A 72,089-nucleotide genomic window follows, 5' to 3' on the forward strand; every position below is an offset into this window, starting at 1 on the left:
TTTAAATCTGTTTTAAAATGTATTATCAATTAACTTAATCAATCAATACATTTGACAAAAAACATTTCTAAATTTCTATGTTCCTCGTGTATTAGACAAAGACAGAAACAGTCGGTATCGATAATCATTCGAATCCCCGTAATTAATTTATTCTGCGCTATTAATCGACCAGTGTGTACTGTGTACGACAGGCGATAGTTGTGTAAGTCACTTAGGAGAATAGGACTTGACTATTAGCGATCACAACGTTAGCTTGCGCACAATTAACCAAACGCCCACAGCGCTGCGTAACGACACTGTTCAAATCGCTCGCTACTGAAAACACTAACAGTGATCTATAGTATTTATAATCAATGATAACATTAATACGTAATAAATTATAAGAATAAAATACAAATACTTCAATACTTAACAGTTCTCATAATATCATAGATTCATAGGGAATCTTGATTTTAAAATACGTAAGCAGCTATGAAATAAAGATAATGGCTCATAATTTTAGATTATTCTATAGACTATAGCAGTGGTTTTCAACCTTTTTGGGTCCACGGCTCCTTTTGATTTTGCAATCAAATATACGGCTCCCATACGAATAATGATAATAATAAAAACATATTGTTTACAATTTTATTATTAGTTTATACTACGGACGCGGCTCCTTTAATAATAACCAACGTCGCCCCTGGGAGCCGTGACGCACAGGTTGAAAACTACGGGAAACTGGACTATAGTATGGAATAATAATCGAATAAATCAAATTGTAATGCCAAACACAACTGCTAAATTGGTAGGCATGAGATAATAAATTTATATTATAATGCTGTAGGCATCTGCTGAAAAGTAAAAAATTAAGAAATAAACCACTTGTTAGTTATTATAATTTATCGTAGATTAGTCATAAAAATTACGGATAAATTTATGAGTGGTTGTTTTGCTTATAGAATTTGTGCAGTTGATTTAAGTTGATACATCAATAATAATATTTTATTGTATTTATTTTACGGACGAGACCCATTTTTAACCTAGACCTGTACAGTTAGAAGTTAGTTATTAACAAAAAATAGCTTAAAATATAGTACAAGGTAACCTTAACATTACATTAACAAAAACAAAATTTAAATAACTTAAGGTACGGCGTACAAAATTAAATTAAAAACTAATAATTTAACTAATATTGTATATACTAGCACTAGAATAAAAAAAATTTAGGAATACAATTCTACAAGATTGTACATTTATACATGTATTTTCTTTATTAGATATTTAATTCTCAGTTAATAAATCACGTGTCTTGGAATGTTTTCATAGTAAGAATAGTATAATTCTGAAAAAATAAAAATTGCATTGAGTTGATAAATAAAATGGTAACTGCATATAATATTTGATTATTTATATCAGTAAAATTAATTACAAAAAAGTAATAATAAAGATACTTAAGCTAAATTAAGGCAGTTTATATTCACAGGCACTTTGTATAATGAACCTCAATAGTGTTATTTACATGGAAAATTTAAATAGGTAGTAGAAAGTAAGATAAAATAAAAGTCATTGAAATAGAAGAATATGTAATGCTAAATCCAGTACCAGATCTACAAATTATGCAACCCGGGGCACAACATAATATTAGCGCCCCTAAAAGTCACCAATAAAAAATGCATGAGTCCTGAAGTGTGTCAAAATACGGATTATTATTATAGGCAATTTATATTTTAAATATTCATACAATTAATCAAGATATTATACATATATTTAATATTTATACATTATGGAAATGTTTATTTTTAATAAAAAACAAATAATTTAGAACTTAAACCTATATTTAATAAATACCTATTTAATAATTATTTTTCTTGATTTTTTTGACGTGAATTCGTTAATGATATCTTCATAATCTATGGATTTATCAACTTGGTGCTCAATGGACATAATTGACAGGTCATTTAATCTTGTTTGCTTTGTAGTTGATCTTAGATATGATTTAATTAGTTTCAGTTTACTAAAACTACGTTCACAAGATGCCGATGTTACGGGTAATTTCAAAAATATTTGATAAGCTGTGAATATGTTAGGATAAGCTTCTTGAAGACCATTTTTAAGAATAAAATTTAAAATTTCATGTGAACGAGCATCTATTAATTTATTATCCAATTTAATTGCATGTTGAGTAAAACTATCCAATTCTAAAATTAATTCATTTTTGTCAATATCTTTTTCGTATTTTATACAAAAGTCCATAGCATGTTTTTTTAATTGAATTGTTGGCATACTAAATAAAAACTTTCCATCTAAAAAAGAAAAATCTTTTGCAGCTTCATCTTTCTTTTAAACCATTCAAGATTCTATCACACTATCACAGACGTTTTTTATTAAAATTTTAAATTTATTTTCTTCGGATAATGTTGATGATTCGTCCTCCGCTAATTCACCAGGCATTTTTTTCTTTTTTCTAACTCGAATCGATGGAAATACCGGTTCTATTGATAGCTCAGTTGATTTTTGTTTTGATTCATCAAGTGCTTCTTCAATACCTTCTTCCCTAAATTTCTCAATAAAATGTATCAGACCTTTTAAGTGTTCAGAATTAATTTCCTCGACAATTACCCCAAAACTACATTTCTCAGTATTCTCATCCTTTTCTACATCTGTCCCATTTTCTTCATTTTCTATAAAATATTAGATATTTATTGTACTGTATTATTTCAATATAAATATAATATAGTAATATATTATACAAATTAATTCACAATGTTTTCCGAAAACTATTATTTTAGATATTATACCTGTTTCAAATTCCCGGTTAGGTATTAAATTCTAAAATAGTACGTATTATAATATCGATAGTAATAAATAATAATAATACTAAATTACGTCATTAATTATTGTAATACAATACAGATCTAATATTAATTATAATATAGAATAATAATTATAAATAATTTCTAACCTGTGCTACATTGTGTGTTAGTACTCGTAATACCTAGCCAATTATGAAAATACGCCGAAGTTCGCTCATTTTCTTTTTTTTTTTCGAGAGCTTTTTTCCGAAACTCACAACCAGATAATTTTTTTTTTTTAGACTGTTCCATCACAAAAAATATACTATAACACTTATACTTAAACTATAACATTCATTAGATACCGTCCAGTGAACAGTGAAGTGAACGCTAAACACTGTTATAATAAATAAATACATCTGTTAAATAGCAAAAAATACGCACACATGAATACGCAATGCTTGGTTATCGGCTTATCGCTGTGCAATTAGTTCGTCTACGACTGACCGATACAAGTATACAACATTAGTTTATCTTAATTGCAGATTGCCCCGATTGTGTTTTTGGCTATTTTCAGCAAAATCATAAAATCGAAAGTATAATATGTCGAATGTCTTTTCTTAATCAGTACCAGTGTGACTATATTGAATTGAAACTATTTAATTTGAAATATTTGTGTAATTAAAAAAAAAAGATTCAATTTCAAAAAAAAATTAAAATGTAATAAAAATGATGAGTTTAAAATTTGAAATTTGCGCCCCTCTATGATAAGCGCCCGGGGCATGGGCCCCGTATCGCCCCCCCTAGATCCGGTGCTGGCTAAATCCAATATTTTCAATCACTTATTTTAATAGGATGTTTCTAAAGATGAAAACTATTAATCTCTATTACTCTATACATTTTTAATATGTATCATTTTACTGCCAATTTATTCCCATCTTGCCGCCGTCTCATTTCGTCGACTAGTGTTTACTTTCCATATCTTGATTGTATTATTTCATGTAATTACATTTTTCTTATTCAATTATCGATTATTGACTTGTATAAGTTGTATATAGAACGTATATTTAATATAATTTTGTGGTGTACCGTGTACCTACTTAAGACCTAACTATATTCATGCACGGATCCAAGGGAAGGCGCGTTAAGATGCTTTATAGCCACCCACCTTTGGAAGTGTAATATTTAATTCATCTTAATATCTAGACATTTAAAATGTAAAAATAATAATTATTGCTCATATTGATAATAATTTTTTATATTTATCATTTGAGAATACAATGTATCATAACTAAAAAAAAAAAAATTAAAAAAAAATTAACTCCCCGTATTTCTAGTTTCTATAGATCCACTATATTACCTATACATCTTACATTAAAATATTTAATTCAATTGTTCATAATAATAATTATTATTGTTATTAATTACATAATTTAAAATTTAAAATTAATCTGAAATACATTTATCATGATACAAAGTCAAAGAAAAAAATTTCAAAAATGTTTTTTATGATTATCAATTCCTATAGGTATATCTTAGAAATTATATTTGATTGTATAAATGTTCATTTTTAAAGGCTGATTAAAATCCTGCTGGTTAAGATAGTATACCAATACAGCAACATATATTGGCAAGACCACGACGTGATATATTTTTGTATAACGAAAAATCTATACTATATGTCTATATGGCCTATAGCTAAGTACTCGCGCGTATTATATTATATATATTTTATAAATATTGATACTACAATAATTTATAATACAATACGTGCAATCAGGGCCTGATTTAATAAAATTAGGGCCAAGTGCCCATTTTGTTTTGGGACCCTCAAGTCAAAAAACTGGCCTAGAAAAATTCTACATAGAGAGGGGAGGAAATAGTAATAATAATAAAAAAAATATTTATATGTTAAAAGTGTTAAATACCAAAATACCTATCTCAAAACTCATAAAATATTTGTACATTATTTAATGTACTATAAATACAATTTAGTTACTTGGTCTAGTAAAGTAGTAAATTAAGGACAACGAAAAGACAATACTAATTAAATAACATAACAAAATTATACTATACTAAAATATTAAAAATACTTAAGATTTTATTATATAAATTTAAATAAAAATAATTAATTTTCAGTCTTCCATAAAATTATAAAAATGGAAAATAACTGTTTAATAATTTAACAATTTATTTTATATAATTAAAATTAAATAAAAAATGACCAATTTCTATAATTTATATTTTTATAACATTTTATCATAAAAGAGTTTAAATTAGTTATTAGGTATCAAATATTTCTGATGTTCAAACAATTTTCTATTATTATTATTTTAATATTTTGTGGTGGTAACTTATTAGCACTGGGGTATGGAATGACAAAAATAACCAAAATTCAACTGACAAATTAATGATAAGAATATACTTAAGTCTGAACATTGACAGTTGGTATTACATTTTAGAAAATACATTTTTGTGGAATTAATTTAAAAATAATAATTTTCTACAACTTATAGAGCCCGAGGGCCCCCAGAAATTGGGGAACCAGTGCAAGTGCTCCATCTGCACTTGCATAAATCAGGGCCTGCGTGCAATACGTGTCAATGCACATAAAATTATCCGTATAATATAATACAAATAATATATGTAATGTGGAATAGTGGAGTCATTAGATTCCTATTATTCTTTAAAATGTGGCCGTGGGCGACACACCGTCATGCAGTTTACCTACCTGAGTAGTGAGTATCTACATGAGTAGGTAAAGCAGTATATTAGCGTACGGGCTTCATCGGTATGTCGTCTCTAATAGCACGTTTAACAATTATTATTGCACAAATGTAAAATGTACCTATATGTATAATAATTCTTATTAACTGTGAAGTTTGCAGCTCTTAAAAAAAAAATACAAGTCATGTTATTTATTTTTCTGATCTTAATCAAGTATTAGATAAATTCACAAAAAAAATTCCAAACTTATGGCTTGCATTAAACAATTTTATAAATTTGCTTATTACCCAATATTATTTTAATTTGCAAATTGACAACAGTTGTAGATTTATATAGTAATATCCAGGGCACGTAAGTTCATGCATCAAAAATTGCATAGATTAGCATTCATTCATGCTCAAAATATGCACTAAAAAGTTTGGAAATATGCATTTATATTTGCTAATATTTTTAAAATATGCAAAATGTGAAATAATATGTACGGCGCGTACATATTGGTGCATTCGCTTACAATCGCTACGGTAAAAAAATATTCGTATACCGTCGGGTTTTCTATACTCATACGTTCATCGTTCACAGACGTTTTCAGGAAATCAAAAATGTTATATACCGTGTAAATATACTGTAGGTACGTATTGGCGACAGTCGTGTATTTAACCTTTAACCCTTTTTCTGCACTTCAGAATAAATTGTCTGTAGATTGTAAAATTAATAAAATTGTGTGTAGATTATTAGGGAATTTTGTTTTATTCTATACTAGTGACAAATGACAATACACCTAACCGTTGGATATATTATACTTATTATTTTTATACGTTAAAAATAGAAACTGTTAATATTAATGCTGCATTAATTTTTTTTAAAGTTAAACCAATATATAATGTTCGTTTTTACGTTTTATCGTAATCTAACGTTTAATGTACCCACATGTACATTGAGAAATTTTTAATAATTTGTAGTAACTTCTATTTTCTTTTGATATAATTATAATGGTTAATTTTTGTATTGCTTTCAATTGTTCCAGTACAAGTTACTAGTACTATCCTCTATAGATATTAATTATTATAATAAAATTTCTAATATTTAAATATCCATAAAATTTTAAATTATAATATTACCAATGACATCTGTTTCCTTATAATTCATTAAATCTGGTGTATATTTTGGTGTAGAAACTAGAAACAAATGAACATGTGAAGGATCTATACCTTTATAGTTTTCAAAATGTTCGTAAATCGTAAACACTTGAAATTGACTGAAACTAATTGTTATACATTATAATATAAGCAAATATATAAATATTAATTACAGTTAACAAAAAAATGTCTTACCTGTCTAAGAGGAGAAGTATACGTGTGATTTTGTTGCCAATAGGCTTTAACATTTATAACACAATTTACTCGAGCTATGGCATCTTGGTATAAATCTTTTTCAATCTGTCTCTGTTCAAGATATACGAGTAATATGATTATCATTTACCGCGATATTTCGAGACCAAGTTCGACGACCTTTGTACGGAATAAGCTCGGTAAGTTCAACAGTCGTCCCCTCCTCTCTTGCCTGTAGCCTGTACGACAACCGTGGACATCCACTTACGCACTGTACTGTTCTTCCGCGACCGTCGTACGAGACGTCGCCTTTGTCGCGTGTGCGTCTTTTTCATTGTGGCCCATTCTGTGTCATTCGGCATTGTTGACGTATGTTTTATTAAAAACATTTGCGGACCTGTTCTTTAATTATTATTTTATATCCTGTCGCGCGGGATATCGCCGCTGTTGTGCGTGGTGCGTGGGCGCATTTATCCGTTTTTTTGGCCGTTGATGCTTGATACCGCGTATTAATGCTTATTCATTAATTGCAAGGTCGTTGCGTCGTCTACGCTATTATTATTGTGTCGTTGTGCGGGACGTCATTATTACTTTTCGTTTCGTCCCTTGTTGCATTACGAGTACGTGAAAACCACGTTGAGCATTGGAATGGCAAGAACTACTTGGTAGTTGGTAATAAACTTTCAGTAGTATTAACATCTGAACTATAAAAAAATAATAAATATTATTTTATTTGTAATATAAAATTTTTAAATTATATATTTTATAAGCATTTATCATTATTTAATTATTTAGCTAATTGTGTAAACTGTATAATTTTTTTTAAAAAAAGTATGAGACTTGGTTGGTCCATTATGCTTTCTACGCTTTAAATTATTAAAATGATCTTGTGTGAGGTCAACAATATAAAATACAATATTTAACATTAAATTATACTTACATAATAGTACTATAGATGACTGACATTTATTCATTATTTGCAGGGGCCCTATTTATATTATATTATGCATTCTTATAAAACATATACCAAATTTAAAAAAAAATCGATTGAATCTATAATTGTACATAATACATATTTAACAAATACAATATCTTCTATTTTATACTATTGTATCAAAAAAAACATGAAATAAAATGCCTATGTAATTTTGAAATGACTATACCTTTAATACCTTTAGTGATCTAACCGTACAAAGTGTCCGCGTTATGCAGTTTAAACAATTGACCATAGGTACAAAGTGACCGGTTACCCGTTAAAGTCCATTAAAACCACACCGCATCACCGCTTGTGTAGGACGCACATGAAATGTGTACCCAAGTCAGATAAACGTGTTACTTTGTAGTTTGTACTCATAGGCCAATGTTTGACACAGCTATTCACTCCTTCATACACACCTATTCTTACCTGTGAGTTTGATAGTTCAATTCGTTAATTTACTGTAATATTTAACCTACAAACAAAAGTATACGTTTTGGTAAGATATGCATTAATTAAATTAAGACAACACACGCAGATACAAGCTGTCCCTCTAGATAACAAAATAAATAATATTATACATATTATTTATTAAAATATAACCATTTAAATTATCATTCATAACTAGTATACGTATTAGTTATCACAAACAGTTATCAAAAAATAAGAGCTACAAAACAAGCTATATAAAACGCGTATGATTTACTATGTTAAAATATTAAAAATAAACAAATGAAAAGTTAGAATATTGTAAGAATTTGGGGTTTTTACCGCCCAAAAACTACCCACAATTGTACTTTTATAATTTGTATAACATAGAACGTTAATTTTCAACATATAAGGCTATTTTTGTCGATAATAGGAGAGCTTTCCAGTTTGAAAATGTTCGAAAGCATTTAATAATTCAATGCAATTACAAAGGTTAACATTTTATTAACAACAACAAATTTTTTATAAATATTTACCTATTTTAAACAAATCTATGATACCATCTCATGACAATATAGAAAAATTTGTTAAAAACAAAAAAGCTGCAAGCAAAATATTGAGATAAGAAAATAGAGCAGCGAAAAAAGTACTTATTTAAAAAATAAAAGAGCATAGGCTTAACCATGGCTGTTCCTAAAAAAATGCAAATCAATAAAGATAGGTTTTAAAGCTCAAACACGTAATAGTTTTTTCAATTAAATTGAAAGTGTGACCTACCATACGGTACAACAGTGTTTCCCAACTGGTGTTCCGTCAGCCGGTGCCAAGGGTTCTGTGAGAAATTTGGGAGAATATAAATAAATTAACAATATTTTTGATTTGAATTATGATTCTAACATAGAATAATTCCAACAATTATATGGATTATGGGGAATCCACAAAAGGTTCAAGCTTCTGCAAATGTTCCACGAGTAGGGAAAGAAAGTTGGGAAACTCTGCGGTACAGCCTAACCACGAAGATGTAGAGGATATAATTGCGACTTTGAAAAACAACAAAGCTTCCGGTGAAGATAATATCAATTCTGAGCTATTAAACATTGGTACTCAACAACCTGAGACCAAAATTCACGGACTACTAAAAGAAATATGGAATACCAACCCAATTTATTTTATTATATAGGTAATAAAGAATAAGAATATATTTTTATTATATACATTTTTAATTATTTACATTTACATTTATTTACAATTATTTACAGAAAACAGAATCCAGCGTTTGGCAAAATAATACATGATGCTTATAGTAATATGATTATATGTGCTAAGTATAATATTGTATATAATACATAACAAAATGTTTATAATATAAATAATATATATGCCGAAGAAGTATATCTATTTATAGATGCGAATATTTTTCTAATTTTAAATTGAATATGTTTAAGTTGGAAAATACACAAAAAAACATTTACTTTGATATGGATATGATTGTGTAAATTTAAATTACAAATAGTTTTTCCTACATTTACAGAAAAGATATACCTCAAATAAAATCGTTTTATACAGATTTAGGCATTTATTTCAAAAAATGTAAGAGAGAAGAATCAAAAAACTTTTGCAATATTGAAATATTATTATTTACAATATTTCAATGGCTCGATAAAAACAAATGAGACGATGATTTAACGGTAAATTATTTACATCTATTATATTATATATTTATAAAATTTCTTTAATTATGTAATTATTTAATTATTTAAAACATTGCAGATGAAATTTCTGATTAAAAATGTCATAATATTTTCAAAAATCATTAATTTAAATTTTCATGTAGCTTCTTATTTTCATTTATCAAAAAATCTAGTTTCTCTAAACATAAAAATTCTTCTTTGCTTCCGGTCCACTCTTCGAGCCCCTTATCAATATTATTTAAATCCACAATTGTTTTCTTCTTTTCATCTTTATAAAAAATCTAAACTATCCTGTACTGTCTATACCTCGTTCTTTCTTTCAATTATATTCTAAATGCTATGGTATTCACACCTATAAAATTTGACATTTCTATAAAAAAAATCTGCTTTAAAGATACCTCTGGGTATAGCTTTTGTAACTATGACAACAATTCATACAGCTAGAGTTATTCACCAAGATCATGTTTACAAATTATCTAAATGTGGTCGTCATAATCCACCTACCAGTTCTGTGGCTGGTCTACTTCAACCATATCGTTGGAGAATGGAGAGTAACTTTTGCTCCTCCTCCTGATGATATATTTTGGTAAATATTTCATACCATTTATGAACTGTTTCTTTTTACATTGTGCAGATTTTAGAAATTAAAATTATTGGTATTATTAATATGCACATATTATATAGTTAAGATATCCAGCAACAAATCCATTAACACTACAATTTTAAACAAACAAAATTATTTTTATTAACTAATAGTTTTATTTTCAATTTTTTAAAGATAAATTATAAATAAAAAGTACCCATTACATTAATTTAACAATTTTGTGTTTAAAGTATCACCTAAGTATACTGGAATGAACAGCATCTAAATTAAATTAAAATAAATATTCAATCAATCATTATGTTTGATTATACATATTATTATTACATACGTAAGATTCTACACAGAAATAAAATTAATGCATTAAGTATATATTTTATACTGTATAATATAATTTTAAGTATGCATTATTTGGGCTTATCTTTATTACTTATAATATTCAATAGCAGGTATATGGTTTGTAAATCTACTTTGTTGAATTTAGTACTCATTGATTGTTAAAAATTGAATGTCATAAATTGTGGCAATTTGTATAATCTATTATTATGACTCATAAACAGTGGCAGTGTCATATGAGATAATGAGACAACTTCTATCCACTTAGAATATAGGAAATTAAATCAAATATTATTCATTTTACAAACTTGAAAGTCATAATTAGGGCTCGGAAATTGATGCATTTTGCATTTTTTTTTTTGGAACTTTTTAGACGTTGCTCTTCTGGTCACAAATGTGTTTCATTAGCATGTGAATCTGAACAACTAATTTTTATTTTGCATTTTTTGGTGTTTATTACTTTTAAAGTCATTTTTCCACATTTTTACTGATTCCACATTTGTTTTTTTTAGAACTTTGAAATTACCACGGACTAATATTAGTACCTATCCAATTTTATCTCACCGATTACAGTTGTCGTTGTAGTGAATATTATTATACCTAAATTGTATTATTTTTTTTTGTAATATTTTATTTAAAGGACACTTTTTGTTATTTTTGTGTCATATTTTGAGTAATTTGTAAGCTTTGATAAATGTATAAAGAATTGTATAGTAAAATAGAGTACAATTTAAAAAAATATATATATTTATTAATTTCAAACAAATATTTGTAATTTTTTAATGTTCTTAGGTCATCTACTTCCGAGCCCTAGTCATAATTATATTGTGTATAATATAATATATTATTTATCAATATATATATTTTTATTTTGTTATTCTATTATGGTATTCTTAGAATAGATGAGCACAAGCTCAGCTTTTGAAAAGAGAACCAATGTGGCAATGTATTTTAATATAATTTTTTGTTTTGTTACTCATAAATTGTTTGTAATTGTAAAATTTGGTGACAATAAATATTATTATTATTATTATTATTATTATATAGTTGCGGGTAGTGTGAACTGTTGGTGACAGACGTGGTGGGCCATTCCAGTAAACATTAAACAGTAAACAGCTCTACTAAATTGGCTGGTAAAAATCCTAAAGCAAACAAATTTTTTTAGCCAAACACCCAATTCCGAATTTGATTTATATTCATTTAGTAGCTGACTATCTTTTTGAATATGTCTAAACCAAGCTTGATTTAAATGAAACCTACATGCCAGAATTCTGCAGTTCGGGAAAATTTCTTTAACAGCGTTATGTATACTTTTTTCAAAATCGAAATGAAAAGTTGATTGAGCTAATGATAGCTTTAAATTTATACCAGTCAATTTCAAACACAATTCTACAATTGTAAGCCACATATCTATATATGTTTGAGTTGATTTTGAAGTCAAAAAACAATACACTATTGGTATATAAAAAGCATTTTGCAATGTATGAATAATATAAAGTTGTTCATAATGTTTGGGGGAATGTGAAAACGTCCCATCAGCGAATATATGAGAACTTCGACTTAATATTTCAAGATTAGTAGCACAAGTAAACATTATCGGACTTGAAATTGTTTCCATATGACAAAACAACTCACCAGTATTACTTATTATAGTTTCGCGTCTATCAAATATTTGAACTTTTGATTCTTCAACAGTTTTTGGAATTTTAGGCATACTCTTACGACGGAAATCGTACATACTTTTTCTCCATAACCTCACATCAGAATGCACAAGTTCAATATCATTTTCTGCGTTTTGAAGTTCAGCTAGAATCATTTTATTCGGCCTTGTTAATAAATCATCCTCGCATTTCCTTTTAATACGGGAATTGATAATTTGTCTACCAACGATATTTTCAGCAATTACATTGTGGTTATGATCGTTAAGCATACTAATAACCAGTGATGTTCCCATCATTTTGTATGAGAGTATACTACGCTGAAGAACGCCAAAATATAGGTATTTCATTATTTTTACGATAAAAGTGGTGGAGAGGTTTAATTAATAACTAAAAAAATTACTATTACATTTTTATTATATCAAAACAAAATTATAAAAATGAATTATTTAAATAAATTGATAAAAAATTGTTTTCTTAACTCATCTTCTTCGTCGACGGTTTTTTTTTTGTTCTTTACCACGTGGAGCTGAATCTGCTGATCTGTGGTTTCGCAGCCAAATTTTTACGTATGGTCGTGGATTGAAGTCTTCAACTGGGGGGCCATTGATGGAGATAAACATTAAATCTGACACATTTTCAATTGTTAAACGAGTTCTAAGATCAGTTATGGTGAGATTCATATCAGAAAATCCTCGTTCACATTCGGAAGTTGTTGTTGGAAGTATGTTTAGTGTTTTTATAAGATCAGAAGACGCATTTCGTGAACGAAAGTTTACTAAACTTTCAAATTCAGATAGACCAAATCTGCGTGACACTCTTTTAACTTCTTCTTCTCCTCTATCATCATCGGTTTCTATTTTAAAGACTTCTCCAATAACCTACAGAATGAAAAAAAAAAAAAATTTAAATGTTTGGGTACAGTAATAATTATTAATTAGATTATATTTTTCAATATTTCTTACCTTTAGATCTTGTAATATTGTTGTATTTTTATAGTCATTGAATAAGCGCTGACGCATTCTATCGACTATATTTTGCAAGAATTGCAATCTGTTGATTCCTCCAGACTTTGTGATTGTAATATTTATGCCTTTATGAATTCGTTTTTGTATAGCTTCTATGATTTCTTTTTCTTTTTCACCAGGTTCTGTCTTCAGGCTTTCTAGAATTCTAATTGTTCTACACATTTCTGATTGAGCGCGCATTAATGTTGTTTTCCTTGATTGAAGTATACAAGACAGCATTCCGAGTTCAAAAAGGACATCATAAAAGAGTCCAAGCTCCTCTAGGAAAGAAGAAGATTCTAATTTTTTTTTTAATCCAGTTTCAAGAGTTTGACTCACGTGCTTATGTATCCCTGGATAATTTTCCCACACGGCTTTAATCGTACGAAAACTACTGGCAGACCAACGCACGTTTAAAATACGACCAATTTTTTTCATTTCAATTCCAACCTCCAAACAAGCTTCGTCTAAGGCCCTAGAATTTTTAGGACTTTGGTGATAATAAGAGTAAAGTTTATCCATTAAACTTTGAAAACGAGAAGCACCTTGCACATCTTTTATGACATCATGCACTGAAAGTTCAAGGCGATGACATAAACAATGCCACGTAAATAGTTGCGGTATCTTCTCACAAAGTTTAGCAGCTACTCCAGATTTCGTGCCTGTCATTACACTAGCTCCATCACTTGCAAATGCAATCCAATTCTACAATGCAAAAGACTTAGAAATTCCAATTTTTTCTAAGCTCAACCACAAGGCTTTCTCAATATTTACAGCGTCTTGCCCATCCAGCTCTATTAAGTCCAAAAATACTACAATAGGAATCTCTGAATCGAAGTTTGATAAAATATATAAAATAAGTGTACACTTTGTGCTCAGTGTAGTCGATTCGTCAATCATTATAGTGAATTTTGAGTTTGACTCTATAAGACGTGTGATTAGCCGTTGGCGCATTTCTTTTGCGATAACGTTAATTATTCGAGTGGCAGTTATTCGACTGTGCAAGGAAGATCCCATGTTTAATCCATAGAATGATCCAACGTAATGATAATACGTGATGGTTGAATCATTCAGATGGTTCCAGTAGTTACTTTATCTATTTTATTTCAATTAAAACGTCAAGTGTTTTTAATTAATAATTACCTACCTTTCTCATCACCAACTCAAGTTCAACCAACGAACGTGCTGCGTCGTTTAAATAATAATTGGTACGTGATCACAGTGTCCTGCACAGCGATCACTACAATAATTTAAAAAAATAATTTTACTTTTGATCAGATCATAATCAGTCATTATTCTTTATATATTTATTTAATATAAATTTATCTTATTTCCCTTTTTTTAATTATCATAAAACAGTTTACAATGAAAGTACAATTTTTCAATTAAATATGTGTAGTACATAAATACTTTGCGTATAACACAATAGGTACATCACAAGATAATAATTTAAATGTCTATCTAAATATGTCGACGTATACTATTAAATAATTCACTTAATAAAGCATACTATTTTTTTGCATGAATACAAAAATCATATAATATTTTCTTATTTCTCTAACATAAGTAAATTTTAAAAACTACTAATTTGAAATATATTTTAAAATGAAAATAAATATTCTTTATTATAATATTATTGATCTACGAGTTATGTGATGAATTTATACTTAACGCATTGATAAATCAACCAAAAACAAATTCCTATTTTTATAAATCGTTTATTGTAATCAATTTTAAACGATGTGCTAAAATCTGGCATAATGGCAACTAAAAAATAGCAATGATAAATAATGTGCAATAAAATTATACTTATTTTATGTGGTTTACTATTTTATTCAAACCACATTAATAAATAATTGTACAATAAACTGATCTTTGTGAAAGCTTTTAAATTATTCTTGTCCTTAATGTGTTGATATATACTTAATATGAGAATTTTATTTAGTTTCCATTGTCCATGTTAGTTTTAAATATGTTATCAAAAAGAAAAACAAGAAGTTTAACAAATAATTGATAGTTATTTCTTTTATGTATTGACGAATTAATTTGTGTTCATTGAACTTACCTTTTATTATTGTTTTGCAACCAATACTTATTCAAACTTATACTGGCTCATAACTGTAAGCAATATTGTTTTTAAATTTGTAAAAAAATTATTATAATAACATAATAATGTACTTATAATAGTATATAATTGAATATTATAATTATACTAACACCACAATTGTATGTGATAAACTTTTTACCAAGGCTTATAGTATTAATGAAAAAAAAATATTGAAATTTTACACATTTTTATATCTTTATAATATATCTTTATAATAATATATAATTGTATAGTGTGTTTCTAGTCTAAAAAAAATACATTGTTAAAATAACGTAGAGCAAGCTTTAACTATTTTTTTTTTTTTTAGTATTAAAACTTTATATTTGTCCTTATATCTGTGTTGGCGCTGAAAATATTTATATCGCGATATGCTAATGAGCACAGAGCGCGGCAACGAGGAGCATCTTATCTGTCTACCCACTTCTTTCCCGTCTCCCCCGCACTCCACTCCGTCCTTTATGTTTTAATTGTGTAATTATTATAGTATTATTATACTATCTATGTATATTTATTCTCATTGTTTTCCTATTATATTAATTAATTATTGGTCGGCTTTGCCGTTGTATATTATCATATGTTATCTTCTTCTTATTATTATTGTTATTATGCTGCGGTCAACGCCCTTGTTTTATTATTATTACTTACTTTCTCTGTATTATGTACATGTTACTCTCTCTCGCTATTGCAGCGGATTGTTTCTAATCGTTTTTTCGTTGTTTTGATACTTTTATTATAAGTCGCATTGAGCGCAATAAATTATTATACTATTATTATTATTATTATTCCGTGATTCAACCATCACGTATTATTGTATTTTCTGAGACCTCTTCATTGTGAGGAGCAAAATAAGTAAAGATCTCATACCACGACACATCTCGTAAGTTTTTGACATAATAATATCACCTCATTCACCCGTGCATCATAGCCAGCGTTTCCCGACTACTGTGTGTCGCCGTTTCCACCACCACGTCATCACCATCGCGATTGCCATTGCGTAAGTCCGCTAGCAACTTATGCGTTGTGTGAGAGGCCGCCCAGGTCGTCGAGTTCGATAATCCGTCCATCTTCTCCGCTGATCAACATCGTACCCGGACTTCCGTAGTTATTAAGGTTAATTTTAAGTTGTGTCCCTATTTTGTAAACTCTGTTGTCATTGCACCAGATAGATCCGAACACAGAGCCCCTCCCCGTAACTAAACTGTTGTATCCTCATTCCCGCGATTTCCTTTTTCCTTCCTCGTCGTCGTTCTCACAGGTGCACATCATATTGTATACTATTAATTTTATAAAGCCTAATCAATTTTAGTTTCCTATCCACGCCCCGGAAAATTAGTTAGTAGTCTATTTGCTCTCGGACGTCACCGCGAGTAGTCCTTCGGGTAGCCCATACAGTTGGGCGCATACAATCTGTTTTGATTAAACGTTTTGTGACACATGTAGTATATCATGATTTGTAACTATAATTATATAATTTCTTCACTGTCCCGTATTATTTTACTTTTAAACTTAGCGGCATTTATCATCATATTTTAATAACAGAATACATGTAAATTTACTAATAAACAATAACATTTAATCAAAACATTGTCCACGATTGGATAATCCTTATTGTATATTTATATAAACATAAAACTTTATATATATATTTTTTTTTACTGTTAATTTTACAGCTTATTTTTTTTTATACATAAAATAGTTATTTTGTTTGTTGTTAATGTTTTTAGAATCTCTTAAATAAAAATATAATAATTTAATTATGTGAAGCATTTTAATAAAAAAAAATATATATATATTAAAACTAATGTATTTTTTTATTCACTGAAATGTTGAACTTTTGTTATTGCATCATTCTTTATTATAATATATCAACATTGATTTGCTGACTATTGGTTACTGTGATTATTTATATAAAGTATAACTATTATTAATTTGGATCTTTGCCAAAGAAAAAAAAGGTAATATAATAGGATTACCAACTACTAGGATCATTATATGTTTACTATGTATAGACAATTATCAAGACATTGTTGCCAATCATTTTAGCTAGTATATAAATTAACAATGTATGGCAGTTCTTATTTAGCTTTGTTAGTTTTAATGAAACAGATTAGAACTATGGAGCCTGTATACTCATGTTTATAAAATGGCCTTACTACTTTATAGTCAAATTAAATAAGTCAGTTAGATTTTCATTAATTTCATTACTCTGGAATCGTTCATACTATTGCAGATAATTCTAAGAATAATTTTAATGAAACATTACTGGATCAAAAACAATTGCACTAATTAACTGTATACAATACTTAAAATATTAACCATCAGCAACTCAAATCAATAATGAAAGTGTACTGAAAAGTCAATAAAGATAAAGTCAAACCTACTAATTTAAACTAATACCTAATACAATAATAAAAATATTTTATGTTTATAGAGTAATTTATTACCAAGTAGGAAGTAAATGCCTAGGTCACTAAGACAAACATGGTGAACAACTATACAGTAGACGCCGCTTATAAGACTCATCGATAGAAGCTTCAGTTACTTATTAGATAAAAAATCGTCTGGAATCGTTTTATTTTTGTGTCTGTCATCACTTTTTGGAGTAGTAATAATACTTCGATTTTTGACTTCAGCCCCCCTTTGAAAAGGAAAATTCATCTAGTTGGTACTTTGGGAGGATCAAAAGTAAAAAATTTCCAATAGTTTTCAAAAGCATCTGAAAAAACCCTGAAAAAATTACGGAAAAACGGGAATTTTTACGCATAACCATTTTTCGACAAAATCGATTTTTTGATTTTGCTGTAACACAAAAACGAATCATTTTAAATACTTGAAATTTTCACCAAATGTTTATATTATGGTTATCTATTTGCGATTAAATTTTCAAAATATTTTGATCTTTTTAAAGCTACTTATAGACAATTGAAATTTTCGAAATTTTTAAGTTTTTTTCTTAAAATGCCGATAAAATAATTTGGCTATCCAAAAAATCTTTAAAATTTAATACAAGGTTCATTATAAGTTGTACTTATCGTAGAAAAAAAAATCAAAAATCGTTAGCCTCAATTTTTGTTTATAAGTATTTTAAGTTCAAATGTTTATAAAATATATCAAAATCACGAAAATTTGCAAAGAATTTTGAAGTTCAAAATTCATAAAATTTTTGTGATTTATACTTAAGGTTCAAAAATCCAATACAAGGTTATCCATAAGTTTTCCTTAAAGTAATTGCAAAAAAAAATTCCAGCGTCAATATAGAAAACATTTTATGAGCGTATGAAATTTTATTTTTTACAAAATCGCGTAAAATAACGATATATTACAATTTAAATATAAGTAATAACAATATAATATATACAACTAATTATCATCGACTGACAAATCATCTCCTTTCAGAATCGTTTTTCGTATACATGATACCCGTCATTGTATTCAAATTTAACACATAGTAGTGACCTACTCGCCATCTCTACTATACAGCAGAGCAATACCCACTTGCCCACTTTTTTTTTTTTATTCAATAATAAGTAACATGTTATGTGTATAAAGTAAATTAAAATAAAAGCAAAATAATATGTAATAAAATAAAATTCTCAAATGTGTAATTGAAATTTTTGTTTTTTATTTCCTATTTTGTCTGTAAGATTCATTCGTTTATTTGTGCTGGTCCTGAAGTGAGTCTTATAATATGCGGCGTCCACGATACCATGATAATAATAATAATAATAATAATTATAACATTAATAAAATATTATGTATAATATAAGTAACAATATTTTAGCCACTATATTACAGTCCACTGGCATAATCTGGTAGTTGAAGGTGCTATAGCCCCATTGTCCCCTTAAAGTTAAAGTCCTCGTTACATTAAAACTCTAAAATGTGATAGACATCAGCACAAAATTATGATAGATCGATCCTAGTTGTCTTCCCGAGTTTGCTGTTTAAAAAATAGTTATCCCACCAGTGGCTGCGTCAGGTCTTTTTTTCAGGGTGGGATAACATATATCAGGGAGATACAGTCACACGATAGTGATACAAACGGTGGAATGGGAGAACTGCACTGCCACACTGGAGCCTACGGTATAGACACCCCAATCTTAAACTTTTTTGACGGCACTGACGGTGTTAGCTGTTCTCTAGTCGCTAATCACTACATGCTACATGCCCATAGCCCATATTACATAGTCATTTTTCAAAATTGTCTAAAATTAGATTTATATTATGATAACTATATAACCGGGAACAGCACAACATATAAAATATAATTTGTAAATAACCTACAGTAATGTATGTGTAACTGTAAGTATGATAAAGGAAAACCAGACCCTGGAATTACACATATATTTTCAAAACTATTTAGGTAATAATATAATATTTGAAAATACAAATACAAACTTTTGTGTAAAATCAAGATTTCAAGGTGGGCCATGGCCTGCTCAAGCCCGTCTTTAGCACCACCACTGCCTCCCACTTAAGCAAAATCTTAACGGTCACTGCTACAGTCTAATATAAAATATACAATGATGAATACATTGGTACTTAAGCAGACAGCATATTCATCTATTTTTCAACCAACCCAAGTATTAAGTTAAAGATAAATTAAAAAAGTAATCACAAACACTTTACTAAACTACAACACATATAGATATATTTTAATTTTATCAATTAAATTTAAAAATATTAAATAATTTTTCACACATTTTAATTAAGTTGAATAACTTTAAATTTGTTGTGTATAATTATGTAAGAACTAGAATGAATTGTGGATAAACATCAAAATGTCTGTTTGTAGATTTTCTGTTGAAACTAAAGAATTTTGTGAATCATTTAGTCTTAATTTATAAAGATATCTAAAATGAAATTGCTAAAAAATAAAAATGTATAAATCAGACATAAACTATTTTATCTTAAAAGCAAAATAAATGAAATAAATATTTAATGCAGAATTGCCTGAATTCGAAAACTTAAATTTACTTGGATAATTAGGTATATAATCTTAAAATAAGGAAATATGAGTAAGTACTTATACATAATATTTTAAATAAATTGAATACATTCTTAATTGTCAAATATTAAAAATATCTTAAAACTTAAATGAAAATAATATAAAGTTTTAGAAAAAATTATTTTGAAAACCAAATAAATATAGACAAATAGGTATAATGTTGTTAAAACTTTGAAATATTATTAGGTATTAAACACATTTAATAGAATATTATTAACATGGAATAATATACCCAATAGATAATTATTTAATATCAATCTTCATCAATTTTAATAACTTCCGGATTTATAGTCAGGGTTTCCCTAAAAATTAAAAAAAAAATTTATTAAGTAAGATCTACAATTATTATTGTATTTAGATATTATCAGTTGTATACATACTCATATTCACTTTTGATATTTCCAAACTCTGTTGTCAAAACGCCAAATAATTCTGGTCCCAAATATTCCAAAGATGATTTGTAAATATTCTTTACTGTATATCGTTCAACATGCATGTACTCAAATCGAATATAATTAGCCCACAACTCTGTAAATAAATAAATAGGAATATCACATAAGTAAAATAGTTAATGGCTCGTTAAATCAATGTTACATTGTAATACAAATTTTCAAATTATAAAAGAAGAATAAAATATATATCATCTATAATTTTATTTAAATAAGGTACCTATTTATTAACAACTGAATTCATATCACAAGGTTGTTATCATGAATTCTTACTGATAACCATAGACCTCATACTACGGTATACTAAGATGCTTTGGTTTTACCTATTAAGTCTACGTATGATGGTAATACATTTTAACGAGTCTTTAAAATTTAAATATGATCCGATTCCGATATCGGGTGATTATCTAATGGACCGTCAAACATGCTCTAAAATATTTAAAGAACGTTTATGCAACGAAATTTGTTTTAGATGATGTCGTACCCGCATGTGTTGTCTCTGTGTTACAAACGTCAGACATATCAAATTTGCGTTCAGCAGATTCAATTGTATGCTGTTAGCTTTAAAATTAGAGCCAATTTACCTATTATCAAACTTAAAGGTAATAATATTATCTAGGGCATACCATAGGCTTTTATTGATCTCTTAGTTTTTAAGTGAGTTATAGTTATGTAAAATATTAAAACTTTAAAATGCTCGTAACTCATTTAAAAATTAAAATATCAATAAAAGCCTATGATATGCCCTAGATTATATTATTACCTTTAAGTTTGATCATAGGTAAATTGACTCTAATATTAAAGCTAACAGCATAAAATTGAATCTGCTGAACGCAAATCTGCTATGCCTTACGTTCGTAAGAAAGAGACAACACATGCGGGTATGACGTCCTCTTAACGAGGCATTAAAACGATTAACACTCCGTTAAACGTTTTAAGTTTTTTTATGCAACCGGGCAATAGTGTTCAATATTTTTTAACAATTTTCCATCTTTAAATAGAAAAATATAATATGTTATAATGGTCTTTGGTAAAATATTATACGAATAATTAATTAATTATAAATTATAAATTATTATCCTATAATTTAAAAAAAAATTAAGAGAAATAAGTAAAATTTCTATTTTAGCAGACATTGATCAAAGAAAGAGAATACCAATTTTATAATGAATTTGAGCGATAATGCTTTAAAGAAAATGTTCATTAAAATAAATAAGTATAAAGTTCATGTCATTATAAAAACAAAAAGGCTTCTGTAAAATAATAATAACTTAATTTAAAAAAATAATAAAAAATTTATCAAAGCCATCACCCAGTACTATATAGAGTACTATCGAGTATAGATGATTAACATTGATTTGAAATATGGATTTTATTTTATTATAAAAAATAATTAGAGTTTTAAATAGCAATACATTTTGTAACTTTCAAAAGTTAATAGGTAATACTATGTATGAAATTTCACTATCCAAAATTAATAATTATGTAATTATTATACCGAATTATTAAAAATGTTCCATAATGGTATTGAATTTGATTCCAGCGGCTTGATGGCATCTTGAAAAACTTTATATGCCATTTCAAAAGAATCATTTTCGATATAAATTGTCAATATTTCAATCCAAACATTCAAATTATCTTTATTCATCCGAATTGCCTTGGACAAAATCTCATCACATTCTTCGTTTTTATGTTCAGCCTTAACAAAATAATTATGATATTACAATAGAAGTTAGTAATTATGATTCATAAAGTTTACCCAATAAGCATAACGTTCTGCTTTATACAAAAATCCTTCGTCAAACGCTCCTTGAAACACTCGTTCCACATTATCATTTACAAAAATAGCAATTGTTTCGTTTTTCACACCAAATTCTTTCCAAACATTGATTACATGCTCAACGAACATATTTCATAGTATTTTACGTTTCACGGGTGAACAAATTTCTTTCAAACCATCATAAAATGCTTTAAAAGTATATCTAAATAATTTAAATCATCAGTAGGCATTATATAAGTTGATTTATATACATAAAAAAATATGTAACTAACGTAAGTTCACGTCTACGTTGCCGGCCAAAGCATATAAGTTCCAATTCGGAATCAAAGATAAAATCATTTAAGTTAATTATAGCCAACTTTTGCCACATTTTTTTCATGCCCTTTGTATTCCTTGATCATATCCTTGTGTAATAGTAGTTAAAAAAAATCAATATTTTTTATATGTAGGCTACCTATTAAATACATTATAGTTAATTTTATACCTTACGATACGGTAATATGATTCCGTAACTGAATAACTTTTTATTACTGCATCTAACAATGTAAAATGAAACTCCAAGTCACCTTTGAAACATTTGATGGCATTTTTATATGTGCTCAAAGCTATAGGAAGTGATCTACTATTAGTATCTTCATTGCACTGGACTTCTAAACTGAAATTGTCAACATGTAGTCTTTTACAATGCTTGTGATATTTCAACCCTTCTGAAAAACTCAGTCTAGCGGAATTCACATCACTCATAATAATACTCAAACAAAGCGGTTATTTTGTACACTTCCGGATCATTGTGTTTACTCGACATTAGTTTACGCAAAAAAGTCGTGTCATTGATGTATGATTTCTGAAAATTAAAAATTATTTCATGTTATTAATTATTATATATTATATATTCAGGGACGTACACTGGTGGGGGGGGGGGTGTTTTGGGTGTTCAAAACACTGAAACATCCCTCGAAATGTTTGGTTTTTGTATGGTTTTTTACTTATTCTATTTTAATGTTAATTGTCATATTATAGGTACTTTGATAGACAGGTATGATATTACATTGTGTTTGTGAAAAAACCGATTAAAGCAAAATTTAAATTTAATACTAACAAATTAAAATAATTAATATAATTTGAAAAAAAATAAAAATACTTAAACAAGATTTATAATTAAAATAAAATTATACTTATTGTCTATTTACGTGGGTATCTACGTATTTACGTAACAAAACTGGCGACGAAAGATTAAATGAATTAATATTGTTAAATGTACATAGAGACATAGGTGTTAAGAGGGCGTCACACCCGCATGTGTTATCTCTGTCTTACAAGTACATAACATAGCAAATTTACGCTCACGTATAGCAGATCACGTATAGCTCCGTCAGTTTAAAAATAAGAGTGAATCGACCTATTATGAAATTTGATGGTAAGAAAATTATCTGTGTTTGTATGTTGGTTTTTTACGATAGTTCAATTTTTTAGCAAGTTATGCGTATATAACATAGCGTAAACTAAAAATGCTCATAACTCACTTAAAAACTTAATAATCGTAAAAAAAACTAACATACAAACGCAGATAATGTTCTTACCATCAAGTTTCATAATAGGTCAATTCACTCTAGTTTTTAAACTAATGGAGCTAAACGTGATCTGCTGAGTATAAATTTGTTATGTTACGTACTTGTAAGACGGAGACAACACTTGCGGGTGCTGCGACCTCTTAACTGTGAAGATATTCTTAACATAATGGCTAAAACTTTGCGAAAATTAGATTTAGTATTGTAATTTTTTCTTTATATCAATGTTTATACTTAATATAGTAGGTATTGTACCTAAATAGGTACAGCTAATTTTCATAAAAAAATTTCGTGTGTTTATTAAAAAAAGTTCTACTTTTCAATAATTGATTTTCAAAAACACTCCCCAAAACTTGTTTCTGCATACATCCCTGATTATATTGCCATATTGGTTATTATCAATTTATTTTTAAATAACTGTTTACGAGTATTTTATGTTAAATCAATAATTAACAAGAATATATTTTAATTCAAAAACGATCTGATACCAGGAACGTCATTTCGGGATTTTTGGGTGTGCGAAGTATCAAACATGCCATTTTGAAATTTCATTAGGCCATATAAAAATAGAAGTACTACGTATATGTACATTATTCTGCTTTCAATTATTTCCATACATCATGGACCGAATCAATGCATTAACATAAATATTAAAAATCAATTCAAAAACTAAAATACAATAAAAATGTATAGCACAATATTTGTGTATAACCAATGTAATTTAAAGTTGTAATCATGATTGACAGTATACTTATATGACAGTATATTTATAAATGTCAATATAAAAATCAAAATATTTAAAATACAATTTAATTTAAATCTTATTAATAATTGTGCATTATTTCATCAGGGTGCAGGCCATTTGAAACTATTTTAAAAGTAAGGGGTCTCAACCGCACACCCTGATCCCCCCCCCCCCCCAAATGACGCCACTATCTGATACTTGTCACATATTATTACAGTAAAAATATAGAGATCACTAATTAAGTACTTATTTTTAGTTTCAGTACTTTTTGTCCTCATTTAAATTCACATGAGATCTGTAATTGAGTAGTTGTCGTCATTATCTATAAGATTTGCGTAATAATTTAAATTCGATGATTAGAACTTTTACAATACTTCTATGCTAATTATAGCACTCATAATTATAACCAATTACATTATTAAAACTTTTGACACAATCTGGTTCCAAACAAATTCGAAAACTAGTCACGCTAATTCACACTATTTAGTTAAATTAATTAGATATTAATTAAAATGAATATAAAAATATTTTGACGAAAATTCTACCAAATTCATCATTATAGGAGGAAAAGGGGAGTGGCCCGAATGAGTCTGAGCAAATTATTTAGATATGTGGTAGATAGTCACCGTTGTCTAACTATAAGCCTATGAATTTTGAAATGAAAATTATGTTTAAAATAATAATTTCTTGATTCATTCTAAATAAGCTAATCATTATTATTTTACATTTAAATTTTCTCATAAAAAATATTTATCTTTAAATTATTTTATTAGTCTTTTCGATTTAAATTTAATATTATTATTGTTGTTTATATAACATCAACTATAATAGTTAATAGCTTAAAGGAAAATAACAGAATAACACTAAAAAACAAGTTTGCTTTGTTTTAAAGTCTATCATTATCTAAGAAACATGGTGTGGGTCTCAAATGTAAACACATAATTATTCAATGAGATACAGGCGTTTGAAAATATGCGTTGACGTCATAGAGCTGAAGTTGGAACGGGGGCGTATCTTTTACGTGTAAAAGTATCTAGATTAATACAATTTCAATCGTTAAAATATATAATATTTTAAAAATTTTTTTATTTAACCATAAGCGTTTTTTTTTGTATTTATGACACTGGTGTAGTTATAATTTTGATACACTTTCTAATTTTTTTATAGTAGATAAAAATAGTATAATTAATTTTGTAAAATTTAGTCAGTGCGGCAATAAGACGCCAGTCGCGAACTCAATAATTTTACTAAATTATAATTTATAATATGTATGCAACAACAAGATAATATATTCAATTTTATATCACACCATTGTCTTAGGCACATAAATATACTCAGGATTATGAAAAAATAATTCTGAAATACTATTTTAAGTTATTAAAATCATTGTGTAAATCAAACTACTTTTACACGTAAAACATAGGCGGCTACAGTAGTCACCGGCTCTATGACGTATGACGTCACGTGGCTATTCGTCAACTCTCATTATATCGTTGTATAATTATTTTTTTAACTTCGGATTTTTACCAAAACGTTTTTCATTCAGTAGACTACAATAATAAAACATTAAACTAAAAATTAAAAAAAAAAAATTAGTGTTGTGACTTGTGATGTCCTTTAAGGCGGTTCCCAAAGTGTGCGCCGCAACGCTAATCGTTATATGTGGTCCAAAAATAAATTTAAAATGTTCTATTCTTTATTTTATCTAAAAAAAAAATACCTTGCCCTGCTGTCTCCATCTATGGAACCCAAATTCCTAATTCGCAAACAGTGAAATATCTTGGTCTAACCCTAGATCGTAGGCTAACTTGGGCACAGCATACCAAATTGAAGCGTCTTAATCTAAACTCTCGTTTTCGTTTACTCAAATCGTTCATTAATAATAACACACACACTAACCTTAACACAAAACTACTTATCTACAAATCCTTAATCAAGCCAGTTTGGACTTATGGTATTCAGCTATGGGGTAATGCTAAAAAATCGAACCTGAACAAAATACAAACCTTTCAAAACTTAGCCCTCAGAAAACTTCTTAACGCTCCACCCTACGTCTCGAATAGCACTATCCATTCTGACTTAAAAATGAAAACAGTCCACGAAGAAGCAAAAATACACTATAAACGCTTTCATAGCCGTCTGTCCTCTAACCCTAATCCGTTAATACGTGATATCGCAGTCCCGACCATTCCTGGCAATCCGCCCAGACGCCTCAAACGTAGCTGGTGTCGTGACCTCCTTGTTCCCCCCTTGTAATAAAATTCAATTTAAAAAAAAAAAAAAAAAAAAAAAAATTAATAAACAAACAAATAGAAATCTCTAAGTAGAAAAAAAAAATAATAATAATAAATCATTAGTGAGTGTCATTACTGGATGGCTTCTCATATCTTGTCTGCCATGTAAAATATACATGTTTTATGTTAGTTTTCTAGTTTTAGATATTAATGTTTAATATGTTTATGTTTTTCTACCCTCTGCCTATATACTTATTGTGCCTAATGGGTATAGATTGTATATTTTAAATAAAGAGAAAAAAAAAAAAATCTAAAAAAAATGGTCATCAGTTTTATTAGGGGCTCCATAAGGAAAATTCAGTTCCAAAAGGGCGCTGTAAGACGAGAAAGTTTGGTAACCGCTGCTATAAATGATAGGTATATAAATATTATTCAGTATAATATAGTCGTTAGGTATTGATAAATACACTATTACTACATTGAACAGCTATTTACCTACTTATATGGTACCCCTAGGTACCTACTATTAAAAATTGTAGAGGTACAACGTGTTAAAATTATTATTAATTAATTGTTCGGTAACTTACGTTATCTGAACGAAATTTTAAGAATTGTTTCATTGAAGACAAATGAATGGGGGACATTTGTAGCATACTGAAATACAAGAAGTCGATGCGATTGATCAGCATATCTAATATTCTGGTATCATCAGACTGCATTTCTCCCACTCGAGAACGAAGCTATTGCAAAAATAAAAACAACAGTTAATTTTATAGTATTATTACTATAACAGTTAGTGTAACAACCACACGGGTATTGTGCTATTACTTCGATATTGTGTTGCAAGGCTTCCAGTAATTTTGACTAGGTTTCTATATGCTTTAAAAAATTTTCTCGGTTGACATCGTTGCTTTCGACCTTTTGCAAAAACGATTTACGTCCTTCAATTACTTGCCTAAAGGGAAAACATAAAACCATACGGTATTGTAAGTAATAATAGAGACAACAGATTTACCCATCCCCCAATGGCAAAAAAAATATACGATAAATAATTTAATAATTTTATTGTTGTTCACTTACATGAGTTCGGATTGTCCCATGACACTGTTGTTCCACAAGTACTGCCATTCGTATAACCCGCTGTTCGAATTCCGTTGTGTTTCTATCTCCATGATGATCGATGGCGGCGTCGACACTATTAGGTATGGAGAACGTACTGGACGACTAGAGTTGACAGTTAACGGAGACAAATGTGCGCAGCGATCATTCAACAGCGCCGCAGCAGTAATAATTCGATAGACGTGGGTGGTGGGGACGTTTGAGGTGAGGAGCCGGTCGAGCGCTCTGTCGGGACCGAATAAAAGCAAGACTGCTACCTGTGATATATGGCGAAGTGAAGATGGGAAGCAACAACAACAATCTATATTCTATAGCAGGGGTCCCTAATTAATATTTTTGAAGAGCCACATTAGGGATATTAAAATTTTTCACGGGCCATCAAAATTCTAAATACATATTTACATCATTTAAAAACCTATAATATTTAACAAAAATAATAATTTACAATAATAACACATAGAATGTTGTCGTAATATGTGTAATTTATTATTTGTCTGCGGGCCGGTTAAAATGTATACCGTGGTGACCTATGTTCTATACTCTATAGTAATATATGTTACATCTTTGAGATCGTAAAACCTCACTCCGCCGCTGTTGAATTCGGGATGATGTATAACAGGAACGACCAAACGGTCGATCGCAAACGATTTCAAAGTCGATCGTGTTAGAATTTATTTTTAGGCTACGCACATAAAAATTAATCATAGTGGTAGTTAACAACATATCGATAATGGTGAAATATATTTTTAGTAGATCGCGGCCAAAAAAAGTTTGGTCGCCCTTGATGTATAAAAATGGTTACGTTGTATATGACGGATGGCGGCGTTGGTTCCGGATCTTGGTCGGCCGGGTTTTCGGTTGAGGAATCGTGGTGGGGGGGACCTGACCTACAGACCCGCACCTCGCAAAATGTTTCCACACCCGTTTAAGGTATCTGCGCGCACCGTTCCCGTATTCTATTTATGATTGTAATAAACAAATAATTGAATTTTTGAGTTTGATGATTCTTTAACTTTTGTGTTTATTATTTCGTTTGATAGTTTGGACTTGGCAGCAAAAATAATTATTGCAATTTTCTCATAGAGTAATAAGAATAGTGTATACAATATGTAGAACTGATGTTTACCTTTGTCATCTTAAATAAATTATTGCACATAATTACTTAAAATATCAATAAGATAAAAATGTTTACGTAGCTGTGTAAATATATTATTAAATTAACTTGGCATAAATACAGTTATATATATTATATTATTATGGAAATAAACGATACGAGTCAATGATTCATGAAGATAAGACATACATCGTAGTCGACGTAGTCCCTTTAAACTATATCTGTTCTATAATATTTTTTAAAGTTTCTATAATAATTAAAGATCGATGATTAATGTTCAAGACTTTATTATAATATTATGAATAATATGAGTCTTACTTATCTATGAGTATTTAACATTTTATTACTATTTAGTATTTTGAATAAAAAATATTCCTTATTTTACCTACGGAAATTTATGTATATTTATATAGGCATAAAAACTGGAAATACTTAAGCACCATGGTTTAGATGACATTTTTTAACTATAAAATACGCCACTCCCCTTTCAAATATGATATAAAGTCGTCTAATCCCCATTTTTGATTACCAGAGAAGAACCACACGTTTAATGTATATGTACCTGTTTTTTGATGAGGCATTTATATACTTTCAGTATTTTTCTTTTTCCACGACGTCGTCGTCGCACAATTTATTATTAATAATATAGACACTTTGTTCAAAATTTAAACAAAAATGTAAATCATTATATAGTTACTTGTATTTTTTAAATTATTCGTCTACAAACATTTTTTATAAAATTAATTCCAATAAATTTTAGAATTAATCTGAAATTTAGTTTACGATCATACAGTATTCAACCAACCGGTACTCACCTAGAACTTCTTCAGGCCGTAATACACGTGGTAATAATATATAAAACGATTTCAAAGAATGCTTAATTGTGATCAGATAAAAAAAACGAAACTATAAGATTCTCAAATTTTAGTGAAATTTCACTAAAAATATTTATCTGGAGTGTATTTAATATGATTTTTGTTGGTAAATATAATTTTTTGTTGTAGGAAAGAATTTGTGTGTCAAGTGTTATAACTCAAGCGATGTGTCAGTGTTTAGTATTAATGTCCATAATAACATTATTCAAAAAGAATAAATAATTATTTAATATTTAGTTTAATTTTCAAATATTAAAATTTACCTATCCATTTATTTACAATAAAAACAAATACATAGGTAGTTTTATAAGGTTTTCTAAATTATAGCTTTTCTGAACTGATAAGAACGTTTGTGAAAAACAATTATTGTACCTATTGTTCATTAAATAATAATATATTATTATTAAATTTGAATCCTCAAATTAACTTTCCAAAAAAAAAAAAAATGCCAGCTAAAGAACAATGATTCAAAGTAATAATAATTATTGTTGTATATTAGGTACTTATACCTGACTCGTACTTTGGTTTTACTTTAATGCGAATTATGCGATTTAATAATAATTTGTAATTGGTATCTTAGTCGTTTTGGATGTTTTTTTAAGTATTTATTTTGAATTTTAGGGAGTAGTGACTATAGTGAGTGTACCTACAATATTTATATACACGCTCGACTGTAGGCGACTTTATGCCCCTAGTTGACATTTAAAATTTTTGTATTATAGATTTGATGTAGTATTTACATGTAAGGGGCAGCAACTCAAGTTTGCCTATAGGTGTGTTTAAACACTTGAGCAGTTGAGCCGACCATGTTTATATATTTTGTTGAATTTTAGTACAAAGAATATTGCCCATGTGCTACAATGTGACAAATATCTCCTGGATCCTTTCCGGGTTAAGACCATACATGTATAATATGTATAGTATGTGCATTAAACTCGGTCAAATATACGTATAATCTTTGTATTTGTTTGCTTTTCTGATACACTCAAACTGTTCGTATTACGACTGAGTACTTTATTTATTATTATGCCTCCCGACGCACCGTGTACCCAGAGTATATAATGGCATTGTAACTGTGAAAAGCGAAAACATATAGGTACGGACGTACGGTGAATATTCCTATGTATTTCTTCGAAAATAGTTGCCATAAATTTAACGGTCCACGACGTCTGCTTAACAACATAATAATTAATAAGTACGTTTTGCCTATACAAGTACATTAATTTTATTGTTCAGACATGCACAAATGGATGACCAAGGTAACATACCTTTAACTCTTTAAGGATAACGAATATGAGTAGACGTATACTCTTATTATATTAATTGTGACCGTTATCCTATATAAACCGTGAGCTTCAAATTTCAAATTATATTTTTTAGGTACTCATTATAATATCATACTAATTCTACTGATATCTAATTTCAATTCTAATTTTTTTAACACATTTTATTATCATTCTAAAAGTTTGGTCTTTGCTGTCTCAAAACTTAGATATTACCTATAATTGCAGTGACCGCAACTGTTAAATGTGCTTATAGCATATCTCAAAAATCATCCATGACCGTAACGTCCACAACTAGTATGCAGCCGTATTAATTGTATTAACTTTGGTACAAACTACAAAGTAACACATTTACCTGGCCTGGCTTGGGTACGTATTTCATGTGCGTCCTAAACGAGCGGTGACGGTGATGCGGTGGTAACGGTCACAATTCATTTTTTTTATTATTATTATTATAAAATATTATGCTCTCCGTCTCGCGGGCCCCTCTGCCGCCGCCCGAAGACAACATCGATATCGGTTTAATCGCGGCGTGCACACACGCACTATCACCGCTGCTAACACCCTGAGCTAATTAGTAATTAGCATTTAATTGAAATATAATATAGAGTATTATACCAGCCAAATGTGTATCATTATTTCATAACACTTATGTAACGTCGCCTTATTTTATTCGGTGCGCGATCTTTACTTTGTTTCTTCTTCTTCGCCGTAGATACAAGTGATACAACACGCCCGAGTAAAAACAAAACGTATCTCACCGAGTGCGTCCTGGGGACGACGCTATTATACATTTTTATTTATTATTATATACATCGGCATTATTTATTATATATGTATATTTGTTATTATTATTAAGCTCACGGGTGCTATTTATTATTTATATATATTATTATTATTATTATTATACACGCCGGTTACCGATCATCGTAGACGCTCCAATGTTCCATGATATACAATAATTGTTTATATATATACATATATATATATATATAATAAGTAATTAGTTCAGAATACGATAGGTATTATTATTAAATATTTGGTGTGAACTTCATTTGAGGCAAAGATAAGACGGTTCGTTCAAGAGAATGAGACGGCCGGCGGCCGGTACTCGTCTGGACCGACTTGTCTTCCAGTCCCATGCCCCTTGTACGTTTGCGGGGTGGTTAAAAACCAATCGTTGTGGTACTTGTACATTGTACCGGCGACCTTTGCGTACCGTGTCAAACATTGGCCTTTAGGTACAAACTATAAAGTAACACGTTTATCTGGATTGGGTACGCATTTCATATGCGTCTTAAACAAGCGGTGATGCAGTGTGGTTTTAATGGATTTTAATCACCACTATCTCTTAAATCGTAGAAATATTTATAAAAAATCGAAAGTTACCTACTCGCCTGTTTCAACATTTAGGTACTAGTCGATCAACATAGACACAGAACAAATCTTAGCGTGCAACTTCTCGGGGTACACAGGTCATATAAATAGAGGGTGATAATTCTTTTATCATGAACCACTCAGTTGCGTTTTGCACACCGAACAAGCAACACGTATGTTTCGCTTTCGCAGTTCGCGAAATAGTGCTGCGCATGTTATTACAATTTTTTTTTTTTGTTAATGTTTACAATGCAAACCACGGCCTGTCAGACGGATGGTAAGTTTTTTTAAACAAATATATTTTAAGTGGGTCACACTCTAACTGATCGAATTACACAATGTATGGAAATATGGACGTCGGCACAGATCCGCCGCATAATATAACAGTTGATGCTAGTATTTGGACACAAATACAAAATGACAATGCGACCTTGAAACAAATGGTAACGGAATTGCGATTAAACAATGAAAAATTACAACTTCAGATTTCTGAAATGAACGCTGTGGGCTCCAAAGAAATTTTGAGCTCGCCAAAAAAACCAATCAAAGTGACGAAAGAAGTAGCGAAAACTTCTGTAAAAATCCATAAACTACCTCCAATAACAGTATGTGGTGTAAATTATTTTAAAAAATTAATGATTAATTTAAAACTCGAAGAAGCTGAAGGACACGAGCAACAAATGAAAACTTTGGCTAATGGTGAAATTAAGATACTAACAGGCGACGAACACCAGTTTCGACGAACTATAAAAGTATTAGAAGAGCAAAAAGTTGAGTATCACAGGTACCAACTTAAAACAGAAAAAAAGTTTCGGGCGGTAATTCGTGGATTACCTGAATTCCCTTACGTTTGAAACTGGCCCCTGTGACATTAAAAACGAATTATCCGAGCTAGGACATCGTGTGCATAATGTTACAAACATTCAAATTAAAAAAAAAAAATTGACCCTACAACAAGTTTAGTGATCGAACTATTGTAAGGCTTCCATTATTCTTCGTGGATTTGGAGCCACAAGCAAACAACAAAGACATTTATGATATTAAAAATTTGTGCTATCATATAATAAAAGTGGAATCTCCAAGAAAAAAAAAGAAGTGCCACAATGCAAAAATTGCCAAACATTTGGTCACACTCAAAGCTACTGTTTCAAAACACCAAAGTGTGTAAAATGTAGTGAAGGTCACACTTCACTAAATTGCCCTAAGTCTAAAAAATCAAAGGCGAGAAATGCGCAAACTGTGGTGAAGGACATACCGCAAATTGGAAAGGATGCATCACTTATAAAAATGCAATAGAAAAAGCTCACCCTAAAAAAAACTACAGCAGTACAAAGAATACAACAAAACCCCCAAAACCAGTCACTCAAGAAGTTTATTTTGCACAGATGGCTAGTTTTTCGAACGAAAATCAAAAAAAAGGTCCACAGACTCACTCATACTCAACAAAAAAAAAAAATGTACCGTCACTATCTGACGTTATGATAGCATTAACAAAATTAAATGAGAGATTGGATAGGCTTGAAAATAGCCAGCCGAAAACCAAAGCACAAAAGAAGAAGAAATGAGTAGAACGTTTCGAATCATAACGTGGAACGCTAACGGGCTTGTACAACGAAAACAAGAACTTGAAAATCTTATGAATAACGAAAAAATTGACATAGCTTTAATTTCAGAAACCCACTTCACAACGTGGACCACTCTAAAATTACGTGGCTATCAAATATATACAACAGAACATCCAAGCAATCGCGCTCATGGAGAAACTGCAGTAATAATAAAAGAATCAATTAAACATTATGAACTTGATAAACATCCTCAAAAACATTTACAGGCAACTAGTGTCCATATTAATGACAGTAACAATGATCTAACTATCTCTGCTATATATTGTCCACCAAGACATAAAGTAGATGACAAAATGTTTATTAAATTCTTCTAGACACTCGGTAGCAGATTCATTGCTGGAGGAGATTATAACGCCAAACACACCTTTTGGGGTTCGAGATTGATTACTACTAAAGGGCGGGAATTGTTCAAATCAGCAAATACAATTAAAGCACAATTCATTTCAACTAGAAAACCAACTTATTGGCTGACTGACCCAAATAAATTACCTGATCTTATTGATTTCTACGTAATGAAAGGAATTTCAACAAATTATACGGAAGTTGAAGGACTAATAGAACTGACGTCAGATCACATTCCTGTGCTTCTCTCACTAAGATCCGATGTGATAATGAAACAAAAAAAAAATTCTATAACAAACAAAAAAACAAATTGGGACCTATTAAGAAATACCCTTGAAGAAAACAATACTTTCAACTCGACTAAAAACAATAGCAGACATTAAAATTGCAGTAAAAAAAATAACCGACGACATTGTTAGTGCGGTGAAAATAGCAACTCCGGTAACTATCAATGTTAATAATTACGAGTTAACCTATCCACTAGAAATAAGAAAACTAGTCCAACAAAAACGTCGAGCGAGACAAACATGGCATAGTACACGGAACCCAACGGATAAAACTGAATGGAACCGTGTTAGCAAAATTCTTCATGAAAAAATCAAAGATATGAAAAATGAAACGTTCAAATCATACTTGAGTAGTCTCACTGCGACGGATAATACCGATTATTCGTTATGGAAAGCCACAAGGCTCATGAAGAGGCCTCGTGTTCAGATACCACCTCTCCGTAAGGAAGACAGCACCTGGGCACGCAGCGAACAAGAAAAGGCCGAAATATACGCTCGGCATCTTGAACATGTATTTATGCCAAATACTATTGACTCTGAGCTTGACATTTTGCAATGCTAGCCGCTTAATGCAACACGTGAAAAAATCAAACATTTCTCGCCGTTGGAAATTGCTAAAGAAATTGATAACAACTTAAACCCAAAAAAATCACCAGGCTATGATGAAATTAGTCCAAAAATACTGAAAGAACTTCCAAAGAAGGCTATCATTCATCTTACACACATATTCAACGCTATTTTGCTCACGGAATACATTCCAGAACAATGGAAACGGGCACAAGTGATCATGTTGCTCAAACCAGGAAAACCACCTGAAAATGTTACATCATACCAACCGATATACCAAGTTTATCTAAACTTTTAGAGAAACTTCTGCTTAAACGTCTAAAACCGATTATAGAGGAAACAAATCTTATACCAGAACATCAGTTTGGATTTCGCAACGGGCATTCGACGGTCGATCAAGTGCATCGAGTTACTAATGTGATTAGTAAAAGCTCTTGAAGAAAAAAAGTACTGCTGTGGAGTATTCCTTGACGTATCCTAGGCTTTTGACAAAGTCTGGCACAAAGGATTACTCATCAAACTGCGTGATCAGCTGCTACATGCCTGGTGTGCACTTCTTGAATCATACTTGACCGACCGTCAATTTCGAGTCACACACGAAGAAGCGATAACCGAATGGAAAGACATATCAGCTGGAGTACCGCAAGGTAGTGTTTTAGGACCTATCCCGTACCTACTCTATACGGCTGATATACCAAACGATGACAACACAACATTAGCTATGTTTGCCAACGATACGGCAATTTTGTCAACACGTAATAGTCAACTCACTGCAACTGATAACTTACAGAAGTCGATTGACAATTTTTTTGCCTGGACAAGACGTTGGAAAATTAGGATCAATGGCGATACGCAAAACCGAAAATATCCAATTAGTACTGAATCAAACACCAATCCCACAAAAAGGTTCAGCAAAATATCTTGGAATGCACCTTGACTCTCGTCTAAACTGGAAACACCACGTCCGCCAGAAAAAATTCAGATTAAAGAAAAAATGCGAAAACTTTATTGGTTAGTCGGACCCTTATCTGAATTAACCATCGAAAACAAACGTCTACTGTATGTAGCAGTTATAAAACCGATCTGGATTTATGGTAGTCAACTGTGGGGTTGTGCCAGTAAATCTAACATCGATGTAATACAACGCTGTCAAAACATTGCCCTTCGGACCATCACTGCAGCATACCGGTTTGAAAGAAACAACGCAATTCACCGTGATATGATGCTGCCTACAATAGCAGACGAAATCCAAAGGTTTGCTCGCAAACACGAGACGAGGCTAGATCACCATGTCAATCCATTGGCCATTCAATTATTAGATAACTCCAAGGACATCAGACGTCTTAAGCGTCTTAAACCATACGACTTAGTTTAAGATTTTAGATTAAGGCAGGAGCCACTTCATTGGAAATGACTCCATCAACGTGTAATATATATATATATATTTATATCTAGTATGTAAAATATGTATAACTGTTAAACATATTTATAAAGACCTTTGGGTCGTTTAAATAATAAAGCCTCAGGGCATTTAAAAAAAAAAAAAAAAAAAAATGAACCACTCATTATTTCAAAAAGTATTCATGTTTTTGAAAACATTTTGTTTACATAGTTTCAATAAATTGTTAAAAAAAACAGCGTTTTTATTAAAAAAATTGTATTTTTAAATATTTTTTATCATTATATTTTTTAAGTTATTTACTTTTTTGAATTACAACATAGTTTTAATTTCATATTTCAAAGCAGAATATTTTTCTGAGTATTTTATTTTGATACATAAAAATCGAATTTTGTGCGAGTTGTTTATTATTTAAAGTATTTAATGTTTTGATGCGCATAATAGTGGTACAGGGTAACCCCGCAAAATGTTTGTCCACTACTCCGCTTGTCAACACTTTATATACGTATAAGTGTACAACTCATAAACTCCTCGCCCTAAATTCGATTTTTATGTATCAAAATACTCAGAAAAATATTCTGCTTTGGAATATGAAATTAAAACTCTATGTTGTCATTCAAAAAAGTAAAACTTAAAAAAATATAAGGTTAAAAAATATTTAAAAATATAATAACAATTTATCGAAGCTATGTAAACAAAATGTTTTCAAAAACATGAATACTTTATGAAATAATGAGTAGTTCATGGTAAAATAATCACTTTGTATATGTATATGTATACTAAATTATATATTGAATATATATATATGTAATATGTATATGTATGTTGTCGCCGAATATGTGAAATCGGCAAGACTATTCTACATTTTAATGTGTAAAAAAAGTGAATAAAAAAATAATTGTATTATGTTTAAAAAAATTTGACAAGTTAGCCCCCCCACTTTAACCTAGGAACCTCTTAAGAAAAATTGCTACTAACTTTTTGTTCTTATTAAAATTACATTTTTATTATTACAATAAAGATTTTTGTCCTCAAATAGACTTTTTTTAACCAAATAAGATTTTCATTTCATGGTTGTGTTTTATTCCAGTTATTAGATTGTTTTATTTAATATAGAATCATTATTTTTATTTATTAAATTAAGAATAATTTATCAAACATTGATTTTTATCTAATTGGAATAAAAAAACTGAATAAATATATAAAAGTTAAATAAAAAATCCCAAATTTAATAATAATCCTAAATTAATAAAAATCTATAAAAAAAAATAAATATAATCTTTATGGATTAAAAACCAAGGCTGGGGAAGTTAATGATTTTTTTAAACTCAGTTAAGTTAAATATGTTTTGATTCAATTAAATTTAAAGTTAAGTTAATAGACTTCTTAATACATCAATTAAGTTTAAAGTTAAGTTGACAAATCTTGTTAAGTTAAGTTATTAAGTTAAAATTAACTTAACTTTTAACTTATTAACTCGTTAATGGTCATCCTTGTAAAAAACCTAAATTAATAAAACTGAAATAGGTATTTATAAAAAAAAAACCCTACATTATAAAAATGATAATAGGTATTTGTACAAAAAACTGAATAAGTAGATCAAAATAAAACATTTAATAAAAAATGCTAAATTAATAAAAAAAATCTAATTTATAAATAAATATTATTTTTATGAAATAAAAAGCTTCAATAATTAAAATATTCATTATTTCATAAAAAGTTCAAATTAATAAAAACTGTAATATTAATAGTGTATATTCATAAAAAATAATATTCTTTATTGATTAAAAAATTCCATATAAATAGAAAATACTAATTTCCATAAAAAATATCCTATTTTAATCAAAAAATGTTGATACCAGTTACCAGCTAACAAACATTGCTGATTGGCTGCTTAATGATGGTTCAAGAAAAATTTGAAAACATGATTTCAGTGATATGGGTGGGGCTGGGGACATGTGTCTCCAGCCCCACCCTAATTTTTTTTTTCCGATTAAAAAATAGGCTTGCAAATTGTTGCTAAATGACTGCTAAATGTTGACTTCTAAAAAATGTCAAAATTTTGAATGGGGGGGGGGGGGGGGTTGGGAACATGTACGTGCAATAAAAAGACCTCAATGACCAAGAAAAATGCTTGTAGCGTTTTACCTATCATCATAGGCAATAAAGATCACGGCCTGGTAATGCCGATCAGCACGCGTGCAATTATAGTTTATTTATAATCCACTATTTGTAATTATGTCATAATAATATGTTACCGAATTCATGCAATCGGCAGAAAAAAGTCTGCCTAATTCACGAAATCAGCAATCAACATTTGCCGATTTCATGAATTAGATAGCCAAATTGCCGATTTCACGTATTCGGCGACAACGTTGCTGATTTCATGAAATCGGCAATTTCATAAATTCGGCGTAACATATATATATATCCGAATTTCGAATTTTAGATTTAAGCACACAGAAAAATATTCTGCTTTTTAATAAGTTTTTAATGACTATATATTTTATCTGATACAAATATTTTCAACCATTAATACATTTTTTGAAATAATGTAGGTATATCAAGTTAAATAGACCTATTGCGGTATAACTACCAGTTAATTATGTTAAACTTAATGAGATTCGTGATTGTATAAATACAATAATATAATAAATTATAAATTATAGAATTAAGGTTGCGAAGCAGCATTTCGGAATGCTGCATTTCTCGCATTTAACCAGCCTCTTTTAAGTCAAAAATTGAAATTATTATATACAGAGAGTACAGAGAGTTGTATATTTGGAGTATTGCCTATGGGGGTGTATTTATATACTGATAATAACAGTCCATCAATACTTTCTAATGAATATCCACTACCCTTCGCTGCATATTTTTCTTCCTCATTAAGTTATGACGTGAAAGCCTGCTCTATTAATACATTTATATCGGAATCAATGAAATTGCTTAGGCCGATGTCTTAAAAGACCTATTTCGCGACGGGTAATCTATTGTTTTTAATAAATTGATAAGTTCTGGTTTTAAATAGTCGAGAAAAAAATATGATTTTCAATATTATTCAGATTTTTGGGATAATACTATACGATTTTTCGATTATGCGCTGATTTAACTTCAACAAAACCGTCAAAACCCGATGAGTTAGTCATATCCATACGAGCTTTTTTCGATTTTATACGTGACCTTGTGTTTTATACATATACACGTTTACTTCTTATCGTATAAAAAATTAATCTATCTGACATACACATAAATAGAAAAAAATCTTACTTGTCACATCGCATAGTCCAGCATATTCGACATGTTGTAAAACTTCTACGCAAATCACTACTACAAATCATCATACCCATTATCCTCTATATTATTTTCATTTTGAGGCCGATTTGAGGGGCCTTCTGGCTGATCTGGCACTATTATATTCGGGGCGATATCTATTTAACCTGGTTGTAACACTGATCGAACGCATGTTAGAGCTTGTAAAATAAACATTAAATAAAATATTAAAACAATTAAAATAAAACTAAAAACAAGAAACATACCATGGACGTCTTTCATATGTCTATTCTGGTGACACTTGTTACTAAACGTCGATGTACAAATAGTGCACGGAAAACGAATCCCTTTGTGCGTTTTTTCATGTCTGCGCAAATAATCTTTTAGTGTAAACGAAGACGTACAGTTTTCACATTTAAACATTTTAAAATAAAAAATTCACTTAAAATATTTAAAAACTAGACGAATGATAAATGTGTGACATTTCAAGACACACTGAACGACTGTCGGCTCATTAGGAATTAGGATAGGAGTCTCTCTCTCTTGAATTGAAACATTACATATGATATTCATGCTATTAAGTACCAATACATCATTCTTTACATTTTCAGTATAAATGCTAGACATTACACTACTATTAATTTAATATTAATTAAATTCAATAACCATTCTATGTACATAGCATAAAACCAAGAATATTATCAGTATCGTCGCATCTATTTTAAACATAGGATGTTGAAACTTTATTATGTGGTAGAAATGTGATTTCATGTCTCAAAATTCCTTGAGTGATCTGCTGTACTGCTATCTAAAAAATGAACTTTTTGTGTGAAAGTGTTAAGTGTTGAACTTTTAATATGAGCAAAAATTAACATATGAAAGCATGTTTTAAAATGTTTAAGAAGTAAGAGCTTAAATAAATTATCGAAGTTAACTATGAAATATATAATGGATGGAGAATGACTTAAGAATACAGTGTTTAAAAAACAGTAAAAAATATCAATTTTTAATATTAGTTAAAATTAACATATGAAAGCATGCTTTATAGAGTTTGTGAAGTATGAGCTTAAATGAATTATATGGAAATTAATTTTGGTAAATAAGAACCATTTATTTAATCTATAATTCTGGGTTTCATTATACTAACTTTTTGTTACTCTACTATTAATTTACTATTAATTATATTCAATAACCACTCTACGTACATTGCATAAAAACAATGAATATTATCGTTATCTTCGAATCCATTTTAACCATAGGCAGTTGAAACTTTCACATATGGCAGAAAAGTGAATTCATGTATCAGCATTCCTTGAATGATCTGCTCTACTGCATCTAAAAAAATGTAGTCTGTTAAATATGTATAATGGTTGGAGAATAACTTGAGAATACAGTGTTTTATAAGTAGTTAGAAATTTGAACTTTTAATACAAGCTAAATTTAACATATGAAAGCATGTTTATAAATGTTTAAGATGTATGAGTTTAAATGAATTATGGAAGTTAACTATGAAATATATAATGGTTGGAGAATAACTTAAGAATACAGTGTTTAATAAGCAATAAAAAATATGAATTTTTAATATTAGTTAAAATTAACAAATGAAAGCATATTTTATAGAGTTTATGAAGTATGAGATTAAATGAATTAAATGGAATTAATTAGGGTAAATAAGAACCATTTATTTAATCTATTGTTCTGGGTTTCATGACACTAACATAAGAATTGAGTATATTCTAAGTAGTTAGGAATCTGAACTTTTAACATAAGCTTAAATTAACCATATGAAAGCATGTTTTTGATTGTTTATGAAGTGTGAGCTTTAATGAATTTTATGGACGTTAGTTGTAGTAATTAAAAATCAGATACTTAATCTAAATGTAAGGGTTTCATAACACTAACTTAAGAATTGAGAGTTTTATAAGTTGTAAGAAATTTGAAATTTAAATATGTGCTAAAATTAACGTATGAAAGCATGACTTTTATAGTTTATGAATTATGAGCTTAAATGAATTATATGGAAGTTAATTATGAAACATATAATGACTGGAGAATAATTGATGAATACAGTGTTTTATAAGCGGTTAAACATTTGTACTTTAAATTTGAGTTAAAATTAACATATAAGAGCATGTTTAATAGTGTTTATGAATATGAGCTTAAATGAATTATATGGATATTAATTTTTGTAAATAAGATCTATTTATTTAATCTATTGTTCTTGTTTTCATGACACTAACTTAGAATTGAGTAGTTTATAAGTATTTATGAATTTGAACTTTTAACATAAGCTTAAATTAACCATATGAAAGCAAGTTTTTGATTGTTTATGAAGTGTGAGCTTTAATGAATTTTATGAACGTTAGTTGTAGTAATTAAAAATCAGATACTTAATCTAAATGTAAGGGTTTTATAACACTAACTTAAGAATTGAGACTTTTATAAGTTGTATGAAATTTGAACTTTAATTATTAGTTAAAATTAACATATGAGAGCATGTTTAATAGTGTTTATGAATATGAGCTTAAATGAATTATATGGATATTAATTTTTGTAAATAAGATCTATTTATTTTATCTATTGTTCTTGTTTTCATGACACTAACTTAGAATTGAGTAGTTTATAAGTAGTTAGGAATTTGAACTTTTAACATAAGCTTAAATTAACCATATGAAAGCATGTTTTTGATTGTTTATGAAGTGTGAGCTTTAATGAATTTTATGGACGTTTGTTGTAGTAATTAAAAATCAGATACTTAATCTAAATGTAAGGGTTTTATAACACTAACTTAAGAATTGAGACTTTTATAAGTTGTATGAAATTTGAACTTTTAATATTAGTTAAAATTAACATATGAGAGCACGTTTTATAGTGTTTATGAATATGAGCTTAAATGAATTATATGGAAGTTAATTATGAAACATATAATGGCTGGAGAATAATTGATGAATACAGTGTTTTATAAGCGGTTAAACATTTGTACTTTAAATTTGAGTTAAAATTAACATATGAGAGCATGTTTAATAGTGTTTATGAATATGAGCTTAAATGAATTATATGGATATTAATTTTTGTAAATAAGATCTATTTATTTTATCTATTGTTCTTGTTTTCATGACACTAACTTAGAATTGAGTAGTTTATAAGTAGTTAGGAATTTGAACTTTTAACATAAGCTTAAATTAACCATATGAAAGCATGTTTTTGATTGTTTATGAAGTGTGAGCTTTAATGAATTTTATGGACGTTAGTTGTAGTAATTATAATTCAGATACTTAATCTAAATGTAAGGGTTTCATAACAATAACTTAAGAATTGAGAGTTTTATAAGTTGTAAGAAATTTGAACTTTAAATTTGAGTTAAAATTAACATATGAGAGCATGTTTTCTAGTTTATGAAGTATGAGCTTAAATGAATTATATGGAAATTAATTTTAGTAAATAAGATCTATTTATTTAATCTATTGTTCTTGTTTTCATGACACTAACTTAGAATTGAGTAGTTTATAAGTATTTAGGAATTTGAACTTTTAACATAAGCTTAAATTAACCATATGAAAGCAAGTTTTTGATTGTTTATGAAGTGTGAGTTTTAATGAATTTTATAGACGTAAGTTGTATTAATTAAAAATCAGTTACTTAATCTATTGTAAGGGTTTCATAACACTAACTTAAGAATTGAGAGTTTTATAAGTTGTAAGAAATTTGAACTTTAAATATGTGCTAAAATTAACGTATGAAAGCATGACTTTTATAGTTTATGAATTATGAGCTTAAATGAATTATATGGAAGTTAATTATGAAACATATAATGGCTGGAGAATAATTGATGAATACAGTGTTTTATAAGCGGTTAAACATTTGTACTTTAAATTTGAGTTAAAATTAACATAGAAGAGCATGTTTAATAGTGTTTATGAATATGAGTTTAAATGAATTATATGGAAATTAATTTTAGTAAATAAGATCTATTTATTTAATCGATTGTTCTTGTTTTCATGACACTAACTTAGAATTGAGTAGTTTATAAGTATTTAGGAATTTGAACTTTTAACATAAGCTTAAATTAACCATATGAAAGCAAGTTTTTGATTGTTTAAGAAGTGTGAGTTTTAATGAATTTTATAGACGTAAGTTGTAGTAATTAAAAATCAGATACTTAATCTATTGTAAGGGTTTCATAACAATAACTTAAGAATTGAGAGTTTTATAAGTTGTAAGAAATTTGAACTTTAAATTTGAGTTAAAATTAACATATGAGAGCATGTTTTATAGTTTATGAAGTATGAGCTTATATGAATTTTATAAACGTTAGTTATGGTATTAAAAATAATTTAGTTAATCTAATTATAAGGGTTTCATGACGCTAACTTTTTGTTACTCTACTATCAATTTACTATTAATTATATTCAATAACCACTCTATGTACATTGCATAAAAACAATGAATATTATCGTTATCTTCACATCTATTTTAACCATAGGCAGTTGAAACTTTCACATGTGGCAGAAAAGTGAATTCATGTATCAGCATTCCTTGAATGATCTGCTCTACTGCATCTAAAAAAATGTAAACTGTTAAATATGTATAATGTTTGGAGAATAACTTGAGAATACAGAGTTTTATAAGTAGTTACGAATTTTAACTTTTAACATAAGCTTAAATTAACCATATGAAAGCATGTTTTTGATTGTTTATGAAGTGTGAGCTTTAATGAATTTTATGAACGTTAGTTGTAGTAATTAAAAATCAGATACTTAATCTAAATGTAAGGGTTTTATAACACTAACTTAAGAATTGAGATTTTTATAAGTAGTTAGAAAGTTGTACTTTAAATATGAGCTAAAATTAACATATGAGAGCATGTTTAATAGTGTTTATGAATATGAGCTTAAATGAATTATATGGAAGTTAATTATGAAACATATAATGGCTGGAGAATAATTGATGAATACAGTGTTTTATAAGCGGTAAAACAATTGTACTTTAAATTTGAGTTAAAATTAACATATGAGAGCATGTTTTATAGTGTTTATGAATATGAGCTTAAATGAATTATATGGAAATTAATTTTAGTAAATAAGATCTATTTATTTAATCTATTGTTCTTGGTTTCATGACACTAACTTAAGAATTGAGTAGTTTATAAGTAGTTACGAATTTGAACTTTTAACATAAGCTTAAATTAACCATATGAAAGCATGTTTTTGATTGTTTATGAAGTGTGAGCTTTAATGAATTTTATGGACGTTAGTTGTAGTAATTATAATTCAGATACTTAATCTAAATGTAAGGGTTTCATAACAATAACTTAAGAATTGAGAGTTTTATAAGTTGTAAGAAATTTGAACTTTAAATTTGAGTTAAAATTAACATATGAGAGCATGTTTTCTAGTTTATGAAGTATGAGCTTAAATGAATTATATGGAAATTAATTTTAGTAAATAAGAACCATTTATTTAATCTATTGTTCTTGTTTTCATGACACTAACTTAGAATTGAGTAGTTTATAAGTATTTATGAATTTGAACTTTTAACATAAGCTTAAATTAACCATATGAAAGCAAGTTTTTGATTGTTTATGAAGTGTGAGTTTTAATGAATTTTATACACGTAAGTTGTAGTAATTAAAAATCAGATACTTAATCTATTGTAAGGGTTTCATAACACTAACTTAAGAATTGAGATTTTTATAAGTTGTAAGAAATTTGAACTTTTAATATTAGTTAAAATTAACATATGAGAGCATGTTTTTGATTGTTTATGAAGTGTGAGCTTTAATGAATTATATGGAAGTTAATTATGAAACATATAATGGCTGGAGAAAAATTGATGAATACCGTGTTTTATAAGCGGTTAGACATTTGTACTTTAAAATTGAGTTAAAATTAACATATGAGAGCATGTTTTTGATTGTTTACGAAGTGTGAGGTTTAATGAATTTTATGGACGTTAGTTGTATTAATTATAATTCAGATACTTAATCTAAATGTAAGGGTTTCATAACAATAACTTAAGAATTGAGAGTTTTATAAGTTGTAAGAAATTTGAACTTTAAATTTGAGTTAAAATTAACATATGAGAGCATGTTTTATAGATTATGAAGGATGAGCTTATATGAATTTTATAAACGTTAGTTATGGTATTAAAAATAATTTAGTTAATCTAATTATAAGGGTTTCATGACGCTAACTTTTTGTTACTCTACTATCAATTTACTATTAATTATATTCAATAACCACTCTATGTACATTGCATAAAAACAATGAATATTATCGTTATCTTCGCATCCATTTTAACCATAGGCAGTTGAAACTTTCACATGTGACAGAAAAGTGAATTCATGTATCAGCATTCCTTGAATGATCTGCTCTACTGCATCTAAAAAAATGTAAACTGTTAAATATGTATAATGTTTGGAGAATAACTTGAGAATACAGTGTTTTATAAGTAGTTAGGAATTTGAACTTTTAATATAAGCTAAATTTAACATATGAAAGCATGTTTAATAGTGTTTATGAATATGAGCTTTAATGAATTATATGGATATTAATTTTAGTAAATAAGATCTATTTATTTAATCTATTTTCTGGGTTTCATGACACTAACTTAAGAATTGAGTAGTTTATAAGTAGTTAGGAATTTGAACTTTTAACATTAGCTTAAATTAACCATATGAAAGCATGTTTTTGATTGTTTATGAAGTGTGAGCATTAATGAATTTTATGGACGTTTGTTGTAGTAATTAAAAATCAGATACTTAATCGAAATGTAAGGGTTTCATAACACTAACTTAAGCATTGAGACTTTTATAAGTTGTATGAAATTTGAACTTTTAATATTAGTTAAAATTAACATATGAGAGCATGTTTAATAGTGTTTATGAATATGAGCTTAAATGAATTATATGGATATTAATTTTAGTAAATAAGATCTATTTATTTAATCTATTTTCTGGGTTTCATGACACTAACTTAAGAATTGAGTAGTTTATAAGTAGTTAGGAATTTGAACTTTTAACATTAGCTTAAATTAACCATATGAAAGCATGTTTTTGATTGTTTATGAAGTGTGAGCTTTAATGAATTTTATGGACGTTAGTTGTAGTAATTAAAAATCAGATACTTAATCTAAATGTAAGGGTTTCATAACACTAACTTAAGAATTGAGATTTTTATAAGTAGTTAGAAAGTTGTACTTTAAATATGAGCTAAAATTAACATATGAGAGCATGTTTAATAGTGTTTATGAATATGAGCTTAAATGAATTATATGGATATTAATTTTTGTAAATAAGATCTATTTATTTTATCTATTGTTCTTGTTTTCATGACACTAACTTAGAATTGAGTAGTTTATAAGTAGTTAGGAATTTGAACTTTTAACATAAGCTTAAATTAACCATATGAAAGCATGTTTTTGATTGTTTATGAAGTGTGAGCTTTAATGAATTATATGGAAGTTAATTATGAAACATATAATGGCTGGAGAAAAATTGATGAATACAGTGTTTTATAAGCGGTTAGACATTTGTACTTTAAAATTGAGTTAAAATTAACATATGAGAGCATGTTTTTGATTGTTTATGAAGTGTGAGCTTTAATGAATTTTATGGACGTTAGTTGTAGTAATTAAAAATCAGATACTTAATCTAAATGTAAGGCTTTTATAACACTAACTTAAGAATTGAGACTTTTATAAGTTGTATGAAATTTGAACTTTTAATATTAGTTAAAATTAACATATGAGAGCATGTTTAATAGTGTTTATGAATATGAGCTTAAATGAATTATATGGAAGTTAATTATGAAACATATAATGGCTGGAGAATAATTGATGAATACAGTGTTTTATAAGCGGTTAAACAATTGTACTTTAAATTTGAGTTAAAATTAACATATGAGAGCATGTTTTATAGTGTTTATGAATATGAGCTTAAATGAATTATATGGAAGTTAATTATGAAACATAAAATGGCTGGAGAATAATTGATGAATACAGTGTTTTATAAGCGGTTAAACAATTGTACTTTAAATTTGAGTTAAAATTAACATATGAGAGCATGTTTTATAGTGTTTATGAATATGAGCTTAAATGAATTATATGGAAATTAATTTTAGTAAATAAGATCTATTTATTTAATCTATTTTCTGGGTTTCATGACACTAACTTAAGAATTGAGTAGTTTATAAGTAGTTACGAATTTGAACTTTTAACATAAGCTTAAATTAACCATATGAAAGCATGTTTTTGAATGTTTATGAAGTGTGAGCTTTAATGAATTTTATGGACGTTTGTTGTAGTAATTAAAAATCAGATACTTAATCTAAATGTAAGGGTTTCATAACACTAACTTAAGAACTCAGACTTTTATAAGTTGTATTAAATTTGAACTTTTATTATTAGTTAAAATTAACATATTAGAGCATGTTTTATAGTGTTTATGAATATGAGCTTAAATGAATTATATGGAAATTAATTTTAGTAAATAAGATCTATTTATTTAATCTATTGTTCTAGGTTTCATGACACTAACTTAAGAATTGAGTAGTTTATAAGTAGTTAGAAAGTTGTACTTTAAATATGAGCTAAAATTAACATATGAGAGCATGTTTAATAGTGTTTATGAATATGAGCTTAAATGAATTATATGGATATTAATTTTTGTAAATAAGATCTATTTATTTTATCTATTGTTCTTGTTTTCATGACACTAACTTAGAATTGAGTAGTTTATAAGTAGTTAGGAATTTGAACTTTTAACATAAGCTTAAATTAACCATATGAAAGCATGTTATTGATTGTTTATGAAGTGTGAGCTTTAATGAATTTTATAGACGTTAGTTGTATTAATTATAAATCAGATACTTAATCTAAATGTAAGGGTTTCATAACAATAACTTAAGAATTGAGAGTTTTATAAGTTGTAAGAAATTTGAACTTTAAATTTGAGTTAAAATTAACATATGAGAGCATGTTTTATAGTGTTTATGAATATGAGTTTAAATGAATTATATGGAAATTAATTTTAGTAAATAAGATCTATTTATTTAATCGATTGTTCTTGGTTTCATGACACTAACTTAAGAATTGAGTAGTTTATAAGTATTTACGAATTTGAACTTTTAACATAAGCTTAAATTAACCATATGAAAGCATGTTTTTGATTGTTTATGAAGTGTGAGGTTTAATGAATTTTATGGACGTTAGTTGTATTAATTATAATTCAGATACTTAATCTAAATGTAAGGGTTTCATAACAATAACTTAAGAATTGAGAGTTTTATAAGTTGTAAGAAATTTGAACTTTAAATTTGAGTTAAAATTAACATATGAGAGCATGTTTTATAGTTTATGAAGTATGAGCTTATATGAATTTTATAAACGTTAGTTATGGTATTAAAAATAATTTAGTTAATCTAATTATAAGGGTTTCATGACGCTAACTTTTTGTTACTCTACTATCAATTTACTATTAATTATATTCAATAACCACTCTATGTACATTGCATAAAAACAATGAATATTATCGTTATCTTCGCATCCATTTTAACCATAGGCAGTTGAAACTTTCACATGTGGCAGAAAAGTGAATTCATGTATCAGCATTCCTTGAATGATCTGCTCTACTGCATCTAAAAAAATGTAAACTGTTAAATATGTATAATGTTTGGAGAATAACTTGAGAATACAGTGTTTTATAAGTAGTTAGGAATTTGAACTTTTAATATAAGCTAAATTTAACATATGAAAGCATGTTTAATAGTGTTTATGAATATGAGCTTTAATGAATTATATGGATATTAATTTTAGTAAATAAGATCTATTTATTTAATCTATTTTCTGGGTTTCATGACACTAACTTAAGAATTGAGTAGTTTATAAGTAGTTAGGAATTTGAACTTTTAACATTAGCTTAAATTAACCATATGAAAGCATGTTTTTGATTGTTTATGAAGTGTGAGCATTAATGAATTTTATGGACGTTTGTTGTAGTAATTAAAAATCAGATACTTAATCGAAATGTAAGGGTTTCATAACACTAACTTAAGCATTGAGACTTTTATAAGTTGTATGAAATTTGAACTTTTAATATTAGTTAAAATTAACATATGAGAGCATGTTTAATAGTGTTTATGAATATGAGCTTAAATGAATTATATGGATATTAATTTTAGTAAATAAGATCTATTTATTTAATCTATTTTCTGGGTTTCATGACACTAACTTAAGAATTGAGTAGTTTATAAGTAGTTAGGAATTTGAACTTTTAACATTAGCTTAAATTAACCATATGAAAGCATGTTTTTGATTGTTTATGAAGTGTGAGCTTTAATGAATTTTATGGACGTTAGTTGTAGTAATTAAAAATCAGATACTTAATCTAAATGTAAGGGTTTCATAACACTAACTTAAGAATTGAGATTTTTATAAGTAGTTAGAAAGTTGTACTTTAAATATGAGCTAAAATTAACATATGAGAGCATGTTTAATAGTGTTTATGAATATGAGCTTAAATGAATTATATGGATATTAATTTTTGTAAATAAGATCTATTTATTTTATCTATTGTTCTTGTTTTCATGACACTAACTTAGAATTGAGTAGTTTATAAGTAGTTAGGAATTTGAACTTTTAACATAAGCTTAAATTAACCATATGAAAGCATGTTTTTGATTGTTTATGAAGTGTGAGCTTTAATGAATTATATGGAAGTTAATTATGAAACATATAATGGCTGGAGAAAAATTGATGAATACAGTGTTTTATAAGCGGTTAGACATTTGTACTTTAAAATTGAGTTAAAATTAACATATGAGAGCATGTTTTTGATTGTTTATGAAGTGTGAGCTTTAATGAATTTTATGGACGTTAGTTGTAGTAATTAAAAATCAGATACTTAATCTAAATGTAAGGCTTTTATAACACTAACTTAAGAATTGAGACTTTTATAAGTTGTATGAAATTTGAACTTTTAATATTAGTTAAAATTAACATATGAGAGCATGTTTAATAGTGTTTATGAATATGAGCTTAAATGAATTATATGGAAGTTAATTATGAAACATATAATGGCTGGAGAATAATTGATGAATACAGTGTTTTATAAGCGGTTAAACAATTGTACTTTAAATTTGAGTTAAAATTAACATATGAGAGCATGTTTTATAGTGTTTATGAATATGAGCTTAAATGAATTATATGGAAGTTAATTATGAAACATAAAATGGCTGGAGAATAATTGATGAATACAGTGTTTTATAAGCGGTTAAACAATTGTACTTTAAATTTGAGTTAAAATTAACATATGAGAGCATGTTTTATAGTGTTTATGAATATGAGCTTAAATGAATTATATGGAAATTAATTTTAGTAAATAAGATCTATTTATTTAATCTATTTTCTGGGTTTCATGACACTAACTTAAGAATTGAGTAGTTTATAAGTAGTTACGAATTTGAACTTTTAACATAAGCTTAAATTAACCATATGAAAGCATGTTTTTGAATGTTTATGAAGTGTGAGCTTTAATGAATTTTATGGACGTTTGTTGTAGTAATTAAAAATCAGATACTTAATCTAAATGTAAGGGTTTCATAACACTAACTTAAGAACTCAGACTTTTATAAGTTGTATTAAATTTGAACTTTTATTATTAGTTAAAATTAACATATTAGAGCATGTTTTATAGTGTTTATGAATATGAGCTTAAATGAATTATATGGAAATTAATTTTAGTAAATAAGATCTATTTATTTAATCTATTGTTCTAGGTTTCATGACACTAACTTAAGAATTGAGTAGTTTATAAGTAGTTAGAAAGTTGTACTTTAAATATGAGCTAAAATTAACATATGAGAGCATGTTTAATAGTGTTTATGAATATGAGCTTAAATGAATTATATGGATATTAATTTTTGTAAATAAGATCTATTTATTTTATCTATTGTTCTTGTTTTCATGACACTAACTTAGAATTGAGTAGTTTATAAGTAGTTAGGAATTTGAACTTTTAACATAAGCTTAAATTAACCATATGAAAGCATGTTATTGATTGTTTATGAAGTGTGAGCTTTAATGAATTTTATAGACGTTAGTTGTATTAATTATAAATCAGATACTTAATCTAAATGTAAGGGTTTCATAACAATAACTTAAGAATTGAGAGTTTTATAAGTTGTAAGAAATTTGAACTTTAAATTTGAGTTAAAATTAACATATGAGAGCATGTTTTATAGTGTTTATGAATATGAGTTTAAATGAATTATATGGAAATTAATTTTAGTAAATAAGATCTATTTATTTAATCGATTGTTCTTGGTTTCATGACACTAACTTAAGAATTGAGTAGTTTATAAGTATTTACGAATTTGAACTTTTAACATAAGCTTAAATTAACCATATGAAAGCATGTTTTTGATTGTTTATGAAGTGTGAGGTTTAATGAATTTTATGGACGTTAGTTGTATTAATTATAATTCAGATACTTAATCTAAATGTAAGGGTTTCATAACAATAACTTAAGAATTGAGAGTTTTATAAGTTGTAAGAAATTTGAACTTTAAATTTGAGTTAAAATTAACATATGAGAGCATGTTTTATAGTTTATGAAGTATGAGCTTATATGAATTTTATAAACGTTAGTTATGGTATTAAAAATAATTTAGTTAATCTAATTATAAGGGTTTCATGACGCTAACTTTTTGTTACTCTACTATCAATTTACTATTAATTATATTCAATAACCACTCTATGTACATTGCATAAAAACAATGAATATTATCGTTATCTTCGCATCCATTTTAACCATAGGCAGTTGAAACTTTCACATGTGGCAGAAAAGTGAATTCATGTATCAGCATTCCTTGAATGATCTGCTCTACTGCATCTAAAAAAATGTAAACTGTTAAATATGTATAATGTTTGGAGAATAACTTGAGAATACAGTGTTTTATAAGTAGTTAGGAATTTGAACTTTTAATATAAGCTAAATTTAACATATGAAAGCATGTTTAATAGTGTTTATGAATATGAGCTTTAATGAATTATATGGATATTAATTTTAGTAAATAAGATCTATTTATTTAATCTATTTTCTGGGTTTCATGACACTAACTTAAGAATTGAGTAGTTTATAAGTAGTTAGGAATTTGAACTTTTAACATTAGCTTAAATTAACCATATGAAAGCATGTTTTTGATTGTTTATGAAGTGTGAGCATTAATGAATTTTATGGACGTTTGTTGTAGTAATTAAAAATCAGATACTTAATCGAAATGTAAGGGTTTCATAACACTAACTTAAGCATTGAGACTTTTATAAGTTGTATGAAATTTGAACTTTTAATATTAGTTAAAATTAACATATGAGAGCATGTTTAATAGTGTTTATGAATATGAGCTTAAATGAATTATATGGATATTAATTTTAGTAAATAAGATCTATTTATTTAATCTATTTTCTGGGTTTCATGACACTAACTTAAGAATTGAGTAGTTTATAAGTAGTTAGGAATTTGAACTTTTAACATTAGCTTAAATTAACCATATGAAAGCATGTTTTTGATTGTTTATGAAGTGTGAGCTTTAATGAATTTTATGGACGTTAGTTGTAGTAATTAAAAATCAGATACTTAATCTAAATGTAAGGGTTTCATAACACTAACTTAAGAATTGAGATTTTTATAAGTAGTTAGAAAGTTGTACTTTAAATATGAGCTAAAATTAACATATGAGAGCATGTTTAATAGTGTTTATGAATATGAGCTTAAATGAATTATATGGATATTAATTTTTGTAAATAAGATCTATTTATTTTATCTATTGTTCTTGTTTTCATGACACTAACTTAGAATTGAGTAGTTTATAAGTAGTTAGGAATTTGAACTTTTAACATAAGCTTAAATTAACCATATGAAAGCATGTTTTTGATTGTTTATGAAGTGTGAGCTTTAATGAATTATATGGAAGTTAATTATGAAACATATAATGGCTGGAGAAAAATTGATGAATACAGTGTTTTTATAAGCGGTTAGACATTTGTACTTTAAAATTGAGTTAAAATTAACATATGAGAGCATGTTTTTGATGTTTATGAAGTGTGAGCTTTAATGAATTTTATGGACGTTAGTTGTAGTAATTAAAAATCAGATACTTAATCTAAATGTAAGGCTTTTATAACACTAACTTAAGAATTGAGACTTTTATAAGTTGTATGAAATTTGAACTTTTAATATTAGTTAAAATTAACATATGAGAGCATGTTTCAATAGTGTTTATGAATATGAGCTTAAATGAATTATATGGAAGTTAATTATGAAACATATAATGGCTGGAGAATAATTGATGAATACAGTGTTTTATAAGCGGTTAAACAATTGTACTTTAAATTTGAGTTAAAATTAACATATGAGAGCATGTTTTATAGTGTTTATGAATATGAGCTTAAATGAATTATATGGAAGTTAATTATGAAACATAAAATGGCTGGAGAATAATTGATGAATACAGTGTTTTATAAGCGGTTAAACAATTGTACTTTAAATTTGAGTTAAAATTAACATATGAGAGCATGTTTTATAGTGTTTATGAATATGAGCTTAAATGAATTATATGGAAATTAATTTTAGTAAATAAGATCTATTTATTTAATCTATTTTCTGGGTTTCATGACACTAACTTAAGAATTGAGTAGTTTATAAGTAGTTACGAATTTGAACTTTTAACATAAGCTTAAATTAACCATATGAAAGCATGTTTTTGAATGTTTATGAAGTGTGAGCTTTAATGAATTTTATGGACGTTTGTTGTAGTAATTAAAAATCAGATACTTATCTAAATGTAAGGGTTTCATAACACTAACTTAAGAACTCAGACTTTTATAAGTTGTATTAAATTTGAACTTTTATTATTAGTTAAAATTAACATATTAGAGCATGTTTTATAGTGTTTATGAATATGAGCTTAAATGAATTATATGGAAATTAATTTTAGTAAATAAGATCTATTTATTTAATCTATTGTTCTAGGTTTCATGACACTAACTTAAGAATTGAGTAGTTTATAAGTAGGTTAGAAAGTTGTACTTTAAATATGAGCTAAAATTAACATATGAGAGCATGTTTAATAGTGTTTATGAATATGAGCTTAAATGAATTATATGGATATTAATTTTTGTAAATAAGATCTATTTATTTTATCTATTGTTCTTGTTTTCATGACACTAACTTAGAATTGAGTAGTTTATAAGTAGTTAGGAATTTGAACTTTTAACATAAGCTTAAATTAACCATATGAAAGCATGTTATTGATTGTTTATGAAGTGTGAGCTTTAATGAATTTTATAGACGTTAGTTGTATTAATTATAAATCAGATACTTAATCTAAATGTAAGGGTTTCATAACAATAACTTAAGAATTGAGAGTTTTATAAGTTGTAAGAAATTTGAACTTTAAATTTGAGTTAAAATTAACATATGAGAGCATGTTTTATAGTGTTTATGAATATGAGTTTAAATGAATTATATGGAAATTAATTTTAGTAAATAAGATCTATTTATTTAATCGATTGTTCTTGGTTTCATGACACTAACTTAAGAATTGAGTAGTTTATAAGTATTTACGAATTTGAACTTTTAACATAAGCTTAAATTAACCATATGAAAGCATGTTTTTGATTGTTTATGAAGTGTGAGGTTTAATGAATTTTATGGACGTTAGTTGTAGTAATTAAAAATCAGATACTTAATCTAAATGTAAGGGTTTCATAACACTAACTTAAGAATTGAGATTTTTATAAGTAGTTAGAAAGTTGTACTTTAAATATGAGCTAAAATTAACATATGAGAGCATGTTTAATAGTGTTTATGAATATGAGCTTAAATGAATTATATGGATATTAATTTTTGTAAATAAGATCTATTTATTTTATCTATTGTTCTTGTTTTCATGACACTAACTTAGAATTGAGTAGTTTATAAGTAGTTAGGAATTTGAACTTTTAACATAAGCTTAAATTAACCATATGAAAGCATGTTTTTGATTGTTTATGAAGTGTGAGCTTTAATGAATTATATGGAAGTTAATTATGAAACATATAATGGCTGGAGAAAAATTGATGAATACAGTGTTTTATAAGCGGTTAGACATTTGTACTTTAAAATTGAGTTAAAATTAACATATGAGAGCATGTTTTTGATTGTTTATGAAGTGTGAGCTTTAATGAATTTTATGGACGTTAGTTGTAGTAATTAAAAATCAGATACTTAATCTAAATGTAAGGCTTTTATAACACTAACTTAAGAATTGAGACTTTTATAAGTTGTATGAAATTTGAACTTTTAATATTAGTTAAAATTAACATATGAGAGCATGTTTAATAGTGTTTATGAATATGAGCTTAAATGAATTATATGGAAGTTAATTATGAAACATATAATGGCTGGAGAATAATTGATGAATACAGTGTTTTATAAGCGGTTAAACAATTGTACTTTAAATTTGAGTTAAAATTAACATATGAGAGCATGTTTTATAGTGTTTATGAATATGAGCTTAAATGAATTATATGGAAGTTAATTATGAAACATAAAATGGCTGGAGAATAATTGATGAATACAGTGTTTTATAAGCGGTTAAACAATTGTACTTTAAATTTGAGTTAAAATTAACATATGAGAGCATGTTTTATAGTGTTTATGAATATGAGCTTAAATGAATTATATGGAAATTAATTTTAGTAAATAAGATCTATTTATTTAATCTATTTTCTGGGTTTCATGACACTAACTTAAGAATTGAGTAGTTTATAAGTAGTTACGAATTTGAACTTTTAACATAAGCTTAAATTAACCATATGAAAGCATGTTTTTGAATGTTTATGAAGTGTGAGCTTTAATGAATTTTATGGACGTTTGTTGTAGTAATTAAAAATCAGATACTTAATCTAAATGTAAGGGTTTCATAACACTAACTTAAGAACTCAGACTTTTATAAGTTGTATTAAATTTGAACTTTTATTATTAGTTAAAATTAACATATTAGAGCATGTTTTATAGTGTTTATGAATATGAGCTTAAATGAATTATATGGAAATTAATTTTAGTAAATAAGATCTATTTATTTAATCTATTGTTCTAGGTTTCATGACACTAACTTAAGAATTGAGTAGTTTATAAGTAGTTAGAAAGTTGTACTTTAAATATGAGCTAAAATTAACATATGAGAGCATGTTTAATAGTGTTTATGAATATGAGCTTAAATGAATTATATGGATATTAATTTTTGTAAATAAGATCTATTTATTTTATCTATTGTTCTTGTTTTCATGACACTAACTTAGAATTGAGTAGTTTATAAGTAGTTAGGAATTTGAACTTTTAACATAAGCTTAAATTAACCATATGAAAGCATGTTATTGATTGTTTATGAAGTGTGAGCTTTAATGAATTTTATAGACGTTAGTTGTATTAATTATAAATCAGATACTTAATCTAAATGTAAGGGTTTCATAACAATAACTTAAGAATTGAGAGTTTTATAAGTTGTAAGAAATTTGAACTTTAAATTTGAGTTAAAATTAACATATGAGAGCATGTTTTATAGTGTTTATGAATATGAGTTTAAATGAATTATATGGAAATTAATTTTAGTAAATAAGATCTATTTATTTAATCGATTGTTCTTGGTTTCATGACACTAACTTAAGAATTGAGTAGTTTATAAGTATTTACGAATTTGAACTTTTAACATAAGCTTAAATTAACCATATGAAAGCATGTTTTTGATTGTTTATGAAGTGTGAGGTTTAATGAATTTTATGGACGTTAGTTGTATTAATTATAATTCAGATACTTAATCTAAATGTAAGGGTTTCATAACAATAACTTAAGAATTGAGAGTTTTATAAGTTGTAAGAAATTTGAACTTTAAATTTGAGTTAAAATTAACATATGAGAGCATGTTTTATAGTTTATGAAGTATGAGCTTATATGAATTTTATAAACGTTAGTTATGGTATTAAAAATAATTTAGTTAATCTAATTATAAGGGTTTCATGACGCTAACTTTTTGTTACTCTACTATCAATTTACTATTAATTATATTCAATAACCACTCTATGTACATTGCATAAAAACAATGAATATTATCGTTATCTTCGCATCCATTTTAACCATAGGCAGTTGAAACTTTCACATGTGGCAGAAAAGTGAATTCATGTATCAGCATTCCTTGAATGATCTGCTCTACTGCATCTAAAAAAATGTAAACTGTTAAATATGTATAATGTTTGGAGAATAACTTGAGAATACAGTGTTTTATAAGTAGTTAGGAATTTGAACTTTTAATATAAGCTAAATTTAACATATGAAAGCATGTTTAATAGTGTTTATGAATATGAGCTTTAATGAATTATATGGATATTAATTTTAGTAAATAAGATCTATTTATTTAATCTATTTTCTGGGTTTCATGACACTAACTTAAGAATTGAGTAGTTTATAAGTAGTTAGGAATTTGAACTTTTAACATTAGCTTAAATTAACCATATGAAAGCATGTTTTTGATTGTTTATGAAGTGTGAGCATTAATGAATTTTATGGACGTTTGTTGTAGTAATTAAAAATCAGATACTTAATCGAAATGTAAGGGTTTCATAACACTAACTTAAGCATTGAGACTTTTATAAGTTGTATGAAATTTGAACTTTTAATATTAGTTAAAATTAACATATGAGAGCATGTTTAATAGTGTTTATGAATATGAGCTTAAATGAATTATATGGATATTAATTTTAGTAAATAAGATCTATTTATTTAATCTATTTTCTGGGTTTCATGACACTAACTTAAGAATTGAGTAGTTTATAAGTAGTTAGGAATTTGAACTTTTAACATTAGCTTAAATTAACCATATGAAAGCATGTTTTTGATTGTTTATGAAGTGTGAGCTTTAATGAATTTTATGGACGTTAGTTGTAGTAATTAAAAATCAGATACTTAATCTAAATGTAAGGGTTTCATAACACTAACTTAAGAATTGAGATTTTTATAAGTAGTTAGAAAGTTGTACTTTAAATATGAGCTAAAATTAACATATGAGAGCATGTTTAATAGTGTTTATGAATATGAGCTTAAATGAATTATATGGATATTAATTTTTGTAAATAAGATCTATTTATTTTATCTATTGTTCTTGTTTTCATGACACTAACTTAGAATTGAGTAGTTTATAAGTAGTTAGGAATTTGAACTTTTAACATAAGCTTAAATTAACCATATGAAAGCATGTTTTTGATTGTTTATGAAGTGTGAGCTTTAATGAATTATATGGAAGTTAATTATGAAACATATAATGGCTGGAGAAAAATTGATGAATACAGTGTTTTATAAGCGGTTAGACATTTGTACTTTAAAATTGAGTTAAAATTAACATATGAGAGCATGTTTTTGATTGTTTATGAAGTGTGAGCTTTAATGAATTTTATGGACGTTAGTTGTAGTAATTAAAAATCAGATACTTAATCTAAATGTAAGGCTTTTATAACACTAACTTAAGAATTGAGACTTTTATAAGTTGTATGAAATTTGAACTTTTAATATTAGTTAAAATTAACATATGAGAGCATGTTTAATAGTGTTTATGAATATGAGCTTAAATGAATTATATGGAAGTTAATTATGAAACATATAATGGCTGGAGAATAATTGATGAATACAGTGTTTTATAAGCGGTTAAACATTTGTACTTTAAATTTGAGTTAAAATTAACATATGAGAGCATGTTTTATAGTGTTTATGAATATGAGTTTAAATGAATTATATGGAAATTAATTTTAGTAAATAAGATCTATTTATTTAATCGATTGTTCTTGGTTTCATGACACTAACTTAAGAATTGAGTAGTTTATAAGTAGTTACGAATTTGAACTTTTAACATAAGCTTAAATTAACCATATGAAAGCATGTTTTTGATTGTTTATGAAGTGTGAGCTTTAATGAATTTTATGGACGTTAGTCGTAGTAATTAAAAATCAGATACTTAATCTAAATGTAAGGGTTTCATAACACTAACTTAAGAATTGAGACTTTTATAAGTTGTAAGAAATTTGAAATTTTAATATTAGTTAAAATTAACATATGAGAGCATGTTTTATAGTGTTTATGAATATGAGCTTAAATGAATTATATGGAAATTAATTTTAGTAAATAATATCTATTTATTTAATCTATTGTTCTAGGATTCATGACACTAACTTAAGAATTGAGTAGTTTATAAGTAGTTACGAATTTGAACTTTTAACATAAGCTTAAATTAACCATATGAAAGCATGTTATTGATTGTTTATGAAGTGTGAGCTTTAATGAATTTTATGGACGTTAGTCGTAGTAATTAAAAATCAGATACTTAATCTAAATGTAAGGGTTTCATAACACTAACTTAAGAATTGAGACTTTTATAAGTTGTAAGAAATTTGAAATTTTAATATTAGTTAAAATTAACATATGAGAGCATGTTTTATAGTGTTTATGAATATGAGTTAAAATGAATTATATGGAAATTAATTTTAGTAAATAAGATCTATTTATTTAATCGATTGTTCTTGGTTTCATGACACTAACTTAAGAATTGAGTAGTTTATAAGTAGTTACGAATTTGAACTTTTAACATAAGCTTAAATTAACACATGAAAGCATGTTTTTGATTGTTTATGAAGTGTGAGCTTTAATGAATTATATGGAAGTTAATTATGAAACATATAATGGCTGGAGAAAATTGATGAATACAGTGTTTTATAAGCGGTTAGACATTTGTACTTTAAAATTGAGTTAAAATTAACATATGAGAGCATGTTTTTGATTGTTTATGAAGTGTGAGGTTTAATGAATTTTATGGACGTTAGTTGTATTAATTATAATTCAGATACTTAATCTAAATGTAAGGGTTTCATAACAATAACTTAAGAATTGAGAGTTTTATAAGTTGTAAGAAATTTGAACTTTAAATTTGAGTTAAAATTAACATATGAGAGCATGTTTTATAGTTTATGAAGTATGAGCTTATATGAATTTTATAAACGTTAGTTATGGTATTAAAAATAATTTAGTTAATCTAATTATAAGGGTTTCATGACGCTAACTTTTTGTTACTCTACTATCAATTTACTATTAATTATATTCAATAACCACTCTATGTACATTGCATAATAACATTGAATATTATCGTTATCTTCGCATCCATTTTAACCATAGGCAGTTGAAACTTTCACATGTGGCAGAAAAGTGAATTCATGTATCAGCATTCCTTGAATGATCTGCTCTTCTGCATCTAAAAAAATGTAAACTGTTAAATATGTATAATGTTTGGAGAATAACTTAAGAAAACAGTGTTTTATAAGCGGTTAAACATTTGTACTTTAAATGTGAGTTAAAATTAACATATGAGAGCATGTTTTATAGTGTTTATGAATATGAGTTTAAATGAATTATATGGAAATTAATTTTAGTAAATAAGATCTATTTATTTAATCGATTGTTCTTGGTTTCATGACACTAACTTAAGAATTGAGTAGTTTATAAGTAGTTACGAATTTGAACTTTTAACATAAGCTTAAATTAACCATATGAAAGCATGTTTTTGATTGATTATGAAGTGTGAGCTTTAATGAATTTTATAGACGTTAGTTGTATTAATTATAAATCAGATACTTAATCTAAATGTAAGGGTTTCATAACAATAACATAAGAATTGAGAGTTTTATAAGTTGTAAGAAATTTGAACTTTAAATATTATTTAAAATTAACATATGAGAGCATGTTTTATAGTATTTATGAATATGAGCTTAAATGAATTATATGGAAATTAATTTTAGTAAATAATATCTATTTATTTAATCTATTGCTCTTGGTTTCATGACACCAACTTAAGAATTGAGTAGTTTATAAGTAGTTACGAATTTGAACTTTTAACATAAGCTTAAATTAACACATGAAAGCATGTTTTATATTGTTTATGAAGTGTGAGCTTTAATGAATTTTATGGACGTTAGTTGTAGTAACTAAAAATCAGATACTTAATCTAAATGTAAGGGTTTCATAACAATAACTTAAGAATTGAGAGTTTTATAAGTTGTAAGAAATTTGAACTTTAAATTTGAGTTAAAATTAACATATGAGAGCATGTTTTATAGTTTATGAAGTATGAGCTTATATGAATTTTATAAACGTTAGTTATGGTATTAAAAATAATTTAGTTAATCTAATTATAAGGGTTTCATGACGCTAACTTTTTGTTACTCTACTATCAATTCACTATAATTATATTCAATAACCACTCTATGTACATTGCATAAAAACAATGAATATTATCGTTATCTTCGCATCCATTTTAACCATAGGCAGTTGAAACTTTCACATGTGGCAGAAAAGTGAATTCATGTATCAGCATTCCTTGAATGATCTGCTCTACTGCATCTAAAAAAATGTAAACTGTTAAATATGTATAATGTTTGGAGAATAACTTAAGAAAACAGTGTTTTATAAGCGGTTAGAAATTTGAACTTTAAATATTATTTAAAATTAACATATGAAAGCATGATTTTTATAGTTTATGAAGTATGAGCTTAAATGAATTATATGGAAGTTAATTATGAAACATATAACGGCTGGAGAATAATTGATGAATACAGTGTTTTATAAGCGGTTAAACATTTGTACTTTAAATTTGAGTTAAAATTAACATATGAGAGCATGTTTTATAGTGTTTAAGAATATGAGTTTAAATGAATTTTATGGACGTTAGTCGTAGTAATTAAAAATCAGATACTTAATCTAAATGTAAGGGTTTCATAACACTAACTTAAGAATTGAGACTTTTATAAGTTGTAAGAAATTTGAAATTTTAATATTAGTTAAAATTAACATATGAGAGCATGTTTTATAGTTTATGAAGTATGAGCTTATATGAATTTTATAAACGTTAGTTATGGTATTAAAAATAATTTAGTTAATCTAATTATAAGGGTTTCATGACGCTAACTTTTTGTTACTCTACTATCAATTTACTATTAATTATATTCAATAACCACTCTATGTACATTGCATAAAAACAATGAATATTATCGTTATCTTCGCATCCATTTTAACCATAGGCAGTTGAAACTTTCACATGTGTCAGAAAAGTGAATTCATGTATCAGCATTCCTTAAATGATCTGCTCTACTGCATCTAAAAAAATGTAAACTGTTAAATATGTATAATGTTTGGAGAATAACTTAAGAAAACAGTGTTTTATAAGCGGTTAGAAATTTGAACTTTAAATGTGAGTTAAAATTAACATATGAGAGCATGTTTTATAGTGTTTATGAATATGAGTTTAAATGAATTATATGGAAGTTAATTATGAAACATATAATGACTGGAGAATAATTGATGAATACAGTGTTTTATAAGCGGTTAAACATTTGTACTTTAAATTTGAGTTAAAATTAACATATGAGAGCATGTTTTATAGTGTTTATGAATATGAGTTTAAATGAATTATATGGAAATTAATTTTAGTAAATAAGATCTATTTATTTAATCGATTGTTCTTGGTTTCATGACACTAACTTAAGAATTGAGTAGTTTATAAGTAGTTACGAATTTGAACTTTTAACATAAGCTTAAATTAACCATATGAAAGCATGTTTTTGATTGTTTATGAAGTGTGAGCTTTAATGAATTTTATGGACGTTAGTCGTAGTAATTAAAAATCAGATACTTAATCTAAATGTAAGGGTTTCATAACACTAACTTAAGAATTGAGACTTTTATAAGTTGTAAGAAATTTGAAATTTTAATATTAGTTAAAATTAACATATGAGAGCATGTTTTATAGTGTTTATGAATATGAGCTTAAATGAATTATATGGAAATTAATTTTAGTAAATAAGATCTATTTATTTAATCTATTGTTCTTGGTTTCATGACACCAACTTAAGAATTGAGTAGTTTATAAGTAGTTACGAATTTGAACTTTTAACATAAGCTTAAATTAACACATGAAAGCATGTTTTATATTGTTTATGAAGTGTGAGCTTTAATGAATTTTATGGACGTTAGTTGTAGTAACTAAAAATCAGATACTTAATCTAAATGTAAGGGTTTCATAACAATAACTTAAGAATTGAGAGTTTTATAAGTTGTAGGAAATATGAACTTTTAATATTAGTTAAAATTAACATATGAGAGCATGTTTTTGATTGTTTATGAAGTGTGAGCTTTAATGAATTATATGGAAGTTAATTATGAAACATATAATGGCTGGAGAAAAATTGATGAATACAGTGTTTTATAAGCGGTTAGACATTTGTACTTTAAAATTGAGTTAAAATTAACATATGAGAGCATGTTTTTGATTGTTTATGAAGTGTGAGGTTTAATGAATTTTATGGACGTTAGTTGTATTAATTATAATTCAGATACTTAATCTAAATGTAAGGGTTTCATAACAATAACTTAAGAATTGAGAGTTTTATAAGTTGTAAGAAATTTGAACTTTAAATTTGAGTTAAAATTAACATATGAGAGCATGTTTTATAGTTTATGAAGTATGAGCTTATATGAATTTTATAAACGTTAGTTATGGTATTAAAAATAATTTAGTTAATCTAATTATAAGGGTTTCATGACGCTAACTTTTTGTTACTCTACTATCAATTTACTATTAATTATATTCAATAACCACTCTATGTACATTGCATAAAAACAATGAATATTATCGTTATCTTCGCATCCATTTTAACCATAGGCAGTTGAAACTTTCACATGTGTCAGAAAAGTGAATTCATGTATCAGCATTCCTTAAATGATCTGCTCTACTGCATCTAAAAAAATGTAAACTGTTAAATATGTATAATTTTTGGAGAATAACTTAAGAAAACAGTGTTTTATAAGCGGTTAGAAATTTGAACTTTAAATATTATTTAAAATTAACATATGAGAGCATGTTTTATAGTGTTTATGAATATGAGTTTAAATGAATTATATGGAAGTTAATTATGAAACATATAATGGCTGGAGAATAATTGATGAATACAGTGTTTTATAAGCGGTTAAACATTTGTACTTTAAATTTGAGTTAAAATTAACATATGAGAGCATGTTTTATAGTGTTTATGAATATGAGTTTAAATGAATTATATGGAAATTAATTTTAGTAAATAAGATCTATTTATTTAATCGATTGTTCTTGGTTTCATGACACTAACTTAAGAATTGAGTAGTTTATAAGTAGTTACGAATTTGAACTTTTAACATAAGCTTAAATTAACCATATGAAAGCATGTTTTTGATTGATTATGAAGTGTGAGCTTTAATGAATTTTATAGACGTTAGTTGTATTAATTATAATTCAGATACTTAATCTAAATGTAAGGGTTTCATAACAATAACTTAAGAATTGAGAGTTTTATAAGTTGTAAGAAATTTGAACTTTAAATTTGAGTTAAAATTAACATATGAGAGCATGTTTTATAGTTTATGAAGTATGAGCTTATATGAATTTTATAAACGTTAGTTATGGTATTAAAAATAATTTAGTTAATCTAATTATAAGGGTTTCATGACGCTAACTTTTTGTTACTCTACTATCAATTTACTATTAATTATATTCAATAACCACTCTATGTACATTGCATAAAAACAATGAATATTATCGTTATCTTCGCATCCATTTTAACCATAGGCAGTTGAAACTTTCACATGTGTCAGAAAAGTGAATTCATGTATCAGCATTCCTTAAATGATCTGCTCTACTGCATCTAAAAAAATGTAAACTGTTAAATATGTATAATGTTTGGAGAATAACTTAAGAAAACAGTGTTTTATAAGCGGTTAGAAATTTGAACTTTAAATATTATTTAAAATTAACATATGAGAGCATGTTTTATAGTGTTTATGAATATGAGTTTAAATGAATTATATGGAAGTTAATTATGAAACATATAATGGCTGGAGAATAATTGATGAATACAGTGTTTTATAAGCGGTTAAACATTTGTACTTTAAATTTGAGTTAAAATTAACATATGAGAGCATGTTTTATAGTGTTTATGAATATGAGTTTAAATGAATTATATGGAAATTAATTTTAGTAAATAAGATCTATTTATTTAATCTATTGTTCTTGGTTTCATGACACTAACTTAAGAATTGAGTAGTTTATAAGTAGTTACGAATTTGAACTTTTAACATAAGCTTAAATTAACCATATGAAAGCATGTTTTTGATTGATTATGAAGTGTGAGCTTTAATGAATTTTATAGACGTTAGTTGTATTAATTATAAATCAGATACTTAATCTAAATGTAAGGGTTTCATAACAATAACATAAGAATTGAGAGTTTTATAAGTTGTAAGAAATTTGAACTTTAAATATTATTTAAAATTAACATATGAGAGCATGTTTTATAGTATTTATGAATATGAGCTTAAATGAATTATATGGAAATTAATTTTAGTAAATAATATCTATTTATTTAATCTATTGTTCTAGGTTTCATGACACTAACTTAAGAATTGAGAGTTTTATAAGTTGATAGAAAGTTGGAATTTTAATATGAGCTAAAATTAACATATGAAAGCATGATTTTTATAGATTATGAAGTATGAGCTTAAATGAATTATATGGAAGTTAATTATGAAACATATAATGGCTGGAGAATAATTGATGAATACAGTGTTTTATAAGCGGTTAGACATTTGTACTTTAAATTTGAGTTAAAATTAACATATGAGAGCATGTTTTATAGTGTTTATGAATATGAGCTTAAATGAATTATATGGAAATTAATTTTAGTAAATAAGATCTATTTATTTAATCTATTGTTCTAGGTTTCATGACACTAACTTAAGAATTGATTATTTTATAAGTTGTTAGAAATTTGAATTTTTAATATAAGTTAAAATTAAAATATAAAAACATGTTTTATAGTGTTAATGAAGTATGAGCTTTTGAGCTTTAGTGAATTGTATGGACGTTAGTTATAGTAATTAAAAATCAGATACTTCATCTAATTGTAAAGGTTTCATGATACTTACTTAAGAATTGAGAGTTTTATAAGTTGTTAGAAATTTGATCTTTTAATATAACCTTGAGAATACAGTGTTTTATAGTTAGGAATTTGAACTTTTAATAAAAGCATAAATTAACATATGAAAGCATGTTTTAAAATGTTTAAGAAATATGAGCTTAAATTAATTATGGAAGTTAACTATGAAATATATAATGGTTGGTGAATAACTTAAGAATACAGTGTTTTAAAAGTAGTTAGGAATTTGAACTTTTAATATAAGCTGAAATTAACCATATGAAAGCATGTTTTTGATTGTTTATGAAGTGTGAGGTTTAATGAATTTTATGGACGTTAGTTGTATTAATTATAATTCAGATACTTAATCTAAATGTAAGGGTTTCATAACAATAACTTAAGAATTGAGAGTTTTATAAGTTGTAAGAAATTTGAACTTTAAATTTGAGTTAAAATTAACATATGAGAGCATGTTTTATAGTTTATGAAGTATGAGCTTATATGAATTTTATAAACGTTAGTTATGGTATTAAAAATAATTTAGTTAATCTAATTATAAGGGTTTCATGACGCTAACTTTTTGTTACTCTACTATCAATTTACTATTAATTATATTCAATAACCACTCTATGTACATTGCATAAAAACAATGAATATTATCGTTATCTTCGCATCCATTTTAACCATAGGCAGTTGAAACTTTCACATGTGTCAGAAAAGTGAATTCATGTATCAGCATTCCTTAAATGATCTGCTCTACTGCATCTAAAAAAATGTAAACTGTTAAATATGTATAATGTTTGGAGAATAACTTAAGAAAACAGTGTTTTATAAGCGGTTAGAAATTTGAACTTTAAATATTATTTAAAATTAACATATGAAAGCATGATTTTTATAGTTTATGAAGTATGAGCTTAAATGAATTATATGGAAGTTAATTATGAAACATATAATGGCTGGAGAATAATTGATGAATACAGTGTTTTATAAGCGGTTAAACATTTGTACTTTAAATTTGAGTTAAAATTAACATATGAGAGCATGTTTTATAGTGTTTAAGAATATGAGTTTAAATGAATTTTATGGACGTTAGTCGTAGTAATTAAAAATCAGATACTTAATCTAAATGTAAGGGTTTCATAACACTAACTTAAGAATTGAGACTTTTATAAGTTGTAAGAAATTTGAAATTTTAATATTAGTTAAAATTAACATATGAGAGCATGTTTTATAGTTTATGAAGTATGAGCTTATATGAATTTTATAAACGTTAGTTATGGTATTAAAAATAATTTAGTTAATCTAATTATAAGGGTTTCATGACGCTAACTTTTTGTTACTCTACTATCAATTTACTATTAATTATATTCAATAACCACTCTATGTACATTGCATAAAAACAATGAATATTATCGTTATCTTCGCATCCATTTTAACCATAGGCAGTTGAAACTTTCACATGTGTCAGAAAAGTGAATTCATGTATCAGCATTCCTTAAATGATCTGCTCTACTGCATCTAAAAAAATGTAAACTGTTAAATATGTATAATGTTTGGAGAATAACTTAAGAAAACAGTGTTTTATAAGCGGTTAGAAATTTGAACTTTAAATGTGAGTTAAAATTAACATATGAGAGCATGTTTTATAGTGTTTATGAATATGAGTTTAAATGAATTATATGGAAGTTAATTATGAAACATATAATGACTGGAGAATAATTGATGAATACAGTGTTTTATAAGCGGTTAAACATTTGTACTTTAAATTTGAGTTAAAATTAACATATGAGAGCATGTTTTATAGTGTTTATGAATATGAGTTTAAATGAATTATATGGAAATTAATTTTAGTAAATAAGATCTATTTATTTAATCGATTGTTCTTGGTTTCATGACACTAACTTAAGAATTGAGTAGTTTATAAGTAGTTACGAATTTGAACTTTTAACATAAGCTTAAATTAACCATATGAAAGCATGTTTTTGATTGTTTATGAAGTGTGAGCTTTAATGAATTTTATGGACGTTAGTCGTAGTAATTAAAAATCAGATACTTAATCTAAATGTAAGGGTTTCATAACACTAACTTAAGAATTGAGACTTTTATAAGTTGTAAGAAATTTGAAATTTTAATATTAGTTAAAATTAACATATGAGAGCATGTTTTATAGTGTTTATGAATATGAGCTTAAATGAATTATATGGAAATTAATTTTAGTAAATAAGATCTATTTATTTAATCTATTGTTCTTGGTTTCATGACACCAACTTAAGAATTGAGTAGTTTATAAGTAGTTACGAATTTGAACTTTTAACATAAGCTTAAATTAACACATGAAAGCATGTTTTATATTGTTTATGAAGTGTGAGCTTTAATGAATTTTATGGACGTTAGTTGTAGTAACTAAAAATCAGATACTTAATCTAAATGTAAGGGTTTCATAACAATAACTTAAGAATTGAGAGTTTTATAAGTTGTAGGAAATATGAACTTTTAATATTAGTTAAAATTAACATATGAGAGCATGTTTTTGATTGTTTATGAAGTGTGAGCTTTAATGAATTATATGGAAGTTAATTATGAAACATATAATGGCTGGAGAAAAATTGATGAATACAGTGTTTTATAAGCGGTTAGACATTTGTACTTTAAAATTGAGTTAAAATTAACATATGAGAGCATGTTTTTGATTGTTTATGAAGTGTGAGGTTTAATGAATTTTATGGACGTTAGTTGTATTAATTATAATTCAGATACTTAATCTAAATGTAAGGGTTTCATAACAATAACTTAAGAATTGAGAGTTTTATAAGTTGTAAGAAATTTGAACTTTAAATTTGAGTTAAAATTAACATATGAGAGCATGTTTTATAGTTTATGAAGTATGAGCTTATATGAATTTTATAAACGTTAGTTATGGTATTAAAAATAATTTAGTTAATCTAATTATAAGGGTTTCATGACGCTAACTTTTTGTTACTCTACTATCAATTTACTATTAATTATATTCAATAACCACTCTATGTACATTGCATAAAAACAATGAATATTATCGTTATCTTCGCATCCATTTTAACCATAGGCAGTTGAAACTTTCACATGTGTCAGAAAAGTGAATTCATGTATCAGCATTCCTTAAATGATCTGCTCTACTGCATCTAAAAAAATGTAAACTGTTAAATATGTATAATTTTTGGAGAATAACTTAAGAAAACAGTGTTTTATAAGCGGTTAGAAATTTGAACTTTAAATATTATTTAAAATTAACATATGAGAGCATGTTTTATAGTGTTTATGAATATGAGTTTAAATGAATTATATGGAAGTTAATTATGAAACATATAATGGCTGGAGAATAATTGATGAATACAGTGTTTTATAAGCGGTTAAACATTTGTACTTTAAATTTGAGTTAAAATTAACATATGAGAGCATGTTTTATAGTGTTTATGAATATGAGTTTAAATGAATTATATGGAAATTAATTTTAGTAAATAAGATCTATTTATTTAATCGATTGTTCTTGGTTTCATGACACTAACTTAAGAATTGAGTAGTTTATAAGTAGTTACGAATTTGAACTTTTAACATAAGCTTAAATTAACCATATGAAAGCATGTTTTTGATTGATTATGAAGTGTGAGCTTTAATGAATTTTATAGACGTTAGTTGTATTAATTATAATTCAGATACTTAATCTAAATGTAAGGGTTTCATAACAATAACTTAAGAATTGAGAGTTTTATAAGTTGTAAGAAATTTGAACTTTAAATTTGAGTTAAAATTAACATATGAGAGCATGTTTTATAGTTTATGAAGTATGAGCTTATATGAATTTTATAAACGTTAGTTATGGTATTAAAAATAATTTAGTTAATCTAATTATAAGGGTTTCATGACGCTAACTTTTTGTTACTCTACTATCAATTTACTATTAATTATATTCAATAACCACTCTATGTACATTGCATAAAAACAATGAATATTATCGTTATCTTCGCATCCATTTTAACCATAGGCAGTTGAAACTTTCACATGTGTCAGAAAAGTGAATTCATGTATCAGCATTCCTTAAATGATCTGCTCTACTGCATCTAAAAAAATGTAAACTGTTAAATATGTATAATGTTTGGAGAATAACTTAAGAAAACAGTGTTTTATAAGCGGTTAGAAATTTGAACTTTAAATATTATTTAAAATTAACATATGAGAGCATGTTTTATAGTGTTTATGAATATGAGTTTAAATGAATTATATGGAAGTTAATTATGAAACATATAATGGCTGGAGAATAATTGATGAATACAGTGTTTTATAAGCGGTTAAACATTTGTACTTTAAATT

The 72,089-nt window shown here is 27.0% G+C and overlaps 2 protein-coding genes and 1 pseudogene across 2 annotated transcripts; all 3 read right to left on the reverse strand.

The window, feature by feature from the left end:
- Nucleotides 1-13,002: 13,002 nt before the first annotated feature.
- Nucleotides 13,003-13,542, reverse strand: LOC132924320 (E3 SUMO-protein ligase KIAA1586-like). The gene is made up of 2 exons (XM_060988549.1): nt 13,486-13,542; nt 13,003-13,401 (listed from the first exon to the last, which is right to left on the reverse strand). Exons 1-2 carry the CDS (start codon nt 13,540-13,542, stop codon nt 13,003-13,005), a joined length of 456 nt encoding a protein of 151 aa, XP_060844532.1.
- Nucleotide 13,543: 1 nt separating this feature from the next.
- On the reverse strand, nt 13,544-14,427 carry LOC132923925 (E3 SUMO-protein ligase KIAA1586-like). The gene is made up of 3 exons (XM_060987936.1): nt 14,302-14,427; nt 13,592-14,232; nt 13,544-13,550 (listed from the first exon to the last, which is right to left on the reverse strand). The coding sequence occupies exons 1-3, from the start codon at nt 14,425-14,427 to the stop codon at nt 13,544-13,546; spliced, it is 774 nt and encodes a 257-aa protein (XP_060843919.1).
- Nucleotides 14,428-20,661: 6,234 nt separating this feature from the next.
- Nucleotides 20,662-41,478, reverse strand: LOC132927923 (uncharacterized; annotated as a pseudogene).
- Between the last annotated feature and the right edge of the window lie 30,611 nt (nt 41,479-72,089).

This window comes from Rhopalosiphum padi, chromosome 3, assembly GCF_020882245.1.
Source record: "Rhopalosiphum padi isolate XX-2018 chromosome 3, ASM2088224v1, whole genome shotgun sequence".
Classification (NCBI taxonomy): Eukaryota; Metazoa; Arthropoda; class Insecta; order Hemiptera; family Aphididae; genus Rhopalosiphum; species Rhopalosiphum padi.

Excerpts from the sequence above, each read along its gene's own strand:
- LOC132923925 (XM_060987936.1), bottom strand. The coding sequence starts at position 14,427 with ATGATTGACGAATCGACTACACTGAGCACAAAGTGTACACTTATTTTA. Across the intron at positions 14,233-14,301 it reads AGCTGGATGGGCAAGACGCT|AATTGGATTGCATTTGCAAG; the intron begins GTAAATATTGAG and ends TTTGCATTGTAG.
- LOC132924320 (XM_060988549.1), bottom strand. The coding sequence starts at position 13,542 with ATGCGTCAGCGCTTATTCAATGACTATAAAAATACAACAATATTACAA. Across the intron at positions 13,402-13,485 it reads CAATATTACAAGATCTAAAG|GTTATTGGAGAAGTCTTTAA; the intron begins GTAAGAAATATT and ends TTCATTCTGTAG.